The sequence below is a fragment of the Daucus carota genome, chromosome 3 (assembly GCF_001625215.2).
Source record: "Daucus carota subsp. sativus chromosome 3, DH1 v3.0, whole genome shotgun sequence".
Taxonomy (NCBI): Eukaryota; Viridiplantae; Streptophyta; class Magnoliopsida; order Apiales; family Apiaceae; genus Daucus; species Daucus carota.
The window spans coordinates 46,680,422-46,740,703 of record NC_030383.2 but is presented as its reverse complement, the minus strand read 5'-3'; the positions used below and the strand labels follow the sequence as shown (position 1 = coordinate 46,740,703).

Here is a 60,282-nt window from a genome sequence, read left to right as displayed (position 1 = left end):
AAACTTGTACTGAACTGTTGTCTGGTGCTAGTTCATCATCTTGAATGGTATCTTATGTTTTGCCTTGACTAGGCATGTACTCACGCCTGCAACCTAGTACAAGAACCGCCTGTGCCTCCCATACAAACAAATGCCCAACAAAACCGTGTCCGGAGAGTCTTGTATTACACAGAATAAGAGGAATCTAAGAGCTTGAACCTTTAGCACGGTCGATAATAAGTAGATACTTGACCATCAATTCGACTACAAGCTTACGGAGATGCAAAAATTTGAAGCCAACAGAAGTTGATGAAAATGCATTCTTACAGCATGACCTGACAAGTTTTACTTGGAGGTGCAGTTGAAAACGCTATAGTCGAGCATCAGTTAGTTTATGGCAACTGGGACATAAACAAAGCTGAGACTAACTCAACACCTCGAGCTCAGAAATTAAAAAAACTGTTGCTCTCAATTATTAGCTTTACTACTCATACACAGTGGAAACCAATATGTGGACCTTTAGTGAGAGCATAACTTCACATTTAAAGAGCATATTGCACATGGATTGTATCAGCAAGGTCCGATTACAGGGAATATTTCTGCAAAATATATGATTATTTTCTAGGCAAATTATAAGCTGACCCACCACCGCAAAATTCACATGTACCAATTTGAGTAAAATGAAGAAAACTATATCATTGTCAATAGTAAGAGGTAAAACACTTCTGCAACCTGTGATTTCCGTTTCGGCTGACCGTTTGCCGAATCTGTGATCAGCATGAATATGTAGAAAAGGCATCATTTTAATTAGTTTAACTTTGGCTAATTAAGTCCATCTGGACAGGCAGATCAACAATACAAGTGTGCTGATCATAAGTATATAAATGACCACACTTATATGTCAACCAAATCAACTGCAACTCCAGCTCTTGTTGTAACACTTGCTTTATGAGGCAGCTATGAAATGTTTTAGCATGCTGAACAATTCTGGAGTGGCGTAAGCAAGAAAAGATCTGACCATGTAGCTTCCAACAACATTTCAGTAAAAAAGCATTGCTGCTACTCTTTGCTAGGCTACTGAGGCAATTGCATTCCATGGCAGCGATAACTATATACAGATGCATAATTTTCAAGCAGTCCCTAATAAAATAGTGAAGGACATAAACATAATTGTTCTAATAATAATAGTACTTACATTAAAATTGAAACTTAAAAGAATTTAATCAACAAGGAAAGATTTTTGGTGATTGGGCTGAGAAGCACACCTAGGCTCCTCAGAACCCAAAAAACTGAGCCCTTTACTGTAACTGAGCCACATATGACCTGCATGTTCTTACTGAATTCCTCTCACAATTTATATAAGGGTCCTGTTGTCAAGGAACGTTTAACCAACAAACTGTGTCCTAGCCGTTGGATCGTCTGGGACAAAAGATTTTTTTTTTTTATCATTCCGCGCTTTTTTTCCGCGGATACTGGGCCTTCCGCACATAATTTACGCGGACACATCCGTCCATCCGCGCTTATTTTGCGCGGATAACACAGAAAGATATCACTCTCTCCCTCTTCTCTCTCTGCCTCTCTCTTCTGAAAAGGGTCAAAACCATGGATAACAATGAAGCAACGAGTACAGTGTTATTAAGAATCAAAAACTTAGATCCATAAAACGGTAGCAAAATCGTGGGGTATCTTCTCATAAAAGAGATTGGGGAGAAAGAAATGATAAGGCTTGCTTTTGAGCCTGAAAATCACTTGATTTCTCTCGTTAATCAAGTGAAAGCCGAGATAGCTGCATCAAACCCTCCATCTGCTTCTCCTTTCATCCCCATCGCAAACCCTAACAGGCCCAATCCTTTTGCCCAATCATCACCCATAATCATTGTTCCAACCAATGGGTTTATGAGCCCTTCTTCTTATCCGCGCAAAATAAACTTGGATGGATGGCGGTGTCCGCGTAAATTATGTGCGGAAGGCTCAGTATCCGCGGAAAAAAAGCGCGGAATGCTAAAAAAAAAATCTTTTATCCCAGCCGTTGGATCGTCGATCCAACGGCTGGGAAACAGTGTGTTGGTTAAACGTTCCCTGACAATCAGTTGTCAGGGAACAGGACCCTTTACATAATACTCCCACCGTCCCACCCAATTCTTTACATTGGGTTCGGGCACAGAGGTTAAGAAATTTGTATAAAGCAGTGGAAAAGGGAAAGAAAAGTGGGTGAAGTGGTGGGACCCATTGAATTTTAATAAATGAAAGAGAGGTAGTGGAGTAAAAATAGTGTGAAAAGGGGGAAAGTGGTGGGACCCATTAACTATTTTAGGAAAGTTTTGTAATATAAAGAAATGAGTGGAACGTCCAAATAAAAAAAACTGTAAAGAATCCGGTGGGACGGACAAAGTACCAAGTTTACAACTCACGCAGAGAGGTACAATTACTAAGAAGGGTTACAAAGAGAAAGAATAAGAATGCTCAATCAGGAATACGGAATACTAGAATATAGAAAGGAAGACAATGTTTAGGAAAGCACACACAAGTTTTTTACTTGAGAAATATGCCAAGACTAGGATGCCCCAAACACTAACAATGGATCCCTATTTATAGTGGTCATGGAGGGGACAACTTGATAGGGTGAAAGCTAACACACAAATAAGATAACGACACGTGTATGGATATCTTATCATAATAGATAAGATTATCCACTTATAATTATTACTACATACTTCCACACACATACAATTATTACATCATACTTCCACACTTTATTCTTATCTTACATGACACACTAATATTACATGTACACCCATATATTATATAAATAAAAACAATCACTTCATGCTTCTCTCCCAAATGACGAAAAAGGTGATGGCTCCTAGTCTTCGTCATCCTTACTTCCTAAGGAGGTACAGAATATCCAAGTCCTCGAAGACGTTTATATATCCTGTAAAGGGTTCTTTTAAGGAGCCTAATCTGGATGATTAGTGTCTCATTCATCTGTAGTAATAGCTTCAATCTCCAACTTGGATGATTAGTGTCTCTTTCACATAGTTGGGAGGAAGATTTTATGGATGTTGCCAATACTCAATATGGCATGCCTAGAGGAACATCGGTAAAAAGAACATTGTTTTGTGTACACATGAGTGCCTTGTGTTCTATACCCGGTTCAGTTGCATACTCTTTGTTATGCCAGAAAGTACATGAATATTCTCTGTGAATAATGACTTCATCTTCAACAGCTTTTATTGTCCTCTTGCAATCAAAATGGATGAATATGTGTGCCTGCTCTCTAACTCCATTCAGACATACCCTTGAGGTCTCAGATTTTCCTGCCAGAAAGTAGCGTCTTCAAAAAGACTGAGCCACTTATAAAGCTGCTTGTATTTTTTCTTACAAGGCTTCACAGTGGTTAGAGAGCATACTTTGCCATAACCACTATGAATACTTTCCCAACTATGTGAAAGAGATTCAAGACTGTCAGTTCAAGTTGGAGATTGAAGCTATTACTACAGATGAACGAGACATTAATCATCCAGATTTCAGGCTCCTTAAAAAAACCCCTTACAGGGTAAATAAACGTCTTTCCGAACTTGGATATTCAGTACCTATTTCCTCGGGAAGAGAGGATGATGAAGTCTAGGAGCCATCACCTTTTTCGTCATGGGGAGAAGAAGCATGAAGTGATTGCTTTTATTTATATAATATATGGGTGTGCATGTAATATTAGTGTGTCATGTAAGATATGAATATAATATATGGGTGTGCATGTAATATTAGTGTGTCATGTAAGATAAGAATAAAGTGTGGAAGTGTGTGGAAGTATGATGTAATAATTGTATGTGTGTGGAAGAGTGTGGAAGTATGTACTAATAATTGTAAATGGATAATCTTATCTGTTATGATAAGATATCCATACACGTGTCATTATCTTATTGGTGTGTTAGATTTCATTTCACCCTATCAAGTTGTCCCCTCTAGGACCACTATAAACAGGGATCCATTGTAAGTGTTTGGGGCATCCTAGTCTTGGCATACGTCTTAAGTAATAAACTTGTGTGTGCTTTCCTTAACATTGTCTTCCTTTCTATATTCTAGTAAACCTGATTGAGCATTCTTATTCTTTCTCTTTGTAACCCTTCTTCGTGATTGTACCTCTCTGCGTGAATTGTAAGCTTGGCTATATAACTTCAAAAAACAAAAGCATTTCTGCATATTTTCAAAAATATAGAAAGAATGTAAGAGCCACCCTTTTCTCCTTTTCGCCAAGTCTGAAGCACAAATTGTCGCACAAACATCTCTTGGACTCTTTGGTACTATGAATACATGCAGTTAACTTCTATTGGCACGGCAAAGTCTCTCTGAAAAAACCACTTGTTCTTCGTTCACCAAGTTCTTGATCCCACACATTCTCCCACCCAAACATTCAAGACCACTAAGATTGTATCTATGAGAAAACATGTGATTGGAAATCTATGACTATGAACATCATTAAGCTTGTTAGAAATATCAAGATAAAATCTTTAAGGTTGTAGATTTATGTTATAGACTCCACAAGAATCCATAGACATATTATCTTAGAGATTTTATCCCCGCCTTTTTATCAAACTAAACAAATTGATGATATTGTTGTTACTTCATAGTGCTTCAATTCTAGTGCTTCAATTCTAGACCCTCCATCACATGGTTTTCCATAGGCTCTATGGCCGCAAGCCCTACAAGCCTCACATGCAACTGATATATAATGAGTGGAAAAAGGTACCAAGTGTGAGTATAATTAGTGGTTTCTATAGATTGTAATTGCATACCCATATATCGATATATCGAAAGAGTGTGAGAGTAATGAGCACTTAAAACTACTAGAGGAAAGAAGTGTGGTAAAGATACTCAGTGGTGTTTCGACAGAACAATTAAAGCACAATAATGACCACAAATGCAACCCCTGCACTCCCTTCCATAAATTTGGAAAATATGCAAGAAATAGGGAAAATGCTTTTGACATGCAGAGTTTTGTGGTTGTGCTAAAATAAAAAGATACAGGTCAAGTATCCACCATCATCATAATTCAAGTCCCCCCCCTCCTTCCAGAGGTCTTTGAGTGAGTAGTTTTCCAAGAGTAGTTCGCCATAATGTAGAGGTTGTAATTGCATTATATCCATAGATCAGAAGAGTGTGAGAGATGTTTGTGTGAAAATAATCTATGCTTAAAACTATCAGGGAAAAGTGCGGAGATACTCAGTGTTGTATCGATAGAACAAGTAAAGAATAATAGTAGCCACAAAGGCACTCCCCCACCCTCTCTCTTCCATAGATGTAAAAAAAATATGCTGAAAATTGAAATGCTTTTGGCATGGAGAGTTGTGGTTGTCCTAAAATAAAAAGATACAGGCCAACCACCATCATCAAAATTTAAGTTTTATCTTCAATAGATTTGGAAAATATGCAAGAAATATGCTGAAATGCTTTTGGCATGCAGATTTATTTATGTACTTGTGCTAAAATGAAAAGATACAGGTCACCCATTATCATTGGAATCTAAGTTTCTGTAGCAAGACGTACTGGTTCAACTACATTTATCTGAATCACTTTTGCTTTCTCCTATGATCATTAATTTCTTGCCCAAAACTTTCTGAAGCTAAGTGAATATGTAGGAGCACTTTTGCGAGTGTCTTGAAGAGTGTTTGTTCCTATTTCCATCCAGGCATATAAAACCAACATACGGATATACTTGTAAGTACAAGTAGGGTACGGACAGGGCAGTGTGCATATACTGACCTTATCACTAATGATGAGAAACTAACATGATCCTTATCACAGTTAACTTATAAGTTTACCAATACTGCAAGTCTAGTCATAAAATGCTAACTACACTATCATACATTTATAATTGAGTTACTTCCCCTACTCCAGTGGCACCATCAGAATATTTAAAAATTTCAGACAAACAAATTTTTTGTTCAAATATTGGGACACATAAACCAAAAGCTTAACAGGTGCAATGTTAACACTTCTTATCAGCAAACCAGCAAAGACGGTCAGCCAAATTCACCAAACAACAGCATCTAACAAAGTAGATAACAATAACATACAGCACCTAATATCACAAACCTGTGCCAGTCCTTCCCTCAATTTATTATTTTTAGCGACTTCTTGTTCATCAAATCAGCTCTAGGTTCCATCTTCACAGGCAATGGAGCAGAAAACACAAAGCTTCCGTCTTCATTTTCAATTGGTTCATGACCACTTGATTCATTATCACTTTCAGCGACCACATTCCCTCTACGATCTCTACCATCATCGCTGATTTGAGGTGACTCTTCATCTTCTTCCTCGTCATCTCCATTCCCGATTTCTTCAATTTCTCTCCCTATTTCCTCAGCATCAACCGAATCACTTCCATCATTGCTATGGCATTCAACAAATGAAACCGGACCATTATGGCCCTTATACACCATATACACATTTCCATTCTCAGCAAAGCGAACACTTTTCTTTGCCTTAGACGGAGCCCCAGCTTGCCTATTCATCAAAACCCCATTCCTAACTCGTTCAACACCCCGCTTTCCATTCACATATAATCCAGAATTTTTATCCTCTACATTGTCTTCTTCCTCATCTTCCTCAGAAGCCCTGGAGTAGCCCTCCATTTTTTCCACCCTCTTCCTCAATTTCTCAAGCAACTCTCTCTCCCCATCCTCTCTCGGACCCCTAGTTCCCAAACCACTCCCCCTCAGATCACTGCTTAAACCCCTAGATTTAGTACCACTCACACCAATTCTCAGATTCTTGACAACCCTAGTGGAAAGCTGGTGCCTTTTCACAGAAAGCTCCTCAAGATAATCCATAAAACGAATTAATTCCTTGTTAATCGACCTCTTAGCATCTCGAATCATCGGATCACTACCCTGCAAAAACACAACCCCAGAATAAGATAAAAACATATAAACCCCACTAATACACTTAATTCTGACATGTATATCTCTATAACCTGAATGAGCTCGAGCTTGTTGAGCAAGTTGAGAGCTTTAAGCGAAAGAGCTCGAGAATCGGAGCGGGTATTATTAGAATGATTCAATTTAAGAGTGTTAAGAGCTGATTTGATCAAAGCAAGATCTTTAAGCTGACGGAGAGTTCGAGATCTCCGAACAAGAAACGCCCTAAAGTGGGTCTGAATAGTACGCGCCGCCGCATCCCGGAGAGAGAAAGAGGCCGAAGAAGAGCTGCGGCGAACGGAGGACTCAAGCGCGGAGATGCGGCGGAGGAGAGAAGAGATAACAGTGTGGCTAATCTCGTCATTTTCTTGAACATATTCTTGGCGGCGGAGATGTTGAAACTGGGGTTTAGGGTTTTGAAGAAGGGGTGATTGGGGGTAGTAAGAGTGATGGGGTTGTTGAGAGAACTGTGCTTGGCAGTGGATGATGAGGGGTTGTTGTTCCGGCGGTGGTGGGGGGTGGTGGGAAGTGGTGGTGCAGTGGCAGCAGAAGCAGGTGGTGGTGGTGGCGGAGGGGTGGCATTGCTGGAGGTTGTGGTGGTGGTGGTGAGAATGAGATGCCATCTGGGTTTGAAGGATTGTAGAAAGGGGAAGCAGGAGATGATTATTGGGGATGAGAGAGTGATGAGAGCAGTAGAATGAACAAGGAAAGTGCTGTGCTTTTTGGAAAGATGAGTCATGAAATGATAATTTTGATTTGTGACATGTTTGCTTGCAGGGTTGTTTTGGTAATTTTGTATATTATTTAGATTCTTTTTTCGTTATTTATTTCCGAAAATGCTTAAAAGCAATTATTTTTGTTATATATACGTCACATACTTAAATTTGTATGAAGATATCGATCAGTTGACAACTGACCTACCAATTAAAGATTTATCAGGTATTTATCAAAAAAAAATAGTGTTTCTTTAGTCAAACCATAATATAATCAATAAGTTAGTTGCTCTCAAAAAAAAAAAAAAAAAAAAAATAATAATCAATAAGTTAGTAAAATATTTTACAGGAAATTTTCCGATAATCATGAGATTTTTAAGTTTTAACATTGGTACCGGCCTGGAATAATACCCTAGTATCATTCTGCGCCCTTGATTCCAATTCAATTTTGTTCTGATAATTTAGAAACTGTATGTTGATTATCATTCCATTTCCGTGACCTTAGTCTTATTATTAGTGGTGTTTTGGCATTGAGTAAATGTGGTTAATTTATTTAGTGTGATTTTACGAAGCAGGTATATGCTCAATTTGATCTGTATTGTTAAAAGAAGCACGTGACAAGTTGTCACGTTTTTGGAGTGGGAAGTGAAGGACCATTCTTGCGATTCCAGCTCGTTATCATGCTGTTCTAGCAATCCTGTCCCTGCTTAATAGTTTTTCATGTATGATGCTAGCAGGGCCGCCTCTGCCTTAAAGCAAACTAAGCAGTTGCTCAGGACCCCCAAACCAAAAAAGCCCCCCAAAAATTTAAAACCCCTTTATATATATGCATACACAAATATTAATATTTGTTTTATTAAAAAATTTATTGGAAACAAAATTTTATCAAACAATTTTAATTTCTTTAATATATTTAATTAATAATAAAAAATGACTTATTATTTAAAAATTAGAATAATTAAAAAAAATTCATTTAATTGAAAGATTTTTGAAATATAAATTATTTTATTATGTTTCTATAAATAATTTTTATCATATTTATATAAATATTTTTTGTCAAAAGAAATTAAAATATATATCACGAATAATTGTGATGAAAATATTATTCCATTTATTAATATATTTCATGTACAAAATGTATGGAATCAAATATAAAAAATAATAGTAATAGACGTAAAAGAAGTCTAAAGACAAGTATGTGTCATAAATAATTTTGCTAGTTAAATGTAATATCAAGTTTATTATAGTAAATGTTAATTATCAATATTAAAGTTACTAAGGTCTTTTTTTTCTTTTGTCTATATAAATGATAAAATATTAAGAACAAAAAATTACTCTTTCAATTTGTCTTTTCAGCTTTTACTGTGTGCATCAGTTCGGACGGCTCTAATGTAAGATACTAAACTATTATAATCTTTTTTGATACTTTTCTCATCTTTATCATTCAACATCCAATATTGAGGTAAAAATTTTATAATAATAAATTTATATTACATCAAAAAAATTATAATAAATATGTATGGGTCTCATTTTTAAGTTTTGCTTAGGGCCCAAATTTGATTGAGCCGTCACTGGATGCTAGTTTCCTGCTAAACCAGATCCCAATTGTATCAACATCAAACTGTTGTAAACATGGCTCGTCCTTAAAATAAGCCTCCATAAATTTTGACGATTATTTCCTCACAATAATTGCTAGAACATAGAATTCATCCTAGGGCGAGAGCAAGATCAACTATTTACTTATTCCTCATAATTTTTGCAGAGAAAATAACACCAGTTGTTGAGAGAATTATGAAGAAAGTATTGAGACTACAATCTGCAGAACATCAAACATTCTGGGAAAGATCCTCACAATTCCTACCTTTCCTGTATGAAAGGCCTAAATGCCAAAAACTCTGTAATGTACTACAAACATTCATTGACTTAGCCTGCAGAAATGAAACAAATTTGAGAAAACTGATGTCTCGAACAAATTACAAATCTATCTGTCCCTCCTTTATCATATTCCCGAGCTATATGGTAAGCGCAGAAACACTTCAAATCTGTTAAACCAATTCATCATTTTCCCCCGAAGCACAAATACTGTATAACTATCAAGTGAAGTAAAATGCATCGTGGAGGACTTCCAACTTCCCAAAAGACTGTGACGTTCAGACCTAGAACCATGGAGGTCAATATATAAATGAAGCATTTTGGTCAACTTAACATAACAAATGCATTTATATGGTATCTCTTCATCCCCCATTTAATGAATATAACTTACAAAAAATATAACATTAACATGCTGGCACCTTGAGCACAGAAAGTAACTATATTAATGCAATGATAGAAATAAGCTTTACCATAGTTCTGTTCTAACTTCTAATTGCACCAGCAGCAATTTTCGTTCTCTCAGATGCAAGCTTCACGATCATAGCCATATGCTTTTGTCCTTGGATATGATATTGGAAAACTGTTTCACTATTGCAAACAACATTACATGTAACACATGTCCTAACAGTAGAAACTGGTGCTCCACCTTCCAGAACTCTTCTCCTCTTTGTTTCTAAATCTTCTGAAGAACCTGCTGCTTTCTTTTTTGACTTTCCCACACCAACAGACACACTCTTACCAGGATTCACCGGTGGCCCAACCAATGGATTCTCGGATGCTACTAAAGGGACAGGCCCAGGAACAGGAACTGATGCCCTTGTAAGTTTCTCCAAATTCTTTTTGTGTTTCTTACCAGAATTATGCACATTGAGAACATCGATCGTGTCGCATTTAACCTTGCAAACTTCACACCATGCAGATTGCACAATCTTTGTCGCTGACGGTGTTGCTTTCTTCTTATCCGGATTCTCCCGAGGTCCAATAACTGGATTTGCTGGCCCTGCTGATGCGACAGGAACGGGGTAAGAAGAAGGTACAGAGCCTCCTCCCAGTTTCTCCAAGTTCTTCATGTGCTTCTTTCCTGATTTATGTTTGTCCAGAACATCCTTGGTATCACAACTAACTCTGCAAACTTCACACCATGCAGATTGTACAACCTTCGTCTTTGGTTCTTTCTTCGAAAAGACTTTTAATTTAGCTCGCCGATTCAACGAAACCGGTTTTGGTTTAGCAGGCACATATTGGTGCATCCCATTAGGTGGTAGTGTCACACCCTAAGGCAAATAATATATCAGAAACTTCCAAACCAATTGCAAAATACAAAATTATTTTTTTAATTCTAGTGTTTACTTCTCAATAAATTTGATACAGGATACAATTATCACAAAGGTTATCACGACGTCAAGTCGAGCATCCGCACCCAGTTACCTGGGAATCGACTAGTCATAAAAAGTCGACAAGCCATTCATATACCATACTATAACTAATTATATATATAATGTAGTTTAACACACATCAGTTAATAGTTTTAATAAAAAGTAAAAGATAATAAGCAACAGTGAGATGCACGACACGCGGCAGATTGTTAGTTCACATAGTGACAAAAAGGAAATACTAGTGTGACGTTGAAAATAATACAAAGATTAGGTTGAAAATGACACAAAGATTATGTAGCCGGAATAGGTAATCAGGGCCTACACGCTGACGACAAGCTATTAGTCAGACCAGATGTAGCCGTCCAAAGCCTTGTATTTCTTTCCAGGTCCAAAACACATAAGATTTTGTCCAAAAAACCCTACTTCTGAAGCTTCAGGTTGGGCCACGTACCGGGTTGGGTCGGGTAAAACCCATGGTCGCCAGACTAAATAAGTCGCTACTCGACTTTTTCTATAGAATGACTACCCGACTAGCTGACGACTTGATAACAGTGGTCAACACATTCCAACTCTGCTATTAGCCGTCTACAAAGCACCCGCCAAAACACACTCAAATAAATAAAGTAAACGCTGATTATGGTTTGAATGTAAATTCTTAAGAATCCTAATAACAACAACCATAAACAACGAGTGACCTCTAATCGACAATATAACAAATCCAGCTTAAAGTTGCCATATGCCAAGCAATGAAGCAGAAAAAAGATTCTCATATTCTCTCATCAACGCTATCAACATTTATAGAACATCAAAAATCTTTTAAAAGATGCAACACCCAAAATTTTAAATACAGGCCTACTATCTAGTGCTAAATAATACAAATTCATCAATAACTAAACTAATTATACAAGAACATAATCGAAGCATTAAACCTAATCCTACAACACCACATAACAATCAAATTCATCAAATCAATAATAATTTACTCACATTGGCAGCACTAGTAACATCATTCACAGCCCAATTAGTCGACATGGAAGCAGCATTCGGGTCCGAATAATACGGCGCCGTAACAACTTCCGCACTCACAGCTTGATACTGCTGGTAATCAACACCCCCGGGTTGCTGGACCTGGTAATCATACCCGTATGATTGCGGAGGGTAAGAATTCAGGTCAAATCCGGGCGGGTTAACGAAGCTACTACCCTGGGAAACATTGTAATACGGATCATGACTTGGTATCGAAGAGTCCGATTGAAAAGTGTGTTGGGAGTAATTAGGGTTTGGAGGTTGAAGATGATGATTAGGGTAATAATACGAGTAATTAGATGCGTGAGATTGTTGATAATAGAGAGCGTTGGGATCAGTTTGATTTAGGGGAGGGTAATTAGGGTTAGGGTTTGGTGGCTGCATTTCAATTTTGCCCGTAAAAACACAACCAAGAAGACTACAGTAACGATTGTAGACGATCTCTTCTTTGGTTTTCTAGACGAAGGTGCATGGAACCGGGTTTCGGGTCATGGATTTACTGAGGCCCGTTGGGCTTCTGGATAATAAGCAGAAGAAATATGTGCCATTTTTGTTAATAAATATTCCAAATACGAGAAATAATCGATCAAGACTATTGTATTTTCTTCTTTTAAAAAAAAGGCTATTATAATTTCTCAAAGTCATTTTCATAATAATTCATCTAAGCATTTATAATTTAAAAGAATTTTTATTAATTATATAAAACATACTTCCACTCAATTTAACACTCCAACTAGTACAACAGTTCTTTTACATTCATGTATCGCGATCGTCATGTAATTTATTATCAGAGCCTCTTTTAAAGCTCTTGTCTAAATGTGTTAGTCTAAATTGGCTTGGCAGCGAAACATGTTCAAATAAACACGATATGTTCCTGGTGTAGGTTGGAAGATGAAACGATAGAACATGTGCTCTTTGGTTGCTCATTTGCTCAAGGTGTATGGTCGAGGGTCGGTATTCAGGAGATAAGCCCTGAGAGGTATCAAGGGCCTATAAATGAAGTACTATGTTCTCTAAGTAGTACCTGCACTAAAGAAAATTTGTCCTGGATAGCAATTGTGTGTTGGAGTCTGTGGAATCGAAGAAATAGGTGGGTGTGGGATAAGATTAGAGGATCAGAGTTTGGAATTCATGCAGCAGCAGCTAATCTTCTCAATGAATGGAAGAATAGGCAAATGGTGAAGCAAAATCACAGCCCTGTAACGAGTTCAGCTACAAGACGTTGGTGTCCACCAGCTCATGGTTGGGTGAAAATCAATACTGATGCAGCCATCTTTCAAGCAGATGAGAGCATAGGCGTTAGTTGTGTTATCAGGAATGAGAATGGCGACTTTGTGGGTGCTAGAGCAAGCAGGAAATCAGTATGGTTACAACCGAGAGAAGCAGAAGCAGTGGGATTAAAAGAGGCGTTGGCATGGGTCAAACAACTCGGATTCAAAAAATGCATATTTGAGACGGATGCTAAAATGGTAGTGGATGCTTGTAAAGGAATGCAAGGCAGGTCGTATTTTCACACGATTGTGTTAGATTGTGTAGAGTCTTTTAAGCACTTTGATTCAGTGCTAGTCGAGTACGTTCATAGGTCTGCGAATGTTGTGGCTCACACGTTAGCGAGAGCTACTCTTTCTATGTCAGGCTTCCAGGAGTGGTTTAATGTTGCTCCAGATGTTATCTCTAATGTATTAATTTCTGATTCGATTTAATGAAAGCAAGTACGTTTATTTCAAAAAAAAAAAAAAAAAAAAAATTGGCTCTTGTCTAAGAGCATCTCCAAGGGACTCTCTAAATGAGCTTTTAATTTTAAATTTAAAGAGCAAAGCAAAAATTAGAGCTCCAATAATGGGCTCCTAGAAGCTTTTTAAAAATTTAAGAGCTCATCATCTCTCATCTCTTTTAAAGAGCATGTAAGAGCTCTTAACTTTTTTTCATGAATATAATATTGATTTCCCTCCAACTTTACCTCCAACATTTCTCTCTTTTTACTTTTCTCTCTCATTTATATGAATAAAATATTCATAAGGAGCAAGTATAAAGAGGAGCATTGGAGTTGAAATCTTTTTCAATGTCTTAACTCACTAGGAGCCAAATATTATAATATATTTTAAAGAGCGATTTAAGAGCACCATTGGAGATGCTCTAAACATGTTAGGCTAAATTTGAATAGAATTGTGTAAAATTTGATCAATTTTTAAGACATTTTACTTAGATGATAATCAGTGAAATCTTTTAAAACAGGGGTCATTTTGATTTGACGTTATTGTTAATTCTGATCCGATTGACTTTCGATATAACATTAAGAGGGGTGTATTGGATTGGGATTTTAAAGCATTTTTTTTGCATTCATGAAATCTGAGGGTATTCGATTGGGATTGTTTGAAATCCATTAAAATCTTGAGGTATTCAATTAGAATTTTAAATTATGCTACAAAATCTGGTGGTATTCAATTGGGATTTTAAATTATCCTTTAAAATCCGATGGTATTCAATTGAGATTGTTTAAAATCCATTAAAATCTGATGGTATTCAAATGTTGATGGATTTTTTTTCATTTCATAAAATGATGGATTTTGTGGTATTCTTCAATGTATTTTAAGTTTTTTGAAATCTCATCAAAATCAATGGGATTTTGAAGCATTGTACCTAAATCCCATCACTCTGCGACATTTTATCAAGAATCCGCACAAAATCAAAATCTCATACAATCCATTAAAATCCATAACTAAAAACAATCCATTAAAATCTCAATCGAATACACCCCCGTAAAAGTAAGATGCGGAGAGAGATCGATTCGTCAAGTTCTCGTTCAAATAGAATCGCGCAAGAAAAAATATTTGTCGTTTGTTGGTTATTAGCGAAATCCTTAAAACGTCCGAATCTGAATATGACTTTTAAAACAAGTTTTGAATTAGTGGATCCTGCTAATTAAAAATATAAATGACATAGAATGTTAGTACGGATTGAATCCGTATGTAAAAATACAAGTAAGATTTATCACTTTTTTTCTTTTGAACATAAAAATATATTTAATAGTTTCATCAGAAATCATCACAATTTAAATGATATTATCTGCGTAAGTGATGGATAATAAATTAGGAAATTATATTTAACTTGAAATTTTCTTTTCGATTTTCATGGAATCAAGTAAATTTGATAAAATTCAGATTTTTAGGTGTGTTACCTATTTTAAATCAATTATATAACTAAATTTTGCTACGGAACATCTAAAAATATGACTTAAGAGTTTTTATTTAAAGATACGAAATTATACTTTAAATTTTGTTTGTTAGTTATTGTAAAGCCAATAAACAGCATTTTTATTGTGTCATAATAATATTTAATTGAACAAAAGAATTATGAGAATTTGTTATTTTACACCAACTATGAGAAAGATTGTAGAAGGGGGGGGGGTTGAATACAATCTTTTACAAATTTAAAAGATTCAAGAATAATACACTAAGAACACAATAAACAGGAAAACACCAAGTATTAAAAATACGGGTGGATTGAATGATCCACCCGTGAGATTTTATATAGAAGAATCTGTGGATTGTTTTACAATTCGCACAGCTGCTGGTTCATCACTCAAAACAAGTTCTAACTCTCAGAATTTTTCTCTCAAGTAATTTGAACAAGTTCAACTGATGCTACTAACTTGGTTATATACTCCAAGTTTTACAATGCTTTTAGCTAGATTACAAAATGCACTCTAATCTAAAAACAATGCTGCACAACTTTGTCTTATGCATGCTTTCTGAGATGTCTTCATCTTTGACCATCATCTTGATTTGATCCAGATTGCACTGCATGAGATAAGTATGTTTCTGCTTCTTCTTTATTTTCCTAATTAGGCTTCCATGTCTATTTTAGTGTAATTCGATCCATGTGATTTGTCAGACTTAAGCTCTAGTCACTTTCAACTGCTCTTTGCTTCATCAGTTGAAGGTTCTGGTTGCTTTCAACTGCTATTGACTTTATCAGTTGAATGCCTGGCTCATCAGTTGAATGAATTACAAACTCCATCAGTTGAATGCTGTTCCAGTCTCATCAGTTGAATTCCTCAGCATTATCCGTTGAGTACTTTGTCTTCAGTTGAATGCTTGATTTTCATCAGTTGAAACATCATCCAGTCTTTATCAGTTGAACAGTTACATCTCATCAGTTGAATATCCTTCACTTAGATAAAATTACATGGCATTGGATATTTACAATTAGCCATCCTATTCTACCCATCCGTTGATAATTCCCAAAGACAAGAAATGTAACAATTACAACTGAAATTTGATAAAGATTCTAAGTAAGACATGTTACAAAAATGTTTATGTTATCATCAAAAATTATTGATTCCTAACAATCTCCCCCAATTTATGACTGGAGAAGATGCAGACATAAATTCTACACTTGATGATAACAAAACATTAATAAAATAAAATGCAGAATTTAAATACTGGAGTTAGAAAAGATTACAGATGATTGTGCTCCTCTAGACTGAGCAGTTACTTGTTCCTAGAAGATCTTCTTCTTCTGGACTTAAGTTTTTCTTCAAGAATATTGATCTGTTTCTGAAAGATCCTGTAGAACCATTCTTCATCACTATCTTGTCTGTTGAGCTTGGATTGAAGAGTCTTCAGAGTATTCAAGCTAGCAACCTTGAGTTGATCTTTAGGTCTGAAAAATCTCCTAACACCTTGATTGTCCCTGAATTCCATGACTGGAGTAGGTTCATGATGAATTTTCTTTCCAGTGTAGGGAATTTTCAGCCTTCTTTGTAGACTAGCATCTGAGTTCCATTCCTTCCTGATCTCAAGGATTCTCTTTAGTACCATTTGCTTGGCAGGTGGTGTAAATCCTCCAGTCCTCTTCATAGATCCATATATTTTTGTTAGAGAACTGAATCCTTCAGAATTCAGAACTCTGTGAAGAGGCCAGATGACATCACCCTTGTTTTTGTAAGAGAATACCAATCTTTCAGGTAACTTTGAAGTTGCTTCTATTCCTCTCACTTCTTGAAGATCATCCAGCTCCAGCTCTAACTCAGAAATTTCTTCAATGTTAGCAATGATCAGATAGTCATCAGGATTTTCAGGTTCTTTTGGAGGTTTAGGAGGGTTGGCCATCCTCTTAGCAACAGACTTGACTTTCTTCTTTGGCTTGGAAGATTCTTGAACAAGAAAAGCTGGAATTGGGATATCTTCCAAGTCAATTGGCTCCTCCTTTGGCATTATTGGCTCATCATGGAAGTTGACATCTGGATGTACTACTGTGGTGTCCTTGATTGGAGAAGAAGGCTTTGAGATAGGCTTTTCTGGTACTTCTTCTCTTCTCTTGGCTGCCTCAGGCATCTTAGTCTTAGATTTGACTCTCTTTTTCTTTGGAGAAGATTCAAGAGGCAATCCTTTCTCATTTAAAAGCTCAGCTGTCAACTCCTCTTCCAGCTCAATAGCATACCTTTCATCCACCTCTATTTGGTTCAAAGAGAGTTGGGATTCAAACTCCTCTTTTTCACATTCTCTGGCCACCTCTTCAGCTTTTGCAAATGAGTAGTGAGGATGGCCAGTTCCAATAAACAGCTTCTGGCCTTCTCTGTGGATGATGGCAAAATGAGCTTTTAAGGCCACATCTGCACAATCTTTATAACTTTTGATTTCTTGGCCCAGAAGCTTGTATTCATTTTTGTCAGGCCTGGCTAGTGGAAAGTAGATTGAGCTTGAGTCTTTTCCAGGCCTGGAGTAACCACAATTGTTTGGAAACAGAATTGGCTTGAACTCATTCAAGAATGATGGCTCACCCTTTTCTGTCTTGGAGGGAATAACAATCTCAGGTGTAATTACCCTGAGAATTGTGGTTGTGGTTGGAAAAGAGATTTGAGCTGTGGTTGCTGTAGAAGATGTAGATGATTTCTTGCCCAGTTGAGCCACTCTCTTTGCAATGGAGTCCAATTCTTTCATCCTTTCAATCTTTTGCTTTTCCCTTTCAGTGTGGAAAGGAGGAGGAATTTGACTGATTAATTCTGCAGGAGTTGGTAATCCTTTCTCCCCCTTTTTGTTAGCAGCAAGTGTAAGGGATGGACTGGGAAGAGAAGCACCAGAGGCAAGAAGAAGATGTTGAAGGAGTCCAGTCTGAATTCTTTGATGCTGCAACATCTCATCCATTCTAGAGTTTAAGATATATACATTGCCTTCCAGAGCTTCTACTTGCTTTTCCAATTGCAGTTGTTTTTGCTCAGAACCAGAAAGAGCTGATTTGACCTGAGCTGGAAGCTTTTCATCAATTTGTTTGGTCAGATCAGTCTTAACAGAGGCAATGAGAGAATTGAGATGCTCTATCTCTTTCTGAAAGTGGAGGGATTGATATTTGTGAAGCTTGAGGTTTTCTAGAGCTTGACTGGCAATGGTGGCAGAGATGGCTTGAGAGGAAGATGAGCTTCCAGGTTGTGATTGAAGAAGAGTGGAGGCTTGCCTTTCCAGCTCCATGCTAACAACAATTGCATTTGCAGATTGCATGGAGAGCCATGAAGGTAGAGAAGTTGTAGGTTGTTCAACAAGGGATTCCTCAAGAGCATCATTGAGGTCTTCATCACTATCATCATAATGAAAATCATCTCCAGCATTGGCAGGCAGAGCTGTTAATGCCTCCTTTGCTCTAAGCATTGAAGATGTAGTGTGAATCAGATTGAGGTGCCTCTCAGCTGCTTGATTGTCCAATCTGGCAAAGTCTTGAATGGAGGACATCCCATGAGTAAAAGTCTCAGGGTCTAGTGAAACACCATCCAATATGGATCTGTATTCAGCTTGAAACTCTTGTTCACTAAACCCTTCATTGACACCTGCATTTCTCTCAATTTCTCTCTTTTCTTGCATCAAGGGCTCCCCTTGGCTCACCACACAACTCACCTCTCCCTCACTTACCCTTACTAAAGGGTCACTCTTATCCTCTCCTTTTTCCTGGCTAGAAGAAAATGCCAGACTCTCCACACCCTCTCCTTTTGCCAGCTCACTAGGCTGCCTCTCCACTCCATAGCTCACTCCACTCAATCCTAAAAGTGTTTGTGCTACCATGTGATCAACTGCTGTAGAAAGAGGTAAATTAATTGAAGTAGCAGCAGTTGTCAACTGATGAGAGACATCAGTTGAAACATGAGTAGAAGAGGCATTCAACTGATGAGCGCTGTTAAGCAGATCAGTTGAAGGACAAACACTTGTCAACTGATGAGGGAGATCAGTTGAAGAAAATGAAGAAATAGGTTTAGAAGCTGTGATAGTTGAGTCTGTGGTGATGGATTTTAAGGGAAAATCCACAGAACACACTGTCACAGAAGAAGGAAATGGAAGAGAAAGATCCAACAAATCATCAAAATGATGATGATCAATCTCAGATGGGGGCTTCTCCATGAAATCCAAAGATGGAGAATTTACAAGTGTGGTGTGAATTAATTCCACATCCACAGAGGAGGTTGGGGATTGTGTTTGAGGAGTAGAAATGGTAAGATCACAAATATGGGTGATTGGTTGAGATGAAGAGAGGGGCTGTGACTCCACATTTATTGGAGTCACATCAATCTGACTTTGAGAAGTTAAAGGCATAAAATCCAGAATGGATGCCTGTGTGTGTGCAGAGTGCTTCAGTTTTTCACTTCTCAGCTTCTTTCTCCCATAAGCTTTTATTGGTGAAGAAGTGGTGTCCCTCCCCCTTTTTGACTGTGTCCCTGGTTGAGGACTATTTTCAATAGCAACATCCTTTTGGGAGGATGCTGCCAGGGATGAGTTTAATTCCATATTAACATCTACAGTCTTTTGGGAGACTGCAGAGTGGCTTGGCTGGTTAACACACATCTCTCCATCCTTATTCTTAGGGCTTCTTTTATATTCACCCTTTCCCTCCCCCTCACAACCTCCAATCACACTCCCCTCAGGTTTGTGTTTCTTGGATTTTACAACAGATGTCTTTTGGGAGGCATCTGAGGTTGGTTTAGAAGACTTGTTCTTAGAAGGTTTTGCCACTTGTGTGGACTGTTGATGGGCCTCTTCAACAGCCCTGATGGCAGAAAGCAAAGAAGGTGAGGGTTGAGAAAGAGTAGTAGGAAAGCCATGTACCTCTTTGTGCTTTCCAGCCTCCATTGTTGGCAGGTACACCACCTCCAAGGAAGGATATAAATTCATCCTAAAGAGGTCTTTAAAGACTCTCTTTTCCTGCACAAAACTGGGAAGCTTGGCTTCCTTGTTAGTAATAACTAGCTTATCATTGAGATGATTAGCTAGCATCATAAGAAATCTGACATAATAAATATTCCTAGGTCTATCAGTTTTATCACCTAGTTTCTCCCCAATTTCTTGGATCATCAAACCACCAAAGTTGAAATATTCATTAGTCAGGTACATGTAAAGCATTTGTAAAATCTGAGAAGTAAGAGCATTAAAATTACTGATTTTACCAGAAAATGCCTTAATAAAAGCATCACATAAATAACTCCATTCTCTCCTAAGACCCCTCCTTTCTATTTTACCTAAGGCATCAGTTGGTAAAACATAATTCATAGCATAAAGTAAATTAACCAACTGAACATCACTAGGCAAAGATAAAACAGTATCTTCAGGAATCTTAAAGCATGCTTTCATAATATCAGCATTAACAGAATGAGTTTCATTTTTAATAGAGAAAGTTAGAGTTTCATTCTCACTATTAAACTCTGCAGAGGTCCACATCTCCTCCACTATTTCATGGTAAATGATGGGAGCTTCAGTCATAGCATAAGAGAGCTGGCTTGACTTGATGAACTCCATCATCCTGTGATACTCCTTCTCCTCCACGGCCTTGGTATCCACAAATGCCGCAAAGTTGTTCTTCTCATAGATAAACCCACTCGGTGCAGTATACTTCTTCATTGGTGCCATTGCAGTTACAGAGAAAGCTTGAAGAGAGATTAGAACTTGTTTTTGCACAGAGAGAGAAGAGAGCTTTGAGAATTCGAAAGAGTGAGATGAAAAGAAATAAAAATGAATTAAAACACTTAAATACTTTCTCAGAAAATTGCTGTGATTGGCTGAGAAATTACCGTTGAGAAGAAATTACTCTTATTTATCTCTACAAAAATTACACACACGATCGTGTGTATAAAGTAGGTGAGAGACAAAAGAAATTTCAACGGCTCAGATCTGATAATACTTTCAACGGATGAAATAAGTGCCTCTTTAAACTTCCTATTCAACTGATGAGGATCAGTTGAAGGCGTCTTCAACTGGTGTCATCAGTTGAATAAAAAAACAACGCAAGAGGATATTGTTTCAAGCATCAGTTGAAACAATTTCACTAATTCATCAGTTGAGATATTATAGACTTTATCCAGAATTAATTCAATTTTGATAAATCAAAATTAATCAACTTCTGGCTGCCAAATTACAGAAAAATTCACTCTAAATTAGGAGAAATTTAACATACCTAATTTACTTACCAACCTTGTGAATGTGGATTCATCAAGAGGCTTTGTGAAAATATCTGCAATCTGTTCTTCACTTGGAACAAAATGCATTTCAACAGTACCAGCCATCACATGTTCTCTTATGAAGTGATATTTGATGTCAATGTGCTTGGTTCTTGAGTGTTGTACTGGATTTTCAGTTATAGCAATAGCACTGGTGTTGTCACAAAATATTGGGATTTTTGAGAGATTTAATCCATAATCAAGTAATTGATTTCTCATCCACAATAATTGTGCACAACAGCTTCCAGCTGCAATGTACTCAGCCTCAGCTGTAGAGGTTGATACAGAATTTTGCTTTTTGCTAAACCAAGAAATCAATCTGTCACCAAGAAATTGACAGGTGCCTGTTGTACTTTTTCTATCAATTTTGCATCCTGCAAAATCAGCATCTGAATATCCAATTAGATCAAATCCAGAGTCTTTAGGGTACCAAATACCAAGATTTGGTGTTCCCTTAAGATATCTGAATATTCTTTTTATAGCAATAAGATGTGATTCTTTAGGATCAGATTGAAATCTAGCACAGAGACATGTAGAAAACATAATATCTGGTCTACTAGCTGTCAAATATAAAAGAGAACCAACCATGCCTCTATAATTAGAGATGTCCACAGATTTCTCATTAGGACTTAATTCTAATTTAGTGGCTGTTGGCATGGGAGTCTTGGCTTCTTTGCAATCCAATAAATCAAACTTTTTAAGTAGATCATAAATGTACTTAGTTTGATTTATGAATATACCTTCCTTTACTTGTTTAACTTGTAAACCAAGAAAGTAGGTGAGCTCTCCCATCATGCTCATTTCATACTGACTTTTCATTAGATTAGCAAACTTCTTGCAAAGTTTCTCATCTGTAGAACCAAAAATTATATCATCTACATAAATTTGAACCAGAATAAAGGCACCATTTACATTTCTGTAAAATAGTGTTTTATCCACAGTTCCTCTGGAAAAATGATTATCTAACAAGAATTGAGACAGAGTGTCATACCATGCCCTTGGTGCTTGCTTTAGTCCATAGAGTGCTTTTAATAACAAGTAAACATACTCTGGAAATTCTGGATCTTCAAAACCAGGAGGCTGACTGACATATACCTCCTCTTCCAGTTCACCATTTAGAAAAGCACTCTTGACATCCATTTGATAAACTTTAAAGTTTGCATGAGCAGCATAGGCCAGGAAGATTCTTATTGCTTCTAGTCTTGCAACTGGTGCAAAGGTCTCATCAAAATCAATTCCTTCAGACTGAGAGTATCCCTTAGCAACAAGCCTTGCCTTGTTTCTGGTGACAACTCCATTCTCATCCACCTTGTTTCTGAATACCCACCTTGTTCCTACAATAGTTCTGTTTTTAGGTTTGGGTACCAGCTTCCATACATTGTTTCTCTCAAATTGATTTAATTCTTCTTGCATAGCAAGAACCCAATCAGCATCTTTGAGAGCATCTTCTATGACTTTAGGTTCATCCTGTGAAAGGAATGCACTGTACAAACACTCATCTTGAGTTGCTCTTCTTGTTTGTACAGATGCATTTGCATCTCCAATAATTAGCTCAAAGGGGTGATCCCTTGTCCACTTTCTTTGTGGTGGAAGTGATTGCCTTGATGATGTGGCTTCATTATTGAAGTTCAGGTTTCCATGTTGGAAAGCTCCCCCTAAATTTGACATCTCATTATTTCTAGACTGATTGAAACTTTGAGACATTCTTTCAACTGATGATCCTTGAGGTGTTTCAACTGATCCCTCCAATGTAGTTTCAACTGATGCTTCAGTTGAATTTCCACTTGCAGTTGTTTCTTGCACCAGAGGGTCATCAGTTGGAATATTAATTCCAGGATTAATTCCAACATTTTGAATAATGTCATCATCATCATCACTGTCATACAGATCACCTTCACCTTCATTTTCAAATCTGAGATTATCATGAAATCCTTCATCTGAAAATCCTTGAATCTTCTTATCATCAAAAACCACATGGATTGATTCCATAACAATGTTGGTTCTCAGATTATATACTCTAAATGATTTTCCATCAGAGTATCCAACAAAAATAGCTTCATCTGCCTTGGCCTCAAATTTTCCAAGATTTTCACCTTGATTTCTTAGAACATAACACTTGCATCCAAATACATGAAGAAAGCTAATTGTTGGCTTCTTTCCTTTGAAGAGTTGAAAGGGAGTTAGATTATGAGGTTTGGTAATTAGTGAAATGTTTTGAGTGAAGCAAGCAGTGTTCACAGCTTCAGCCCAAAAATAGGTTGGAAGTTGAGCTTCATTAATCATGGTTCTTGCAGCCTCAATAAGAGTTCTATTCTTCCTTTCAACAACACCATTTTGTTGTGGAGTTCTTGGTGCAGAGAACTCATGAATAATTCCCTCTTCTTCACAAAATTCTTTCATCACTGAGTTCTTGAATTCTGTCCCATTGTCACTTCTTATCCTTCCAATTTTGACATCTGGATTGTTGTTTAATGCCTTGATATGATTGATGATGATTTTCCCAGCTTCATCCTTAGAATGCAGGAAGAAAGTCCAAGTGAATTTTGAAAAATCATCAACAATCACTAGGCAATATTTCTTCTTTGAAATAGACATGATGTTGACTGGTCCAAACAAATCCATATGCAAGAGCTGAAGGGGTTTCACAATTGATGAAAGAGTCTTGCTTTTGAAAGAGCTTCTCTTTTGCTTTCCTAGCTGACAGGCTCCACAAAGTCCATCTTTTGAGAATTCCAGCTTTGGTAGACCTCTTACCAAGTCCTTCTTTACTAACTCATTCAAGGTTTTGAAATTTAGATGAGACAATCTCTTATGCCATAGCCAACTGTCATCTGAGCTTGCTTTGCTGAGAAGGCAAGTTATAGATTCAGACTTGACAGAATTGAAGTCAGCTACATACACATTTCCTTTTCTTTGTCCAATCAGAACCACATTGTTGTCATCTCCTTTGGTGACAACACAGGCTGCAGGAGTGAAACTGACTTTGTAACCTTTGTCACAGAGCTGACTGATGCTAAGCAAGTTGTGCTTGAGACCAGACACCAATGCAACTTCATCAATGATGACATTCTCTTTTGCAATCAAGCCATATCCCATAGTATATCCTTTGCTGTCATCTCCAAAGGTAATGCTAGGGCCAGCTTTCTCCACAAACTTTGTGAGCAGGGAGGAATCACCAGTCATGTGCCTGGAGCATCCACTATCCAAGTACCACAGATTCTTCTTGTGGTTTCCCTGCACACATTTTACAAACAGATCAAGTTGATTTTGGTACCCAAATTGCTTTGGGTCCAGATTTGTTAGTCTTAGCAGCCTTTTCCACTTTCTCAACCTTTTCCTTGGATTGAATTGGTTCAATCTTTGGTTTTGGTTGAGAAATTGGAACATCAACTCTGTTTTCAAACACAGGCCTTTGAGATATGCATAAATTGTTCATTCCATGCAAGTTTGAATGAAATTGAGGCATGTTAAAGGCATTGAAATAAGGATTGAACATATATGGCATGTTAGGCTGAGAATAAGGATTGTGAGGCAATAAACCAGGCATCATATTCATAGCAGATAAATTCATGTGAGGAACAGATGTCATAGGAATAGGCAAGGATAAATTAGGAGCAACCACAGTTTTACAATTAGCAGATAAATGATTTACACTACCACACTTACTGCAGGTTTTCCTAAGAGCACTAGCATTGGGAGTGTAATTGGTGTGCTTGTTAACTCCTATTTTGCCATTTCTATTTCCTTTCTTCTTTTTAGTCTCCTCAGATTTATGCTCACTAGTATCCAACTTCTTCTTGTTCTTGTTACTGGAATGAAGAGTGTTATTAACACTATCACTGGTCTCAGAAGAACTATTCTCACCTTTAACAAAATTCTTTTTAACAGGACCATATTTCTTGTTAAGCTTCTTGAGAACACTCTTGTCAACTGATGAGTTTTTGTTCAACTGATGACTCTCATCAGTTGAGACTTTGTTCTTCAACTGATGATCATCATCAGTATTCTCATCACCTGAACTGCTCCCAGATTTCTCAAGCACTTTCTTATTCCTCTTCCACTCATTTTCTACAAAGGTCTCTCTACCTTGCATGTTGATGATATTGGTGGAAACATCCCTACCAGATTTCCATTTGGCAATAATCTCTTGTTCCTTATCAAGCTGCTTTCTTATGATCTCTTCTCTTTTCAGAACAACCAAGAGATCATCCTTGGCTGTCTGACACTCAATTTTCAGCTTCTCAAACTCAATAAATTGAGCTTCCAAAACACTGTTTCTATCACTAAGAAAGGTATTAGCTTCCTTAATTCTACTATTTTCCTTAGTGAGGGATTTTAAAGAAACATGCAAATGATACAATTCTGTAGACATTTCATTAATGGTAGCATTGCATTCATCTTTAGTTAACTCAACTAGGTTTGTAGTGAATACCTGACTACTGCTTCCAGTGTTTTCTTCTTGATCTGTGGAGTTGGCCATTAGAGCTAGATTGACAAACTCCTCCTCTTCATCAGAATCATCTCCAGCTGCCCAATCATCCTTTGTGATGAATGCTCTTTCCTTTTGTTTGAGAAGTTCATAATATTTCTTTTTGTAGTCAATGTTTTCACTTGACTTCTTCTCAACTTTAGGCTTTCTGCACTCATTTGCAAAGTGACCTGCATTCCCACAATTGAAGCACTTGAATTTTGATCTGTCTACCATGCTTCTATCAGACTTGGGATTGCCTTTAAAAGATTTTGCAGAATTAAAATTCTTTTTGAATTTCAGTTTGGAGAATCTTCTTGACAGGAAGGCTAGATGTTCATCAATTCCATCACTTTCTTCACCAGAATCAGCTACTTCTTTCTCCTTTCTTCTTCCTTTGCTTGACTCTGAGTTCTCCTCTTTGACCAACTTCTCAGTTTCTTCAACTTGAGATTTTCCCTTGTCCTTGACAGTATCCTCCAGAGATGCAACTAGAGCCACAGATGAATGTCCTTTCCTTTGGCTTTTCTCAATTTCTTCATCTTGCTCCATTTCAAGCTCATAAGTTTTTAAGGTTCCATACAGTCTCTCTAGAGTATAGTCTTTAAACTCTTGTGTATTTCTGAGAGAGACTGTCATGGGCTTCCATTCTTTAGGAAGAGCTCTCAAGAATTTCAAGTTTGAGTCTTTAACTTGATATACTCTTCCAAAGAGCTTTAGACCATTTAACAGTTTTTGAAATCTGTTAAATGTATCACTCAAACTTTCACCAGCCTTGAAATGGAATGACTCATATTGTTGAATCAGAAGCTGCATTTTGTTCTCTCTCACTTGCTCATTTCCTTCACAGATGGTCCTGATGGTGTCCCAAACTTCTTTGGCACTTGTGCAGCTAATAACACTATCAATCATTTCTTGATCCAAACCATTGAACAGAAGGTTCATGGTTTTCTTGTCCTTGTGCACTTCTTCAGTATCTTCTTGAGAATATTCATGGATAGGTTTTGGAATCATCTTACCTACCATGTCTTCACCATCAGCTCCCATACTTGTGCAGACCTTCATGGGGACATGAGGTCCTTTTTCAATGCAGTTCACATAGCTTTCATCAATGGACAACAGATGCAGATGCATTCTCACTTTCCAGTGAAAATAGTTGTCTTTGTCAAGAACAGGAATCTTCACTCCAGCATCCTTCTTTCCCATCTTTCTCTAGCAGTGTTGATCTTTTTCCCTGTTTGTTGGGAACCTGGCTCTGATACCAATTGTTATTTTACACCAACTATGAGAAAGATTGTAGAAGGGGGGGGGTTGAATACAATCTTTTACAAATTTAAAAGATTCAAGAATAATACACTAAGAACACAATAAACAGGAAAACACCAAGTATTAAAAATACGGGTGGATTGAATGATCCACCCGTGAGATTTTATATAGAAGAATCTGTGGATTGTTTTACAATTCGCACAGCTGCTGGTTCATCACTCAAAACAAGTTCTAACTCTCAGAATTTTTCTCTCAAGTAATTTGAACAAGTTCAACTGATGCTACTAACTTGGTTATATACTCCAAGTTTTACAATGCTTTTAGCTAGATTACAAAATGCACTCTAATCTAAAAACAATGCTGCACAACTTTGTCTTATGCATGCTTTCTGAGATGTCTTCATCTTTGACCATCATCTTGATTTGATCCAGATTGCACTGCATGAGATAAGTATGTTTCTGCTTCTTCTTTATTTTCCTAATTAGGCTTCCATGTCTATTTTAGTGTAATTCGATCCATGTGATTTGTCAGACTTAAGCTCTAGTCACTTTCAACTGCTCTTTGCTTCATCAGTTGAAGGTTCTGGTTGCTTTCAACTGCTATTGACTTTATCAGTTGAATGCCTGGCTCATCAGTTGAATGAATTACAAACTCCATCAGTTGAATGCTGTTCCAGTCTCATCAGTTGAATTCCTCAGCATTATCCGTTGAGTACTTTGTCTTCAGTTGAATGCTTGATTTTCATCAGTTGAAACATCATCCAGTCTTTATCAGTTGAACAGTTACATCTCATCAGTTGAATATCCTTCACTTAGATAAAATTACATGGCATTGGATATTTACAATTAGCCATCCTATTCTACCCATCCGTTGATAATTCCCAAAGACAAGAAATGTAACAATTACAACTGAAATTTGATAAAGATTCTAAGTAAGACATGTTACAAAAATGTTTATGTTATCATCAAAAATTATTGATTCCTAACAGAATTTACGAGTTAGATAAAATATTAGTTGAACAAAAGAATTATAAGAGTTTACGAGTTGAATAAAATTTATTATTTTTTGTGTCTAAAGATCAAATTTGTGTATTCGTATTTCAAAAGAAACTTATCTAGATATTAAAAGTCAAGATAAAGAAAAACTTAAAAGCCCATTCAAAGTAGCTACTTAAAGATCTCTATGTCACAAAATCTGCGAGCAATGTCCAAAATAACAGAGTTGGAGAAAGAGTCCAATATACCATTTATTAATGTGAGATAATTCAGTGTTTTGATTTTTGGAAGAGAACGCTATGTCATATTGCGTTTAGGTCTGAAAAATACAATAAAATGTGACACAATTTGATGTTTTAGAAGTAAAATGCTACATGAAAAGCATTCAGGATTTCAGACTGTCAGATCGTATAGCGTTAAGAAGGAAATGAGGATAAACTCTACATGATCTGGCGTTTTGAATTGTAAAATAGTAGATCAGGAATATCTTCTCCGACACTCATATTTGAGGTCATTTTCTTGAAAATTGTGGCACCGAAGACCAACACCCTCCAGTAGCCACCCTAACTGAACCTGGCACTTGCATACTCATTCCACACTCTGTTTACATCAAACATCAGGAGTAGGAGCAGAAGATAAGTATGCCTCTTTATCACTACACTAGACACTGGTAGAAGTGGCAATAACTTTATATATTCAGTCACATTAACAGAACAACTTGGTAAATTTATTCATTGCTCTCTGCAGATTCACAAATGAAAACAGTCACCATTATCCTCATATTCATACATCTAGTTTCATGCTTTGAAGAAACTATCCAACACATTACATTGTAAATTTGTAATGAACCGTCCTAGCTCTACACTTGCTAAAACTGTGTGAAAACAATGAGTAGAATTGTAGAAACAATTACATCAGTTGAAGATTGCCTGTGGCTCAAACTCGTAGCTGTTTCCAGTCACCATGGCTTCAGATTGGCTTCACTGGCAGGCAATTTGCTCAAGAATTTCAGGAATCTCAACGCGATCTGGAAATGCTGAGTCCATCAAAACTGTTTCTTCGACTTTGCTCACATTTGGGCCAGAGTAATGAGCCCTCTTGTGTCCACCTAATGCTTGGCCTGATTTGAAAACCTTAGAGCAGGTTAAGCACTGATAGCAGTTGCTCTTTTTCATATCACAACTTCTTACCTCCACTCCAGTTCCCTTCTCAAGCGAATTTTTGGCACACTCCAGTTGCGAATCAACTACAGGAGCCAACAAAAAGTTTGTCTGAGTAAGCTCCCTGCATCTCTCCACCTTCAGCTCAGTGCAACCATCATTGGTTCTATGCATGTGCTGGTGGCCATTAAGTGCTTGGACAGAATGAAAGACCTTGTCACAAGTCTTGCATTTGAATTCGCCAATTCTTTCAGAATCCTTCAAAACGACATCATCAGAAGCAGACGGAATGTAACCATCACAAGTTTTGCCCATCAACTCAAAAACTTGATCAACCAACTTACTCGTTTTGCTTTGATTCAACCTATCCAAGTCCAAACCATTAATTTCGACAACCTTCCAACCTTCATAATCCCTAGACATTATCATCAAAGTGGTAGCCGCTTCCTCAACTTCATCAATCTCAGTACCAGCAATAGATGAAGATGCATTCATATCAGAACAAGCCTCTGAAAGAATTGGTATTGTCTTACTATAGCAAGTTCTTGATCGTTTCTTCTTCCGAATTGTAGAAACCAACTCCAAGGGCAATTGATTGGAAACCCTTGATTGCTTGGGATGACATCTCATGTGTCCAAACAAAGCTTTCAGTGAACCAAAAATCTTCCCACATTCCTTGCAAGTTGCAGTTTCTTCTTTCCTTCTTCCAGTCGAATGACTTCTCATATGAACCGCCAAAGATTTCGATGATGAGAACTCCCCGCCACACTTCTTACACACATGAATCGTATCCGAATCCCAACACCTCCAAGATTTCCTGGGATTCTCTCTCAATCCATAAGTAGCTTCAACATCCATTTCCGAAGACAGTGAATCTTTAATTTCAGCACTCAACTCCTCTTCTTCAGAACCCGAACCACCACCATAATTCTCTCCACATTTTTCTGCAGAAATCAAATCTAAATGACCCCTCATGTGACCCCCCAAACAATTACCACTAACAAAACCCTTGTTACAAAACCTGCAGAAAAACCTATGTTCTTGACCTTCTTGCAACATTTAATCAAGAAGCAAGACCTTTATGATTCAAGAAGTCAAAACCCAGGCCACAAAAAGCAGAAACACAATTCCCCAGAATCACTGATCTTAGAGAAACAGAAAAATTTAATGAATCAAACAGACCCAATTCAGAAACTCAGAGCTTTAACAATGAACAGAGCTTACAGAGTTTGAAAAGGTGAGAAGCCATCAAGAATGCTACTTTAGCAAAGAATCAAGAAAACCCCACATCACAATTATGAAAGAATGGGTTTTAGGTGTAATTGATATGCAAGAACAAAATTTTAAGCAATTCTTGAGGCGTGATCATACGCCTAAGTAGAAACAGTCTCATCTTCTGTCTGTGTGCATATACTGTGTGTGTAATTAGGCACCTAGAGTAGAGCGCTACTAATCTTGTATACTGGTGTGTTGCTTAAAGAGAAATCAGGGCCTCAATTTCTCTTGCTCTTGTGTAAATGAGTAATGAGTAATGAGAAAGCTGTATTTTATTGGGGTAGCCCTTGCATGGAAGCATATAAGGGACACGTGGATTTATTCTATTGGCCATTATTTCAAATATGCTCCTTTTTTTTTTTGGAAGTAGATTGATGATAATTCTTGATTTATTAATTTTTCTAAATGTAACTGTGTGGTTTACTGGCATGAAACTTACGGGTATTCGGTTTAAATGAACATATTTTAAAAAAATTATGTTTTCTTCTTACAGTACTGCAGCAAAATCAGAGGCAATACGAGGATATTCAATTAGAATTTAATATATTTATTAAAATTTGAAAATACTAAGAACTTGCTAATTTTTGAGGAAATTTATAGTTTATTGGGGTTACTATTTTTTTAAGAAACCTAAATGATTAGAATATGGTCTTCTTATGTGGTGGTGAATGGAGTGTTACGAAAATCCCCAATTTAGTCGCCCGATTAATTTCCTAAAAAAATGATCGACCGATTTTTAAAATATGATTAGTTTTTGTAAGTTGTTCTTAACCGAAGAATATATAAAATTTATTAATGGTATCATTGTAATATTGATTTTATGAATGGTACCCTATCGTGAAATTGACGATCGAAATATATAGAGTTCGACTCAAATTTCGATCTGGTTACTCTAACTCTAAAACGGACACCGACAATATGATTAAAAAGTTGTTTAATCTTCGAGAACTTAAGAACACAAAGAAAAAACATGATTCCAATTGTAATTATATTTCTTTTAAAAAAATATGAAATAAATACGGGCAATTAACATTGACTTAACGTTTTGATGGACGGAAAGGTAGTTTTGGTAACGGTTCATATCAAAACTCAAAATAATACCATTCATAAAGCCAATATCGGAATGGTACCAATGATAATTTCCCACAAATTTATTAAAATTAATATACTATATTACTTTAAATATGAATAATCGCAGAATTGTGATATAATAAATATATATCTATTAATAAATAACTAATATAATAATAACTAAATATTAAATAATGTTTTAATATTTAAATACCAATTTTCACTCTGATTAATACCCGATTTTCCATAATCCTAAACTGATAGTTCATCTCTCAAACTCGGGTTTGAATATTGAAAATCAAAAGCCTGAAAGGAGAAACAGAATGGCAAAAGGGGAAACACAAACTCAGCAACTATGGCACAGAACCAGTAAAAAAATTCTATAGGATGAAAGATTTAACTGTTTAAAAGAGAACGGAGCAGATCCGTAACAAGCAAAAATAACATAAAGTAATAGTATCGATACAAATGCAAAATAGAATATGCTTCTACCGATCAAGAGAGTAATTATAAGCTGAACTAAATATGGTAAATCCACCAGCAAAAAAACACAGCAAATAATCAGAGCTTCACTGCTTCATGATTATCCATTTTGGTTCCGAACAAGTACCGCAAATGAAGCAATGACAGGGCACTCATTTGCAGGTAGTTTATTTATGCAACAGCAGGCATGTCCTTGAGCCAGGCATCAAGTGGCTTACCGATGGAGTACACAATGAAACCAATCTCTCTACACTTCTCAACGTCAACAACATTTCTACCATCAAAGAGAAAAGCGGGTTTTTGCATGTTATCATATATCTTCTTGTAGTCGAGCTTCTTGAACTCATCCCACTCAGTGAGAATACAAACAGCATGGGCATCTTTTGTTGCTGCATAGGCATCCCAGACCACACTCACTTGTTTCCCGGCAGTTGGGCTCATTGGCTGTAGGTGACGAGGATGGTCCCAGTCAAATTTGTTCATTGAAAGGTCCCTCTGCATCTGTTCTTCAGTCACTTGCGGGTCATAGATGCTGATTTGGGCCTTATCAGACAACAAACCCTTGCAAACATCAATGGCTGGAGTTTCTCTTGTATCACCTGTATCTTTCTTGAAAGCAAATCCCAAGATGGAAACTTTCTTGCCTGACACCGTGTTAAACATGGAGGCAACAACACGGTTCACAAAACGACTCTTCTGATAATCATTAATCTTAATGACTTGCTTCCAGTATTCTGCTACCTCTGGAAGGCCATTGCACTCACAGATATAAACCAAGTTCAGAATGTCCTTCTGAAAGCAAGAACCACCAAAACCAACACTAGCATTCAGGAACTTGGGGCCTATTCTTGTATCCTTACCAACAGCATATGATACCTCAGAAACATTGGCACCAGTAGCCTCACAAAGAGCAGACATGGCATTAACAGAAGAGATTCTCTGTGCCAAGAAAGCATTGGCAGCAAGCTTTGAAAGCTCCGCAGACCATAAATTGGTGGTAAGAATGCGTTCTTCTGGAACCCATTGGGCATAAACATTCTTCAGTGCCTCAATTGCCTTCTGGCCTCCTGGGGTTTCCCGGCCTCCAATGAGAACACGGTCAGGTTTGAAAAGATCATCAATTGCAGTCCCCTCAGCAAGAAATTCCGGGTTTGAAAGAATTTGGTAATTGATCCCCTTGCTGTTATGGGTCAAGATTTTCTCAATGGCTTCAGCTGTTTTGACAGGGACTGTTGATTTCTCAACCACGATCTTGTCCGATTTGGACACATCAGCAATCATGCGAGCAGCACTCTCCCAGTATGTCAGATCAGCTGCTTTGCCTGCTCCAAGACCCCGAGTTTTGGTCGGGGTGTTGACAGAGACAAACACTATATCAGCCTCACACACATGTTTCTCCACATCATTGCTGAAGAACAGATTCTTGCCCCTGCACTGCTTCACGACATCATCAAGACCTGGCTCATAGATGGGCAGTTGATCACTGTTCCAAGCTGATATGCGAGGCTCAGAAATATCAACAACAGCCACCTCAATCTTAGGACACTTGAGTGCTATCACCGCCATGGTGGGGCCTCCGACATACCCAGCACCGATGCAACAAATCTTCACCATATTTCCTCCTTATCTGTAGTCTGATTAAACGAAAACCAAACTATCAGAATTTTCCAGTGCAATAAACATGCGCTCACAATTATATATCCATCGGATCGTGTTACCACATATGCTAAATCAAAAAAGAGGAACGAAAAAAGGGGGGGAGAAACCACCGACAACATAATATTTTGCACGATTTAATCAATCATAAATTTACAGAACATGGATTGTCCTTACCTACTAATTTTACATTTATAGCCACATGCCATTTTCAGAAGCATAACACAGTATGTGAATTCCTTCTGATCACATCACCAGCCTTAAATTTATTAACTTTTTACGAAATTCTATGAATAAACATCGAAAACCATAGTTCCAAACACATAAGTCAATACGAAAACAAAGGCATTTGCATCGTAACGTCAAAACCCCAAATTCAGGAACAAAAAACAAACATCTAAAGAAAACGAAAAAGATGTACCAAAATGCAGTAATCAAAGCAACCCAATTCAGATCTGTAGCAAATAGATTAAAGGGCATCAAAAAAACGTAAAATTTCATAGTACGGTGAAGCAAAAACAATAGCAGCGATGCATCTGAATTCAGCTGGCTGATCAATTAACAAATGCAGCTAGTTTCACAACAAAGATAAATAATTCCAACAGATCCATAAAAATCACACAAAAAAAACACGTAATTCAACATGAGATCATACAGACACAATACATAATCAAGCAATGGCAGTGGATCTAACAAATAAAGATGCATGTAAACAATCAATCTCGATCAATTACACACAGTCATGCTTGTTGTGTGTGTGATCGATACAGAGATGATGCAATAGAATTGAGGACTAAAATGAAATGGGAAAACAAAAAAATACCTGGTGAGAAAGGGATGGAGAGTGAAGAAACGAAATGGGGGATGAAATATATGATTTGGCGAGGGAGATCTGAGGGGGCGATTATGTGGGTGTAAATCAAGAGGAGAGCGAGTAAAAAGAGTGATGAATGAGAATACTGAGAATGCGGGGGAGGGGAGACACGCATTTTATACTTGCTTGCTGCCCTGCTTTGTTTGGTATGTAGATCTACTTTTTTCACACTGATGTGAATGCCTCAACGCTCTCCCCCTTGTCTAACGCACGTTTCTCCGTTTTTCTATGCCATCCTTTTTCCTTCCTTGTTAATATTTTTCTTTCGAAAATAAATCGAACAAATTAAACCGTCATAATTATTGTGATATAATTAGTATAAAAATAAAAATATGATTAAATTGAATAGACATCAAAAATTAAAATTAATTCAGAATAGAATATTTATATTAAATTGTGTTTATTAACATGAATAGGTTAATTGATTATTGCTGCAGAGTTGTGGTGAATTCTAATTTCAATTTTTATCAGTACTGTTATAATATAAATGATCAAGCTTGAACTTTTTTGATATTATATTTTGGTGAAATTTATTAATATTAAAAAATTGAAGAGTTTGGGCTTCCCTGAAATTTTATAATTTAGTCTTGTTTGACATGCGCAATGAATTTCTTTATATACATAATGTCTACAATTAAATCGTTTCAAATTATCATGTTATCTCATTTCATAATAATTGTAAAACTGAATTTAGTACTTCACTCCTTTTTTATTTGACATTTTGACTTTCGGCACATATTTTTAAGTGTTTTGACTAGATATTTAAAAATATTATTTTTTAAATTTCTTTTTCTAAATAAAAAATATAAGTCAAATTTTTATTTCCAAAAAACTTAATCAAAAATAATAGTTTTTACTATGCGGTCAACCCACCTAAAGATATGTGTCAAAATCAAAACGTCAAATAAAAATAATATGAAGGTATATCCTTGATGATCTCGAAAAAGATAAATATTATTTGGATTTTCACCGCATCTATTTCGCCTACTCAAGTTATACTCTCCTTCTGATATGAAATATAAGTCGTTTGACTTTTTGCACACATTTTTAAGTTCTTAGACCACATGCTTAAAATTATTATTTTTGAAATTTTGTTTTTTTGAATAAAAATATATGATTGATATATTATTATTTAGACAAACAAAATTTCAAAAATAAAAATAAACTGAAAAATGCCACAAAATCCATCATTTTATGAAATCCAAAAAAATCCATCAGTAATTGAATGCCATCAGATTTTAATGGATTTCAAACAATCCCAATTGAAAACCATCAGATTTTAATGGATTTTAAACAATCTTAATTGAACACCGCCAGATTTTGTAGCATAATTTATAATCTCAATTAAATACCTCAATATTTTAATGGATTTCAAACAATCCTAATTGAATACCCTCAGATTTCATAAATGAAAAAAATGCTTTAAAATCTCAATTCAACACACTCATGTAAGCATGTGATTAAAAGACTTAAAAATATGTGAAAAAAGTCAAAAATCAAACTATCTATATTTCAAAACGGAGAAAGTAGCCGACAAGGGTTGGTTCAGCTGGTTAAAGAGGGGATTTGTATCCTCCTGGTCACAGGTTCGACTCCGAAGAGAGCGATATTTGTGCTTATGCCTCTTGGGCCCGAGCCTGTCAACGGGAACTCGTGAGTTTAACCAGTGCACACTCAAAAGGACAGCGGGTGCGGGTTCCTACGGAGAAAGTATAAACGTAGTACCGACAAAACAAAATAAAACTAGAAGTTAGTTGCACAGTGACCTCATGTAAGTTGTAAACCACAAAATAACGTAGAAAAAATGCCGTGATGGTACAAATGGATGTGACCACCAGCTAAATACGGTTTCAACGGCGGTGCACCATTGTCACGCACGACCCTATGGCTTTTCCTGGACGCTGCAGCCCAAACGTGGCTCGTGGGCTCGACGACTATTTAATATCGATAAATACATTTATTCGCAAAGTCCTGCTTGTTCCTACCTGTGGAAAAAGCACAAAAAAAAAAGCCTGTGCTTTGAAAGTTTACAAAGAAAAGTTGATATAAATATTCTTTAGCATCTCTTATATAAATTTGACTATTGTCTTAAAAAGATTTCGGACTAGAGGTAAAAGTGTTGAAGTTGAACCTCCTGTATATATCTTTGTAAGAGCATCTCCAACGGAGATAGCTATAATTGTTAGCTAAAAGTATAAATATAAATGATTAGGTAAAAATTTGCTGAAGCTGTAAGCTTTTTGCTCGAACGGTGTTAGCTATAATGGCTAGCTATATTCTAAAATTTTATTATTTTTGTTATTTTCACATTCTAATAATTATATTTTTAAATAATAATTACTTATTGTGAATAAGTTTCTTGAATGACTTTCTTATAAATACAGTTAAATAAATATTTTATATAAATATAATAAATAAATTATTTTCTGAATTTATTCTAATTAATTGAAATGATATTATCATTTAAAAATCTATTATTTGACTATTTTCATATTTTAATAGCTAAATTTCACATAGTAGTTATGTATTGTAAATAAAATTAATAAATAAATTATTTTCTGAATTTAATCAAGTGAAGCTTTTCTACAAGAATATATGTTATTTAATTAATTAAAATTTAATTTTAATTTTATAAATTTAAAAATTAGGTACCAACAAGTGTGTACACGTTACGCTAATTTTTTTATACAAATATATATTTAATTATGATAATTAAAATAATATTATATGACCGACTTATATGTTTTTCACCTTTTATTCTTATTTTGAAATAAACTTTTTTATTTTTTGGATAAGTTAACATATAAAATTAATTTCATATAAAAAAATTCATTTTCATATAGCTCAAAATTGATGTAAATTTTAAAAATGAGAAATATATATTGTATCTAAATATATATATATATATATAATATTTTTCTTATAACTTCAAAAAGTTGTAATTATATTTACTTTATTAACTTAATAACTAAATTTATTAAAATACACATTTAAATTTAAAATAAAATTTAAATATAAAACTAAACTAGTAATATACTTAATATAATTATTAAATATAAGAATTTATGTATAAGTTTGTGGGGAAGCTGACGTGGATGTAATATAGATGACGCCCCTTCATTTAGCAAATGTAACGTACTTGTTTTGCAGTAGGTAAAAAAATACCTAACAGGTGAGCCGAGTGGCCCATTTTTGGAGTTATTAGGTATACAGCATGCTAGGTAGATAATATAACTAACAGATGCACAGGGTTGGAGATGCTCTAAATCACTAAATTGTAAGTGTTTCTATAGTTTCAGATTCTTTGATAAAAATTACGTCAATTTCAAAAGAACTTATATATTTCAAAATATTCTTTTAAAAAAATAGGTTAAACTTGTAATTAATGTTGTACTGTCTATTTGGGGTGGGGGGGCTTGTAACTTGCGTATTTTTTGTGAAAAGTTGTAAGTTATTATACGTTATAATTTTAAATACTAGTTATGATTTAACTTTTACTTTCTACAAGATATTACTCTCTCCGTCCCATCCATTTTTTTATACTTTCCTTTTTTGGATGTTCTACTCAATTCTTTACATTTAAAAACTTACCAAAAATAGTTAATGGGTCCCATCACTTCTCTACTTTTCTTTCTTTTTCACACTACTTTTACTCCACTATCCTCTTTTTATACATTAAAAATCAATGGGTCCCACCATTTTCCACACTTTTCTTCCTCTTTTCCACTACTTTATACATATTTCTTAACCTCCGTGCCCAACCCATTTGATAAGAAATGGGTGGGACGGAGGGAGTATTAAAATACATCATCTTAAGTTTAGATCCTTTTATGAGTGTTTTCTAAGTATATAGTATTACATTATGTGATTGGAACTTTAAGATTTTCGAAGTATTAGCTCTAAAATTGAGATTCTTACGAGTGATATTTTAGTATATAATTTAATTTTGTGATTATGTTTGATATATACTCACATTTTTAGCAAAAAAAATATATTTACTCACCAATAATGTAAAGTGTGATGAACAAATTATTATTTATAAAATTTTGCATATAAATTTCGAATATTAGAGATATCCAATTCTCTTATAATGTTTGCAACCGAATAATATGAATATGATGTACTTGCACATTAAAAACCGAAGTTTCTTTAAAATAAAAATAATATATTGTCATTTTAAAATGAAAAAAAGAAAAAGAAAAAGAAAAAGAAAAAGAAGCTGAGAGTACAGTATTTTAGTTTGGTGACTGATAACTTGAATCTGAATCAAGTGGCTTTCCAATTCACGAGCAATAATCCATTCTTAAATTTGAAGTCACCTTACCAATAATTAATGCAGCACAAAAAGAAGGTATACGAGTAGGACGCAATGCTTCTTTTCTTTATGTACAACTCACGATCACCTTTGTATTTAACTAGAATTATTTCTTAGTATATAAGGTCAATATTTTCCCAGGCACTCGAGTATATATACACGACGAGGATTGTCCAGTGCACGATATGAATAATGATACATCACATACAAAAATGTGCGGTATAGAAATTATACAAACCGTACGAAGGCATTTCAAGGTCGCAAAAGGTTATCTATGTTTCCATCTCTCGATTCATAATTGAATTGTGAGAAAATATTTCTCTCTCTTTAATTTTTTCGGAAGAAGAAGAATAACCACGGGAAATTGGAATTCCTTTTACTAATTTTATGTATTTTGTTAAATATTATAGACTATATTTTTGTGGAACAATTTGTTCATTGTGTTAAGAGTTAGTACAACTATTTATATGTGAGAACTTACAAACTAACTGGTAAGGTTATTCAGATTTACAAACTAATTAATTAACATATGATGATAAGTGTATAGTATCTCATAAGTTTTATATATATATACACAGAATCATGCTCCAGTGAGAACCAATCTTATGGTAAGATATGAGATCTAATCTCAGCCACTCATTTAAATACATTATATTCATCTCTCACCATTCACTTAATATTTTAATATTTCACCATCTTCTAATTCAACTACCTATCACTTTCAACCACCACTGACCACCACCACCAGCTCTGGCGACCACCAGAAAATCATCACCGGCAAACATAAAATTACCACCGTCAAACTAAAAATCACCATCGGAAAACTAAAAATCACCGCCAGAAGACCAAAAATCAACCCCAGAAAATTAAAATCACCACACCACCACCATCTACAAACCACCAACACCACCCCGAAATCCGAAAAATCACCAAATACAAAACAAAATCACCATCGGAAAATCAAAAACACAACAGAAAATCATCATTTCCAATTCATCAGCTTCCTCACTGTCTCTCTCAACATCCTCTCTCTCTCTACATCCACACGCTCTCATTTACTACATCCAACCTCTATTTCTGCCCCATATCCATCATTAACTCCAAAATTACTATCTATACTATACTATAATAAGCCAACATGGGTATAATTTGTAGTCGTACAAAATTTTGGTATGGTCATGTCTTAGTTATGTTTTTTTATTTGGTACTCTCCCTCTGAAACTAGAATTCTATAAATGCGCATACACTGTTAAACAGTTTTATATACTAAAAACACTCATCATAATGCATCACTACTAGAAATATGCTAATACACATCAGTTAAAAACTGATGTCCCGTAGAATTGTAACTGATGTTACTGTGGGCGATGTTAAAAGTATATGTCTTTAACATCAGTTAATAACCGATGTCTATTGTTAGATTTAATATCGGTCTGTACGTCGTAAATGATGTATATTATACTCTTTAACATCAGTTCTGTAAGCTTGGATGATGTCTATTGTACTCATTTACATCGGTTAATAACCGATGTTAAAGTTTAATGCTTTTAACATCGCCCACAAAGACATCGTTTGAATTTTTTGCTTACATCAGCTAATAACTGATGTCTATATCCTTTAACATCACTTCAACTTTAAAGAAACTGATGTTATAACATTTGATTAACATCATTTTTTACTCATTAACTGATGTAATAACATTAAATTAACATCATTTTTATACGCCAAAAATACCAAACAAAATCAACAACTAAATCTTATTAATGCATATATAAACCAATTGTACTATATACATCCATCAAATTCCAATCTCACCTACTACACATCCATCAAATCCAATATCGATCAACTACTATACATCCATCTAATCTAAATATCATGTACGCAATATTTTCTAACATTACAAGAATATATTATACCTCTCTATCAACCAGTGTGCTATTAGCTCTTTAAATGTCAATGACCACTCTTTATATATACTTTGGTGATTCACGCCAAGCCACACATAATGTCCTCAAACCCAATTGAGCATATTGTACTATAGCTTCGGAGAAGGTTCTTATTTGTTGTCCTGAAAATTTTCAGAAGCAAAGTCAAGCTATTAGTGTTAATTAACATGTCTACTACAGCAAATCATCCAAACATCAAGGGAAAAGAAATAGTTTATATCAAGCATCAAGCAGACAACACATTGATATACTGGAAATAATTAACTCAACTACAAAACTTTCTGAAATCCAACTAAAACTTGAAGCCTGGATATACATTACATCTAACATCTTTCACAAAATTATTAATAGCGACTTGCGAGTAGCTGGGTATCAAAACTTATGATATTCCACAAAGGGAACTACTTTGTCGGACAAATAACTAAAAAGCAGATTATTTGCATACCATTTGTTCAGGCAAGAAACAAGTAACATATATTCTGCACAAAGGGAACTTTACAATTGAGTTGCTACTTAAATTGTGTATTACCAGTGCATGCACAAGGAAGAATAGATTAGTCTGCTCCTTTCGACAAAAGGAAAATAACAGTTTAATTAACAGTTTAATATTCAATAATCACAAACAAGATAAACTGCGGAAAGTACTCTGCCAAAAGCCTAGAACAATCTAAATGACGCTTTGTAACCTTGATTACTAGGATTGTTCCAATCCCACTGTATCTTTTGTGAGCCTCTGCAAAATTAGGTAAAGAAAACTAGTGAATCTTCAATACGACACTGATACACCTACTAACTTTAAAGCAAAATTATAAGTATATATAAACCATTTATTAGCGAAGCTGGAATGGGAAGTCGAGTAAAAAAATGAGCAGATTCTAAAAAAGACGGGTTACCAAGCATCTCTGGAAGTGTAAAACTACAACAAACATCAAAGTCCAGCAGGAAAATGTGTGACTGCAACAAAAACACTTACATAAGTCAACTAATATTTGCGGAAAATGTAGATAAAAATATTTCTCGATTCATAATTGAATTGTGAGAAAATATTTCTCTCTCTTTAATTTTTTCGGAAGAAGAAGAATAACCACGGGAAATTGGAATTCCTTTTACTAATTTTATGTATTTTGTTAAATATTATAGACTATATTTTTGTGGAACAATTTGTTCATTGTGTTAAGAGTTAGTACAACTATTTATATGTGAGAACTTACAAACTAACTGGTAAGGTTATTCAGATTTACAAACTAATTAACATATGATAAGTGTATAGTATCTCATAAGTTTTATATATATATACACAGAATCATGCTCCAGGAGAACCAATCTTATGGTAAGATATGAGATCTAATCTCAGCCACTCATTTAAATACATTATATTCATCTCTCACCATTCACTTAATATTTTAATATTTCACCATCTTCTAATTCAACTACCTATCACTTTCAACCACCACTGACCACCACCACCAGCTCTGGCGACCACCAGAAAATCATCACCGGCAAACATAAAATTACCGCCGTCAAACTAAAAATCACCACCGGAAAACTAAAAATCACCGCCAGAAGACCAAAAATCAACCCCAGAAAATTAAAATCAACACACCACCACCATCTACAAACCACCAACACCACCCCGAAATCCGAAAAATCACCAAATACAAAACAAAATCACCATCGGAAAATCAAAAACACAACAGAAAATCATCATTTCCAATTCATCAGCTTCCTCACTGTCTCTCTCAACATCCTCTCTCTCTCTACATCCACACGCTCTCTCTCATTCACTACATCCAACCTCTATTTCTGCCCCATATCCATCATTAACTCCAAAATTACTATCTATACTATACTATAATAAGCCAACATGGGTATAATTTGTAGTCGTACAAAATTTTGGTATGGTCATGTCTTAGTTATGTTTTTTTATTTGGTACTCTCCCTCTGAAACTAGAATTCTATAACATGCGCATACACTGTTAAACAGTTTTATATACTAAAAACACTCATCATAATACATCATCATATAATATTTCAGAAAAAAATTATAATGATGTTAAAGTTATAAATATCCAATTTTGAATACCTTTTTTTAAAACAAGATCCTTCGTATAACTCTTTTTAACTCTAATCCGTTACACGACAAATATAGTATCCAAATATTAATAACAACAAAATATTTATAAATAGATAATAAATTATAAAAGCTGAATTTTTTCGAGAAAATATAATTAGTTAGTTAATATAATTTAATTAAAATTCAATTCATTAATACTAAAATACTACTAAAATAATATTAAAATTTAAATTATAAATAATAAATTACGAGTTGTATACTCGCCCATGCTTCGCACGGGTTAAAGGCTAGTATTGATTATAAAGCACCACAAACAAAAACCATCAACAAAATGAAATCACCATCGTAAAAACAAAAATCACCGAACCTCCACCAATACCATCTCCAGATCGGAGTATCGAAATCGGAGGTGATGTGGATCGGCGATGACTAGAGAAGAAAAAAAATGGAAGAATAAGGACGGGGCTTTTAGAGGGGAGGCAGCAGTCGCGTTTCTGGCGAGAGAGATGGAGAGGGGGAGAGAGAGATCTGTGTTTTTTATGTGCGTGGCTGGAGACGAGGTCGTCGCCTCGACTACGACAATGTTGTAGCAGATCTGGTGGTTGCGTCGCAGCAGCAGCAGCAATGGGTAGTGGGGATGGCAGTAGAGGGTGGGGGTGGGCAATAGATAGTTGGCCGTGGGGGTGGGAGGGAAGAGGGAGAGTGTAATAAAAGAAAATGTTAAAATATAAATGTATGGTTGTGATTTGATTTGGAGATAAAAATGTGGGGCTGCGATTAGATCTCATATCTCACATTAGTTGGGGTTCTCATTTGAGCACTTGCCTATATACACATATATCTGTGTAGGGTGGTGCTCAAATGAGAACCCCAAATAATGTGAGATATGAGATCTAATCTCAGCCCCACATTTCTATCCCAAAATTAAATCATAATCACACAATTTTAACCCACTCACCCACTACCCAGCTGCTCCACTGCCTTCTCTCCCTTTCTGTCGTCTCTCTTCCACCAACTCTGGCCGCCATCATCCTCGATATCGCTTCCACCTCTGAATCGAGCGCTTCTTACGTGGAATCATCGTTGCACAACGCCGCTTCACGCCATCGCCGTTCTCCGAGCTCTTTGCCTCCGGATCTGTTTCTCTATCCTCCTCCAATCTCTTCATTTTCAAATTCAAAATCTGATACATGCACAAACAGTCGACTAAAGTGAAGTCGAAGAAGTCGATCGCCGAAGCCGTCAAGATCGATTGGACTCAGCCAGAGTTGCCAGAGGTGTAGCGGTGGAGTCGGAACACTCGAGTTTTCCGGTGCCGCCATCGCTGGTGAGGCAAGTGAAGGTAGAATCGTGAGTGGCAGTCGCCAGAAACGTCAAAACGACGCTGGTGATTTTTCAAATTGAGGACTGAATTGATTGTAATTAGTGATTTTTTTTTCAGATTTGGGGGTTTTCAAGGTTTTATATTAAACCCCGGGTTATTGTGTTATTGATAAATGATTATATTTTTTAAAACTGATTTTCATATATTGTTTCGAAAATTCTAGATGATTATTATGTGAATATATGTGTGAGGTGAGTAAGTGGTATTGGTGGATTTGTTGGTTAATTAATTATGGTTAATTATGAGTATTATATGATTAATATATGAATTTTTGTGAATTTTATATATTATCTGGTTTATTGCGTTAACTGCTCATATGTGTTCGGATTTGAGATATTTCAATTTCTATATGATCAGGATAAAATATAATTTATTTAGATATTTTCATATCGATTTATGGAATGTTAGATGATTTTATAATCGATTTACGGATTTAATTGCGTATATTTATATTTATATATTAATTATTTGACTTCCGTAAAACCGTCCACTCGTAACGAGGTAGCAAATTTTCTTTCCGGAAGTTTCAACAAAACTTACCTTTAACCTAATTTCAATATTCCGGACATTTTTCGTGTTTTGACTTTTTCGATCCGGAGTACGGTTTTCCCCGGAGTCGGTCCGGCGGAGTTTTTCGGGTATTTTAATTGTTGATAATTATCCAGTTTGTCTCGATAAGCGTGAAACGAGATATTTTGATTATTATATTCATCCTTATCTTGTAATAATTGCAATGGGACCCGCAGACCAATAATTGAGTTAAAAAGCCCCGTTTTGATGATTATCTCGAAAACCGGTACCGATTGGATCCCGCTTTATTAATATAAAGCTATTAAATACGTATTTTCATGTCATATACGATCCAAAGGGGTACCAATTATTTGTAAATATAAATAAACCTTTCTACACCTTATTTTCCACCGTAAAATCATTTCACCAGTTTCTCTGCACGAATACCGAGAGAAACCGAGCGGTGTTCTTCGCGTTCTTCATAATCAAATGAAGATTTGAAGGTGTTATTGGAGTCAGAATCAAGCGTGCAAATAGTCAAATCGAAGATATCGAAGAGTAGAACCCAAATCAATCATCAAAAACAACATGAGATTCACAGGTAGGGAATAATTGGAGCTTTAAAATTCGAATTATTATGATTTAAATAGTGAATTTTTGCAAACGTGATTGTTTGATGATTTTGATGATACCATGTTGTAGTACGTGCTTTTCTCGTCGTTTTGGTATATTATATGTTGAATTTGGGGTTCGGAATCATATAGAAACAGTGGTTTAATTCTTGAGTTGAGTGTTCTTGGTGTTCTTGAGGTTCCTCGCCGGAAAACTCAAGCTCTTCGCCGGAATTTTGATCCGTTAAGTCTGGGAAGTAGTGGAATATATGAATAGAAAGAGGAGAGAAAGGGGAGTATGCTGGTGTGCTTGGTTTGAGCGGAGGTGGCTCGAATCGCCGCCATCGGCGGCGGGAAGTCGCCGACTTCGGCCGGATTTTCCGGCGAATTCGCGCGACTTCTGCCTAATTAAAGATGGGGGATTGATTTATGGGTGTGTGTACTACTTATCTGGAGTAGATGGTGAGTGGAGGACGCCTGGAAACGAATTTCCGGCGAGTTAGTGTGGTGGCCGGCGGCTTATTGCTGTTTGGTCACCGAAGTTTTGAAGATGATGAAGTTGTTGTACTCAGGTTTTGAAACTTGTGAATTACCCCCTGTAACTTTGAAAAATTGCACTTTAAACCCTGGACAAAACTTTCAAAAGTTTACACTTTAAACCTTTGATTTTAATTTTCAAAAATTGTTTTATTTAATTATTTTAATTTCAATAAAATGCTTTTTAATTATTTCTTTATTCAAAAATAAATCTAAATTAGTTTGTTAATTAATTTTAATTAGTAATTAATTATTTAATTGGTCAATTAATTTAAATATTAATTGATTAATTATTTTAATTAATTATTAATTGATTTTAATTGATTAATTAATTGGATTTAATTAATCCTTTTTGATTTAAAAATTCCGAAAAATAGTTTCGAGCTTTAAAATATTTTTCCAAATTATTTTCAAGGCTCGATAATTGTTTATGAATGATTTCAAGTCCAATTTCAAGTATTCGGGACTTGATTATTTATCCGAAAAGTGATTCTTTTATCCGTTTTAATTCCGAAAAATGTTTAAAAATTCCAGAAAATTCCCGAAAAATCATTTTTAACCCAAGAGTTGATTTGATATCAATTGGGGTGGGAAACCTTATGTGTAATGTGTTGTCTGCTATCTGTTTGATGTGTTATGTGCCGATAGAGGAGTTAGAAAACGGTTTTGATCATAACTTTTGATCCGTAAGTCGGAATCAAGTGAAACGAAAGAGAGACAGAAGCTTATAAAGTCTAGTTTGATATGACATAATATTATGATGGAGTCGAGAATCTGAATAATTTTTGTTAAATGTGCAAAATGTGATTATATGTTATTTGGTTGCTATTAACTAATGACTACGTGATATACATGTTTATTCATGATAGTATATGCGTGTGATAAATGATTTGGATGACATAGTGTCGTGAGTTGATTGATATTGGATAAGAATATATGGATTATAGTGATTGGATCTTGTTGGTTGATTGTTGATTGAGATAGGATAACAGGTGGATAGTCTAATAAATAGACGAGACGATGTCGGATTTTCGATAGGATTCATATGATAATTGATTGGTGATATGTTATGTGGAATATGATTGACTATATGTAAGAGTCAAAGCATGCTTATGTGTTACGTGGTATGTGATAGGTTTAAAGGGGTATATAAGTGGGTATCGATATACGTGATATGTATATGCGATATATTGCTTAGTGACTATAGCATTATCTTATTCTCGTAAAGGATTTGGACGAGACGTGTACGCTCGAAGACGTCAGAAAGTCGGAATGGTATTGCAAAGCGAATAAGGGATGATTGAGTAAGCGAAGCGAAGTGGCGAATAGAGTATAGCTAGAGATGGTCTAGAGATTACGAGATGCATAGATTGTGAAAGTTGAAAGATGAGGTTGAGCTATGAAACTGGAGTCAGATTTAAGGCAAGTATCCTAAACCTTTCTCTTGGATATATTGCAAATATTTTGATCCATTCCTTTGGTATATGTTTCAAGTATTCATACCTTTCTTTTCAATGTTCGAAAGTGCGAGTATTCTGACCCATTCTTTCTAATCTTCAAGTTTCTAAAGAATTTCCGTTTTACAAATTAATTCGAAGTTCAGATTGTCATTGAAGCATGTGTTGCTCAGTGATAGTTAGAGCTTTGAATGAATTGGGATCTTCTTGATTATTCAACCCGCCATTGTCATGCTGGTTTAGCAGGCTAAATTCAGTTGCTTAGCCGATAATGGAGGATACTGAATAGTTGAGGATTTCCTGAACTGTGATTTATGAAATGATGGATCATGATTTATGAATAGATTATTATCAAAGTTTGAATTGGAATTATTCTGTTGTTGATGATATTTATGATGATGTTCTGTTAATTTACATTGGCTTCTTGAATTGAATTAGAGAATTGGATTATTGTTTTTATATAAACCTGTGGACCAGATTCGTGGTCATGTTAGGCCAATGAGTGCCTTGGATCCAGTGATAGAGCATGGCGGGGCCTGCTCGGGGTTAGTGCGGAACTGATCAGCTGCCTAACCTTGGTTTTAATTAAAATGTGATAGTCCAATTCAATAATTCTTTGGAAAGATTGAATTTCTCAGTTTAAATGCTGCAAGGTATTGTAAATCATTCTATACAATACCATGAACTCATGAAATCAGGTTGAATCCTCTTATATCTTGAACTCGTGAACTTTTGTTATATCATTTCAGAACTATCATTGTTTATTATTACTTGCTGAGCATTGTTGCTCACCCTTGCTATTCCTTTCTAACCATTTCAGAAAGGCTTAAAGTTGAGATGATTGATTGAGATTGTGGATAAGGCTAATGCTAGGCGAGGAGACAGAGTTGAGGATCCAGTGGTCGAGGAGTGTTCAGGAAAGTTGATGAGGTTGGTGAAAGCTGGAATAGTTGACAGTGATTCCTCTTATCGAAGATGATCTGATTTGGTAAGAAATGCTGTGTAATATTAGTGGTGGATTCTAATTTCAATACTGTAACCTGGATGCGATCCTGTTGTTTAGGGGGTTGAAATGTGCTCTTTCAAATATTTTATGATGGCTTTCAAGTTTTGAATTTCAAGTTTTAAAATTCTTTTGGATTTTCATTATCTTTATAAAAAAAAAAAAATATTGCAGGTTTTTTTTTAAGGTGTTTTAAAAATGGTTTTTGTGTGGTGACGTCAGAATCCAGACCCCCGGATTCTCGGGCCGTCACAGTTGGTATCAGAGCAACAGGTTATAAGTATTTGAAATTAGAATATAGATCATAGTTATAGGTTTTCTAGAGAAGAATGTTGGGTGACCTCGGATAGAGGTATTGTGAGACTATTTAGAAATAGTCTAGGGATGTGATAGAGAAATAGAATCTAGTTAGATGATTAAGTTGAGTGCATAAGTTTGGAGAGATTTTGATTCCTAAGTTAGACATATGATTTTTGGTATGTTGACTAATTGAGATGATGAATTGTGAGAAAGGTCAAGATTAGACCCAGATAGAAAAGTTGATAGTGAATGACTGAGTTGAGAATGGTGAAAATGCAGAGTTCAGAGTATTCTGACTATACTGCATAGTTGAAAATGATCTATTGTATTGATTTGAGGATGATATAAATGCATGGTTCATAGTATGTTGACCATGTCAGATATTTGGAAGATGTATATTGTTTTGAGTGAAGATATGAAGAGTAAGTGTAGAGTATGCGTTGTATTGGATTAGAAGGAGAGATTAGTAGATAGAGGTTGATAGATGAGAAGTGCATGATAGAGAGCATGTGGAGTTGAGTCCAGTTATTAGAGGTGATGTCTGCGAGTAAGTTAGAACGTTAGTCCTCGACAACGATGTTTTAAGTTAAGCGGGACAAGGCGGGCCCATAACCCACAGAGCGACAATTCAGAAAATCGAAGATATGCTACGTGTGTGTTATGGACTTCACAGGCAATTGGATGAAGCACGAGAACGTGAACTACATGGGCCAGAGTTATTACGGACGATAACGTCTACGATGACATCTTACTAGGCTATTACGAGTCAAATCGATTGATTATCGAGAACGTTGAAAGAATGACATAAATCGAATAACGATTTCGTAAAGTAGAGTGGGAATTTGAGAAGACCTTGGCAATACCTCTCTTCAACTAAAGGTTCTTTTGATTGTTTTCTCATCAGTGAGATATTATCATGATATCTTTTCTACAAAAGTTTTGATAAATGAGATCTTCAATTTCTCAAATTCTAAGATGACATTGGTATTGATTATTGGTATGAGTTGGAAAGCAAAGATGTGTGATAAAGGTTTGTTGTAAAGAGATAGTGATGTTCCTTGATATTGTTTGACATTTCTTGACATTCCTTGATACCCTTTCATCTACCTTGATATCCCTTAGTGTTCTTTGATATTGTTGATATTCATTGATATTCTCTGATATTCCTTAACATTTCTTCAATTTGATTGGGATGAACAACCCTATTTATAGGGGACACAAGGTATACCTGTCTGTGTGATAGGAGTTGGATGGGACGCCATCACTTGTGTGTGTTGTGATTACAAGAAGGTTAACAACCTTTAGTAGTGTCTAATGTGGACACGCAACACCAAGTTCGTTGATCATATAGATCTCTCAGTCACTCCTTTATTCAAATGTGATCTACCTTGAAAACATTTTGTTCTATTCAAAATTCCACAAGATTGATTCTTGGGAAATGAATTTTGCAATTGTAAAAGTTTGATTTTCCTTTTTCATTAAAGTTAAAGGTATGCCAAGATCAACCAAAGGTGAATGACGATATGATATTACGAAGCGTGTACGTTTTAGTTTCTTCGGAGGATTCCGAGGACGGAATCCTTATAAGGGGGGTAGAATGTAATATCCCATATTATTAAATTTAGATGTGATTATTATAAATCTATTTGTCTAGATATTATTGTTGGCTCTAGTTGAATATTGATATGATTATGTGAATAGTTGTATGTGATTATACTTGTTATGTGGATTAATATGGATTTTACAGATTATGCATCCTCCTTCTTTTTCTGATTCCGAGGACGGAATCCCTATAAGGAGGGTAGATTGTAATGACCTGGATTTTTAAAAATATTTTTATTAGTATTAAAAGTGATTTTTCTTAAAAAAGAAGGGAATAAGATTTAATATTTTATTCCAGTTTAGTGAGTTTTCAAGGTTTTATATTAAACCCCGGGTTATTGTGTTATTGATAAATGATTATATTTTTTAAAACTGATTTTCATATATTGTTTCGAAAATTCTAGATGATTATTATGTGAATATATGTGTGAGGTGAGTAAGTGGTATTGGTGGATTTGTTGGTTAATTAATTATGGTTAATTATGAGTATTATATGATTAATATATGAATTTTTGTGAATTTTATATATTATCTGGTTTATTGCGTTAACTGCTCATATGTGTTCGGATTTGAGATATTTCAATTTCTATATGATCAGGATAAAATATAATTTATTTAGATATTTTCATATCGATTTATGGAATGTTAGATGATTTTATAATCGATTTACGGATTTAATTGCGTATATTTATATTTATATATTAATTATTTGACTTCCGTAAAACCGTCCACTCGTAACGAGGTAGCAAATTTTCTTTCCGGAAGTTTCAACAAAACTTACCTTTAACCTAATTTCAATATTCCGGACATTTTTCGTGTTTTGACTTTTTCGATCCGGAGTACGGTTTTCCCCGGAGTCGGTCCGGCGGAGTTTTTCGGGTATTTTAATTGTTGATAATTATCCAGTTTGTCTCGATAAGCGTGAAACGAGATATTTTGATTATTATATTCATCCTTATCTTGTAATAATTGCAATGGGACCCGCAGACCAATAATTGAGTTAAAAAGCCCCGTTTTGATGATTATCTCGAAAACCGGTACCGATTGGATCCCGCTTTATTAATATAAAGCTATTAAATACGTATTTTCATGTCATATACGATCCAAAGGGGTACCAATTATTTGTAAATATAAATAAACCTTTCTACACCTTATTTTCCACCGTAAAATCATTTCACCAGTTTCTCTGCACGAATACCGAGAGAAACCGAGCGGTGTTCTTCGCGTTCTTCATAATCAAATGAAGATTTGAAGGTGTTATTGGAGTCAGAATCAAGCGTGCAAATAGTCAAATCGAAGATATCGAAGAGTAGAACCCAAATCAATCATCAAAAACAACATGAGATTCACAGGTAGGGAATAATTGGAGCTTTAAAATTCGAATTATTATGATTTAAATAGTGAATTTTTGCAAACGTGATTGTTTGATGATTTTGATGATACCATGTTGTAGTACGTGCTTTTCTCGTCGTTTTGGTATATTATATGTTGAATTTGGGGTTCGGAATCATATAGAAACAGTGGTTTAATTCTTGAGTTGAGTGTTCTTGGTGTTCTTGAGGTTCCTCGCCGGAAAACTCAAGCTCTTCGCCGGAATTTTGATCCGTTAAGTCTGGGAAGTAGTGGAATATATGAATAGAAAGAGGAGAGAAAGGGGAGTATGCTGGTGTGCTTGGTTTGAGCGGAGGTGGCTCGAATCGCCGCCATCGGCGGCGGGAAGTCGCCGACTTCGGCCGGATTTTCCGGCGAATTCGCGCGACTTCTGCCTAATTAAAGATGGGGGATTGATTTATGGGTGTGTGTACTACTTATCTGGAGTAGATGGTGAGTGGAGGACGCCTGGAAACGAATTTCCGGCGAGTTAGTGTGGTGGCCGGCGGCTTATTGCTGTTTGGTCACCGAAGTTTTGAAGATGATGAAGTTTTTGTACTCAGGTTTTGAAACTTGTGAATTACCCCCTGTAACTTTGAAAAATTGCACTTTAAACCCTGGACAAAACTTTCAAAAGTTTACACTTTAAACCTTTGATTTTAATTTTCAAAAATTGTTTTATTTAATTATTTTAATTTCAATAAAATGCTTTTTAATTATTTCTTTATTCAAAAATAAATCTAAATTAGTTTGTTAATTAATTTTAATTAGTAATTAATTATTTAATTGGTCAATTAATTTAAATATTAATTGATTAATTATTTTAATTAATTATTAATTGATTTTAATTGATTAATTAATTGGATTTAATTAATCCTTTTTGATTTAAAAATTCCGAAAAATAGTTTCGAGCTTTAAAATATTTTTCCAAATTATTTTCAAGGCTCGATAATTGTTTATGAATGATTTCAAGTCCAATTTCAAGTATTCGGGACTTGATTATTTATCCGAAAAGTGATTCTTTTATCCGTTTTAATTCCGAAAAATGTTTAAAAATTCCAGAAAATTCCCGAAAAATCATTTTTAACCCAAGAGTTGATTTGATATCAATTGGGGTGGGAAACCTTATGTGTAATGTGTTGTCTGCTATCTGTTTGATGTGTTATGTGCCGATAGAGGAGTTAGAAAACGGTTTTGATCATAACTTTTGATCCGTAAGTCGGAATCAAGTGAAACGAAAGAGAGACAGAAGCTTATAAAGTCTAGTTTGATATGACATAATATTATGATGGAGTCGAGAATCTGAATAATTTTTGTTAAATGTGCAAAATGTGATTATATGTTATTTGGTTGCTATTAACTAATGACTACGTGATATACATGTTTATTCATGATAGTATATGCGTGTGATAAATGATTTGGATGACATAGTGTCGTGAGTTGATTGATATTGGATAAGAATATATGGATTATAGTGATTGGATCTTGTTGGTTGATTGTTGATTGAGATAGGATAACAGGTGGATAGTCTAATAAATAGACGAGACGATGTCGGATTTTCGATAGGATTCATATGATAATTGATTGGTGATATGTTATGTGGAATATGATTGACTATATGTAAGAGTCAAAGCATGCTTATGTGTTACGTGGTATGTGATAGGTTTAAAGGGGTATATAAGTGGGTATCGATATACGTGATATGTATATGCGATATATTGCTTAGTGACTATAGCATTATCTTATTCTCGTAAAGGATTTGGACGAGACGTGTACGCTCGAAGACGTCAGAAAGTCGGAATGGTATTGCAAAGCGAATAAGGGATGATTGAGTAAGCGAAGCGAAGTGGCGAATAGAGTATAGCTAGAGATGGTCTAGAGATTACGAGATGCATAGATTGTGAAAGTTGAAAGATGAGGTTGAGCTATGAAACTGGAGTCAGATTTAAGGCAAGTATCCTAAACCTTTCTCTTGGATATATTGCAAATATTTTGATCCATTCCTTTGGTATATGTTTCAAGTATTCATACCTTTCTTTTCAATGTTCGAAAGTGCGAGTATTCTGACCCATTCTTTCTAATCTTCAAGTTTCTAAAGAATTTCCGTTTTACAAATTAATTCGAAGTTCAGATTGTCATTGAAGCATGTGTTGCTCAGTGATAGTTAGAGCTTTGAATGAATTGGGATCTTCTTGATTATTCAACCCGCCATTGTCATGCTGGTTTAGCAGGCTAAATTCAGTTGCTTAGCCGATAATGGAGGATACTGAATAGTTGAGGATTTCCTGAACTGTGATTTATGAAATGATGGATCATGATTTATGAATAGATTATTATCAAAGTTTGAATTGGAATTATTCTGTTGTTGATGATATTTATGATGATGTTCTGTTAATTTACATTGGCTTCTTGAATTGAATTAGAGAATTGGATTATTGTTTTTATATAAACCTGTGGACCAGATTCGTGGTCATGTTAGGCCAATGAGTGCCTTGGATCCAGTGATAGAGCATGGCGGGGCCTGCTCGGGGTTAGTGCGGAACTGATCAGCTGCCTAACCTTGGTTTTAATTAAAATGTGATAGTCCAATTCAATAATTCTTTGGAAAGATTGAATTTCTCAGTTTAAATGCTGCAAGGTATTGTAAATCATTCTATACAATACCATGAACTCATGAAATCAGGTTGAATCCTCTTATATCTTGAACTCGTGAACTTTTGTTATATCATTTCAGAACTATCATTGTTTATTATTACTTGCTGAGCATTGTTGCTCACCCTTGCTATTCCTTTCTAACCATTTCAGAAAGGCTTAAAGTTGAGATGATTGATTGAGATTGTGGATAAGGCTAATGCTAGGCGAGGAGACAGAGTTGAGGATCCAGTGGTCGAGGAGTGTTCAGGAAAGTTGATGAGGTTGGTGAAAGCTGGAATAGTTGACAGTGATTCCTCTTATCGAAGATGATCTGATTTGGTAAGAAATGCTGTGTAATATTAGTGGTGGATTCTAATTTCAATACTGTAACCTGGATGCGATCCTGTTGTTTAGGGGGTTGAAATGTGCTCTTTCAAATATTTTATGATGGCTTTCAAGTTTTGAATTTCAAGTTTTAAAATTCTTTTGGATTTTCATTATCTTTATAAAAAAAAAAAAATATTGCAGGTTTTTTTTAAGGTGTTTTAAAAATGGTTTTTGTGTGGTGACGTCAGAATCCAGACCCCCGGATTCTCGGGCCGTCACAAATAATGCCCCAATAATGGTCGCCATAAATGGTACTAAAAACCTTAATTAAGAATAATTAATATCCTTAATTAAGGCACAATTATCGCCAAATTAGCTCTTCTTTTCCACCCCTTCTGAACCTATCCGTCACCACCATGGATATGATCTTGTTAGGCAAGAAGTTCCTATATCCATAAAAATTAGCAATACTAGAACAATACAAATATATATAAATATGGATGAATATCAAAATATAAAGAATAACGACGACAAATAAAGATTAAATCAAACAAAAGAAGAAATTCAATAAGCAAATCGTCATCGCCAAACACGCAATTCAACTCCCATGGGTCCCAGTTTTTGCCTTGCCGCTTGTTCACGCCTTTGGCGAATACAACCACGTCGCTCTCGGTAAACATGGCTTCGTACACTAGGTAATTCCACCGTAGCATATCCGCCTGAGACTGAATCATCGCCGGTAACAAACCGGCCGGAGATGTGATCAGATTAGGCTCCGGAAAAGGACTCCTCCGTCGAAGCTTAACAGGAAGCTCGCGAGTGAAGGGATTCCGCTCCGGTCGACCGGAAGCACGCGCCGGCGAGATTTCATTATGAGGAAACAAACAGAAAAAGTCACCGGAAACGGGAGTGATCTCCGGCGAAACGACCAAAACATTTATGTATACAGAGTAGTTCTCGATCTTTCTGGACTTATTGCATATGTACACACATGTAATATGAGGGGGAGGAGGAGGAAAGGGAGGGAGAGAGGGGAAGAGGGGTGTGTGGTGATAGGTAGTTGAATGAGAAGATGGTGAGATTTTAAAATATTAAATGAATGGTGAGAGATGAATATAATGTATTTAAATGAGTGGCTGAGATTAAATCTCATATCTCACCACAAGAATAGTTCTCATTTGAGTAAGACCCTGTGTGTGTGTGTGTATATATAATATATATATATATATATATATATATATGTATGTATGTATGTATATAGTGTATATATATCGGCTTGTTTGACTATTGAAATAAGTGTTTTTAGCACTTTAAGTTACTTTTACATCTTGCGCATTGGTCGACAAAAGAAGTTATAAGCTGCGGGTCAGGAATACTAGTTTTTATTGAATTTTTTTAGCGAATTGTATTGAATTATGAAATTTTTTATTATAAAAATTTGAGTTTTTAATTTATAAATCAGAATTACCAAACACTCAATTGACTTATAAAGAAAAATATTATTCAAACACATTTTTTAATTTATTTATATAAGTCAAATTCACTTATCACCTATAATACTCTTATATATTTTAACAATAAGTTACATCTTTTAAATTCAGCCAAACGATCCCTATAACTTAATTCTTATGTTATTGGAGTTTATCATCTCAGACATCATAATATCCCCTCAAGTTGGAGAGGGCGAGCTACGCTCACCTAATTTGATGATGAGAGGTTGAAACTATTTAGCTCTATAAGCTTTGTAAAAACATTCGTCAATTGATTTGTGGAAGAAATGTGTTATGGCTTAGTTAAGTCAGATAATATCTTTTTTTCTTATAAAATAACAATCATATTCGATATGTTTTATTCTTCGGTTTTTTTAGTGTGTGCCTATGGCCACATGCTAAGCGCCGAATTTTATATGTTTTGGAGAATTTGATGGCTCTCATATCTTAATAATGGTGAACCCCCCTGCATATACAACCACCACACCAATCAAAATCTTCCAAAAATATAAAATTTTGCGCTTAACATGTGCTCATGGACAAACTAGACAAACCCTTTATTCTTTTATGAAACATTGGATTCTCGAAAATATGGATGGCAGTTTGGTTGTCGCAATAGAATGCATTGACATGAGTGTGAAGTTTGCCAAGACCAAAGAATAATTAGTAAAGTCATTGGAGTTTGGATACAAGATTTGTCATGCCTCCGTATTCAGCGAAAAAGCAAGAAATAATTGATTGTCTGTTTGACTCCGAGAAAATATAGAGTTATCTGATAGCATGGTAAAGTACCCTATAGTTGAATGATGTGTGTTGGGAAAACCGTATGGTAAAGTACCCTATAGTTGAACGATGTGTATTGGAAAGATTTGTCCGATTCGAAGAGTTAAAATCTTTGAGAATAAAGCGCTTTTAGGTCTATAAAACCTTTTAAGTATGTAAGAACATGAAAGACTGCTTCAAAATAAGTTATCTAATGTGTTGATTTTGGTTGATTATAAAGAATCAATCAATATACTTATATAAAGGAGAAGCGAGGGGCGTGTAGGTGGCGCCTCTCACATCGCTCCGTTATATTTTTCTAATTTTCTGGAATTTTCGGATGAAAAATATCAAAAATTAGAACTATTTTTTTAGTTTCAGGTATATTAGAAGCAAGTTTCAGAATCTAATTTTGTTTCAGATTATTTATGGAATATAGTAGCTTGAAAGTTTAATTTGATTTTGTTTCAGATTATTTAATTATGGGAAAGAGTAGCACACAAGTCTCTCTGCACCTATAAATACCCTATAGATTGTAGGATTTTGTATCATCTAAACACAACCTCCTCTATTTCAATTTCAATCTGATTTTGTTTAAGATTATTTAATTATGGGAAAGAGTAGCGCACAAGTCTCTCGATGCCGTTCTTCTTCAACGATAAGCAACGATAAGTGAAGGATGTTTATACAATATTAAAAAAATAAAGGTTGTTGCAAACAAAGGTAATTATAGACCGCTATGTGGGAGTCGACAAATCCAATCACGGGAAAAGAATCTTGACATGATATAGGTTGTTGCAAACAAAGGTAGTTATAGACCGTTACGTGGGAGTCGACAAATCCAAACACGGGAAAAGAATCTTGACATGATATTGATGAATGATATCATTATATTAACTATTAGTGATGTATATTTGTTGGTTATTCCTTTATAATATTTGTTTTGTTTATCGGACATGTCCGTAGTTGTTAATTTTTATATGATTTACTTTGTATACGGGAAAAAATTATTCATGCACAATCTGTTTGCTCCGTTCAAGCAACTTTTAACTGAAGGTTGTTTATACAGTATTAAAAAATAAAAATTATTACAAGTAAGGGTAGTTATAGACCGCTATCTCATGGATTTAGTTTATATATTTTTGTGCACAATCAATCCAAAAAAATTGGAGGAAGGTGACAATGTATGAACATGATTACTTTTATAAAAAACACAAATAAAATTAAGATTCGTCGTGCATTAAATTGTTAATGCGTGTATAAATTTATTTACATTTTTTCACCATGAATTATATTCCAATTTTGCAATTTTATATATTAGTATTGATATTACATCAAAATTTTTATAATATAAAATTTATTTTATCCCACAAATATTAACTTGGAAACATTAATATACATTTTATAGACAACCACAAAATTATTTTATTCTACAAATATTAATATCGCATCATTTATATAAAGGAGAAGCGAGGGGCGTCTAGGTGGCGCCTCTCACATCGCTCCGTTCTATTTTTCTAATTTCCTGAAATTTCTGGATGAAAAATATCAAAAATTAGAACTACCTTTTTTAGTTTCGGGTATATTAGAAGCAAGTTTCAGAATCTGATTTTGTTTCAGATTATTTATGGAATATAGTAGCTTGAAAGTTTTAATCTGATTTTGTTTCGGATTATTTAATTATGGGAAATATAGATTATTTATGGAATACAATAACTTGAAAATTTTATTCTGATTTTGTTCAGATTATTTAATTATGGGAAAGAGTAGAAAACAAGTCTCTCTTTCTGGTGATAGTTGTCTTACTCGATCTCGATTTTTAAAGGAGAAGCGAGGGGGCGCGTAGGTGGCGCCTCTCACATCGCTCCGTTCTATTTTTCTAATTTTCTGAAATTTTTGGATAAAAAATATCAAAAATATTTTTTATCAAAAATATTTTTTTTTCTAACGTTCTGAATTTTTATTTTTTTTTATCAAAAAAAAATATCAAAAATTAGAATTATCTTTCTCTTGCTCGATTCTACTGCAACGATAAGTGAAGGCTGTTTATACAGTATTAAAAAAAACAAAGATTGTTGCAAACAAAGGTAGTTATAGACCGTTATATCGGAGTCCACAAATCCAAACACGGAAAAAAATATAGTCTTGACATGATATTGATGGTTGATATCAACAAAATAAACTATTAGTGATGTATGTTTGTTGGTTATTCTTTTATAATATATGTTTTGTTCATCAGACATGTTTGTTGTCGTTAATTTTTATATGATTTACTTTGTATACAGGAAAAAATTATTCATGCATTATCTGTTTGCTCCGTTCAAGCAACTTTTAAGAGGGTAGTTATAGACCGCTATCTCACAGATTTAAGTTAGATGTTTTTGTGCACAATCAATAAAAAAATTGGAGGAAGGTGACAATGCAAGAACATGATTAATTTTCAAAAAAAATAATTAAGATTCGTCATGCTTTAAATTGCTAATTACGTGTATAAATTTATTTTTATTTTTTCACCATGAACTATAGTCCAATTTTGCAATTTTATATATTAGTATTGGTATTATATCAAGATTTTTATAATATAAATTTATTTTATCGTACAAATATTAACTTTGAAACATTAATATGTTTTTTATAGACAACTAAAAAATATTTTATTCTATAAATATTAATATTGAATCATTAATATAATTTTTATAGGCCGCCGCAACGCGCGGCTTCTCAACTAGTTAGTTATATGATCTAATATGAAATGTTGAATAACGGGCAATTAAATAACACTATTTGTATATATGAAGAATTGTAATTATATTTTTTTTCGAAAGTATTGAAGTTGCATGAATATGTGTTAAACGGTATTTACACATCATTTTCAGGAGATAGTAACATTTAGAAAAAAATATAAAGAATAATATTTTAAAAAATTGTTACTGTGAAGTGAGTATCAAGATGAGTTAAATATCTAAATAATTTGTTCCGCCATATCAACTTTTTTTTTTTTTTGAAATACCTCTGTATCAACTTAATCATTATTTTGAATACTTATCATTAAATCTAATATTTGCAATGGAGATCAAGAAAAGTTCTTTAACAATTTTAAGAAACTCTAAACAAATATTTAATAATATATATAATATTAGTGACATAATTTTTATTTTCTTAACCATCGAGATTCAATTTTATTTCAACTTGATCAATTTAATTAAAAAATTAGGATTATTAATTTAGGACGACTGAAGCATAATGAGAAAATTATCTTTAAAAAAAATCAATTAAACTTTTTGTGACTAAACTGAAGCTATTTTCAAAATATATACGGATCATGCAACGGAGAGGCCGTGAAACTAGCC

General features: G+C 35.1%; 4 protein-coding genes and 2 long non-coding RNA genes across 7 annotated transcripts; 1 reads left to right on the top strand and 5 right to left on the bottom strand.

The window, feature by feature from the left end:
* Positions 1–5,888: 5,888 nt before the first annotated feature.
* Positions 5,889–7,651, bottom strand: LOC108215473 (BAG family molecular chaperone regulator 8, chloroplastic). Its single transcript, XM_017387990.2, has 2 exons — positions 6,953–7,651; positions 5,889–6,869 (listed from the first exon to the last, which is right to left on the bottom strand). The coding sequence occupies exons 1-2, from the start codon at positions 7,517–7,519 to the stop codon at positions 6,090–6,092; spliced, it is 1,347 nt and encodes a 448-aa protein (XP_017243479.1). The 5' UTR covers positions 7,520–7,651; the 3' UTR covers positions 5,889–6,089.
* A 1,676-nt stretch (positions 7,652–9,327) lies between these two features.
* Positions 9,328–12,393, bottom strand: LOC108211029 (uncharacterized). The gene is made up of 3 exons (XM_017382507.2): positions 11,845–12,393; positions 9,952–10,755; positions 9,328–9,765 (listed from the first exon to the last, which is right to left on the bottom strand). Exons 1-2 carry the CDS (start codon positions 12,265–12,267, stop codon positions 9,964–9,966), a joined length of 1,215 nt encoding a protein of 404 aa, XP_017237996.1. The 5' UTR covers positions 12,268–12,393; the 3' UTR covers positions 9,328–9,765; positions 9,952–9,963.
* A 16,674-nt stretch (positions 12,394–29,067) lies between these two features.
* Positions 29,068–30,306, bottom strand: LOC108213836 (zinc finger protein ZAT4). Its single transcript, XM_017385623.2, has one exon. The coding sequence runs from the start codon at positions 30,304–30,306 to the stop codon at positions 29,068–29,070; it is 1,239 nt and encodes a 412-aa protein (XP_017241112.1).
* A 1,709-nt stretch (positions 30,307–32,015) lies between these two features.
* On the bottom strand, positions 32,016–34,801 carry LOC108215188 (UDP-glucose 6-dehydrogenase 5). Its single transcript, XM_017387573.2, has 2 exons — positions 34,556–34,801; positions 32,016–33,710 (listed from the first exon to the last, which is right to left on the bottom strand). Exon 2 carries the CDS (start codon positions 33,688–33,690, stop codon positions 32,248–32,250), a length of 1,443 nt encoding a protein of 480 aa, XP_017243062.1. The 5' UTR covers positions 33,691–33,710; positions 34,556–34,801; the 3' UTR covers positions 32,016–32,247.
* A 5,851-nt stretch (positions 34,802–40,652) lies between these two features.
* On the bottom strand, positions 40,653–41,877 carry LOC135151657 (uncharacterized). Its single transcript, XR_010290494.1, has 2 exons — positions 41,400–41,877; positions 40,653–40,992 (listed from the first exon to the last, which is right to left on the bottom strand). It is a non-coding gene; the product is annotated as an uncharacterized LOC135151657 (long non-coding RNA).
* Positions 41,878–44,405: 2,528 nt separating this feature from the next.
* LOC135151265 (uncharacterized) lies at positions 44,406–54,825 on the top strand. Of its 2 annotated transcripts, XR_010289881.1 has the most exons (5): positions 44,406–45,439; positions 47,215–47,408; positions 48,264–51,700; positions 53,476–53,669; positions 54,525–54,825. It is a non-coding gene; the product is annotated as an uncharacterized LOC135151265 (long non-coding RNA). The 2 variants fall into 2 exon arrangements; XR_010289880.1 differs by lacking the exon at positions 44,406–45,439 and having other exon boundaries at positions 46,212–47,408.
* Positions 54,826–60,282: the final 5,457 nt, after the last annotated feature.

What these genes read in the sequence shown, in the direction of transcription:
- LOC108213836 (XM_017385623.2), bottom strand. Translation starts at nt 30,306, where the DNA reads ATGTTGCAAGAAGGTCAAGAACATAGGTTTTTCTGCAGGTTTTGTAAC.
- LOC108215473 (XM_017387990.2), bottom strand. Translation starts at nt 7,519, where the DNA reads ATGGCATCTCATTCTCACCACCACCACCACAACCTCCAGCAATGCCAC. An exon ending in ACAAGCTCGAGCTCATTCAG is followed by an intron (nt 6,870 to 6,952) that starts GTTATAGAGATA and finishes GTGTTTTTGCAG; the next exon opens with GGTAGTGATCCGATGATTCG.
- LOC108215188 (XM_017387573.2), bottom strand. Translation starts at nt 33,690, where the DNA reads ATGGTGAAGATTTGTTGCATCGGTGCTGGGTATGTCGGAGGCCCCACC.
- LOC108211029 (XM_017382507.2), bottom strand. Translation starts at nt 12,267, where the DNA reads ATGCAGCCACCAAACCCTAACCCTAATTACCCTCCCCTAAATCAAACT. An exon ending in ATGTTACTAGTGCTGCCAAT is followed by an intron (nt 10,756 to 11,844) that starts GTGAGTAAATTA and finishes TATTTGCCTTAG; the next exon opens with GGTGTGACACTACCACCTAA.